Here is a 68,363-nt window from a genome sequence, read left to right on the forward strand (position 1 = left end):
AGATACAAACTTGAGACAACATGGTGTGTCGATCTTGTGGATTGCTCAAGAACCCTAACTATTGTTCTAAAAATTTCATGTTTGTATTACTTTCCATCTTTAAATAAATTTTGAATTTGTATCTGTGATATAAATGATAAACAAAAAAATAAACTTTATATGTAGACGGATCTCAACAGGTGGAAATGTAGTGAAAAGATCGGAAACACTAAATGCACGTGTGTAATGTTCATAACAAAAAATGTCCGAGAATATGTAGAAAATTATAATCGGTATCAACTCGAAACTTCGCTGTTAGAATGCGGTCGTTGAGGAAAAGTGTAATGTCGTCGAACCATAATAATTTCTGCCATATTTTATAGTTATTAATTGCTCTTTGTTTTTAACCCCATTTAGTAATGTCCTCGACAAAGAGTCATCGGTAATAATTTCTGATATTGCGGTGCCAATGCAAATTGGTCGTAAACATTACATGAAATGATCATAACTGTTGAAAATGGCACCGTAATGGGTTTGAAATGAGTAGATCTTCCCAGCAAAATATGTCATATGGGTCCCATATGGGCTTTATCTGGGCGTGCCCATACAAGTTAGAACAAAATTGTCCAAATGCATTCAACCTTGGAAATCCCAGATGGAACCCATGTGGTATTCGATTGCACTTTCGAAATGGGTCCTATGTGAACAGTCCATGTCACACATTGCGTGTTTCATATGGGAAACTCATTAATTTTTCCATCTCTCCAAAGAATTTCTTGATTACACTCCACGTCCCACACACATCTCTGTACACTATCTCACAATCAACACAGACACCTGGGCATATTGAAATTGTGTTGATGGAGTCCACATTCTTAACTCTCGTTGGGGAGCCTTTAGACTATTGTATTCTTCTTCTTCTTCTTCTTCTTTTATAATAATGGCTATGTTCAATACTGATACATTATGGCCATGCGTGGGGGGTTAAAAAGAAATAGATTGATAACCCTAACCCTAACCCTGTATTCCCTGTAAACAGACTGTATGCGAAGAACTCTTTTTTTCTTGTGCCAAATTTGATGTTGAAGTTTATAATATGAGTGTTTTGTCGTTATTTAAATTATCATAATGTTGTTTACTATATATAAAAATATAATGATGTTGATTTTTAAACCGATATTAATTTGCCTGTGTTATTACAATACATTTTTGAACTCGTTTAAGAGAATGGCTTCTTAAATTCTCCCCGGATACAGGTGATAATGGGACATTCAACCGACTATTAGACCATATAAAATGGCAGCGCTTTCGTCATTAGTGTTTGACAGATGCGTATAATCGAAAAAGGTTAACGTAAATATATAAAAACATGGCAACTAACCATGTAAGTTAACGCAAACACAATTTCTTAGTAATTAATATATCTTTACATTTATTTCGAAGTTAACGTTATTAAAGCTGCATGGCCCATATTTTAAGACACAATCTTCGGATAAACTTTGTTCGGATTTAGTTTTTTACTCTAAATGAGATCGATTGTGTTTTATTTAAAAGAAATCAGTGAAAACATTTAATGCAATCTTTTCAAACATACCATCTTATACCATCAGATAACTGTGATGACAAGTCACTAGAAATTAAACATGTTGAAGTTGAACAAGAGTTCATGCAAAATATAGTCCAAATAATTAGACCTAAGCTACCCCGCTTACGTCTAAACGGCTACCGTTGTTTTCCTATAGCAAATTGAGTTCAACTAAAACTTCAGTTTTTCTCGTTAAATCTTTGCTAATGCATAAAATTATCATTAATTAGACATATATGTGAGCGATTACCTCTTAAATGTGTAAAAATTGTGCTTTTAAACCACTTATGTACATTTTTAAAAATAAACATACACAACACACTTCGTGTGTTTGTCGTTTATAGAATTACATTGAATTATCTTGAACGAAATTATTTTTTGAATAGGTTACACATAACCAATTGTTGTTGTACAACAAACCACATCACTTTTTAGCTTTCTGTACTCTTTAATTAAATGGAACCTATATGTGTGTGTTAAAACTACCAGTTGTATCACGGAGTGTATATTGTTAGGAGATGAATCGAGTATTTGACCCTTACTGTAGTAAATTCAATCTTATGCAAAAACTATTCATCCGATTTTATTGGTTTATACGTTATCTTGTTGCTTATTAATTCCTCTTTCAAAAATATACGTTTTAGTATATTCACGTTGTTATTAATGGATTTATAGCGAGATAAACACAAGAAATAAACATTTTATGTTTTACCACCGCGCGTTTTACCGTATTGTGGCTATCGATTTTGTACAATTAGCGTACAGCGAAGCGCCGAGGTTATACATTTTGATGTACCCACTCACGTCTTTTGTTGAATTATAGTTTCATTTCTCGGCCGATTTTGACAAATTATATATCATTAGAAAGATTACGTTACGTAGTAAACAGATATATAAATATATATTAAGTTTTTCTTCTGATTTCGACAGCCTGGCGAGTTATAACTTTAACTTTTTCAAATATCATACCGTTTTGGAGTTTTAGAAACTAGATTTACGGTTGACATGTTCGTACTTAATACCAATTTGTAGCGTTTATGTTTGGAGTTCAGTTTTAAAAATTACATCTTGCTTAGGAGAATAGAATTCTGTATACGATAGAAAAAAAATTGTTTAAAAACGAAAGTAATTAAGGAATGAAGGCGGAAGAAAGTAGCGCGCGTTCCTAACGCACTGAACTGATGCTACGGTCTCGGCGATTATGCTTTTGTTTAGAAACCGGCCATTGAATTTCCTTTGCCATGATTATTATATTTTTTATGATATATTGTAGTATTTTGTTCACGAAACATATCAATAAAGCTTATTATAAATAAATCTTAATAAATTAACTATTTCAGCTCTTGTTTATAACACAGAAAGGGTGTTAAATTTATGATGAAACAGCGTATATAGCGGACCCTCTCGATTTTATTCGGCTTTGCATGCATACTTGAAATAAAATGGGTGTCAAAAACATTCATCGTTTGCTGTTAATTATCAACGAGGGAATTATGTATAATTATATGAAATGTTATTTACCTTAAATTATCAATTTATTAAAGATTCTTGAAAATATGGTCGGTGTTACGCGGGTCATTTCGTATTTTGACATTAGGGCATCATGTTCAACTATTCAAAATCAGATTTTTTTTCACTGGGACGATGACGGCTTTGATTTAGACAGGCAGACAGATAGTTTATTCAGACTTATACAACAGTACATCGTCTTCAACTCAAATATATAAATTATTTTTAGACGAATTGTTAGGTGATTACACATATAGCAGTGATGATTCTGAGAATGTTGCCATGTTTCTTATCCGTGTAATCTAGAGTCCGTGGTTTGAGCATTTTTATCGCGGTGTTCAATAAAAGATATCTCAATAATCTTGTTTATTGATAGATCTGTGGTTTTATTGCCCCTGTGTTCAGCACAAACCAATTGTCTCGTTATGATCAGATACTGTGCCGACCAATACTAAATAACACTATGGTGTCATACGCCACAGCAGGGACCTATACTTGTGATCATGGAGTCTAAGTGCAAGACTTAAAAAGGTATGTTGTTTCGCTTGCCGTTGTTAAAGCCAAAACGGGGCTCCCAGCTGGCACAGCTGCTGATATTCAGATCTGAATACCTAAACTTATTTAGACCTTATTCTTAACCGTTGCGCGTTTTACGATATCGGATTTTAGGCGGGAATAAAACTCAGTGAAACTATTCAATTTCTTACACAACATTAAGCATATTAACAGTTATTGAAATTAACAATATCAGCGACATCTTTTTAAAGACTAAACACCTTTTCAAGTATCGAATTTAACATGTCAATAAAATATATTAATACCAAAAAAGGTTTCATTTAATATTGTTCACATTAAACCTTTAAATGAAAGTGTCGCTTTAACTATTTTCCGTGTCTTATTAAGCCGCGAATCGTTTGCTAAAAACAGTTAACAAAAAGGGCTACACGTTCTAATTCTTAATGAAATACAAAAATAGTATAACATAATTAATAATGTCCATAAACACACACAGCAAGATCAAAGTTATAATGGAAAACTAATATGACATTCCACGTAAATTATTATTTTCGTCTAAATCGAATACTATATATAGAGAAACAATGTATTTATAACCGACCAATGAGGTAACATTATGCAACTTTCAATTTACACAGTGCTATATGGCAACAATATGGAATTTGAACAGTGGTAGTGTTTTAAGGTCTGGACTATCATTACTTGTAAGTTTGTATAAACATTTTTATAATGCAATTAGTAAAATAATGTTTATATTTTATGTTTAATAATTTATTGCATGATTATTCTGTGCTGTTATATGAATTTGATGCCGTTAAAGCTTCCGACATGAATTCATGTCGGAACGATGCTATTGCAAAATAACGTTAAACGATATGAGGTCGATGTAAATCGACCTCATATTTATAGGAGTAATGCAAAATAGTGCAGTGGTCTAATGGTAGGAATCTGGCGTAGGGATCGAGAGGTCCCGGGATCAAACCCTCCCCGACCACAGGAATTTCCTTGAGCAAGAAATTTATCCCACATCTGCTCCTCTCCACCCAGGTGTATAAATGGGTACCTGTGAGGGAAATAAGCCAATGTGCCGTGGCTGCATACTGCCCCAAGATGTTAACCGACAACTTATGACCCAGTGATCAAAGAAAAACTGTAAAGCACCTTTGAACACACATCTCGAGTATAAAAAGGGCGCTATATAAATGTGGTAATAAAAAAAAAAAAAAAAAAAGCTGATGATTCACCATTTCAAAATAAAGAACCATGCATTTATGTAAAATGGGAGATAAATAATGCTCAAGCAAAAAAAATGCAAATATTTATTATATTGACATTCACTTTATAATTCCTCATTGCACTATAGTCTTAAAGGGGCCTTTTCACAGATTTTGGCATTTTTTAACTTAGTCATTAAATGCTTTATATCGATAAATGTAAACATTGGATCGTAAAAGCTCCAGTAAAAAATCAAGAATAAAATTTAAAAAAGGAAAAGCAGATTGCCCGGACCAGGTTTCGAACCAGTGACCCCTGGAGTCCTGCCAGAGTCCTGAAGTAAAAACGCTTTAGCCTACTGAGCTATTCCGCCGAGTATACACAGTTGAAGTATTTTATACCTTATATAAGCAATCTTCGTAGTTTCACAAAATTTAACGACAAAAACAGAACTCTCCAAATTATTCAATCGTTTCGCGTTGCAACGCTTTATAATTTTTAGGTTTTAAAATCGTCAAAAGATGCATATAATGGCTATATTAGACCATGGTAAATGTTCAGTATTACTGTTTCCTCACAAATATCATAACTAAAACGAAAATTTGCGAATCTGAAACAATTTTTTTCAATTTTGTCAATTTACCAAAGCGTGAAAAGATCCCTTTAATTTGAGTGTCAAGTATTCACAATTATATAAAAAACAACAACAATAAATATAGTTCAAACATGTAGTAATGCGAGAGTATGTAAAAATCCCCCATAAAACGGAAACCTGGCAAAATTCCCCCTCATTAGGGATGTGGGTAGCTTCCCCTGATTGTTCGAGAGAGCCCTGACATAAAAATTTCATAAACACAAACATTCGACTTTTTCAAATAAATTACTGTATAAACTTGTGTACCTATTGAATAAACGTCCAATTGGAATGGGGTATTCTCACTGATCATGTGTACATCACCTGACGCGATGTGCGCACACTAGTCTTATCCTATTTTTTAACACTTTCTGATAATCTGGAGAAAGTGAAAGTTAAAAAAAAATCTTTTTAATGAGAGTGTTGTGTTTATACTAGCTCAGTCGTCTTCTTCACTTTACAATTGATGTGGATATTTAATGAAGAGGATCAATAAAATGTATGGAATATGGATACATTTGGAACATTTTAGTTAAAGTAAGATTTTGAAATGCAATTATACCTGTTTGTGAAGCGAAGTTATGTTAGTTAAGCATAATACTAAGAGCGCATACATGTGACATCATCACCAAAGCCTTGTTCTTCATGAAAACAACATTATCGATTCCATGACATGCTCAATATGAAAGACTGTATGAAAATTTAAGGTGTTATAGCTTTGTCTTTCAGAATAACAATCAGGATGACGATTTTGGGGACTTTGGAGGATTTGAGGTATTCAGTTCAGTATATTTTTTAATGTTTTGTCCATGAAATACCAACTGATTGAATGCTTGACTTGTTTTTTTATTTTAAACATTTGCTAGAGATATGATCAAACAGCAGTTTGTGTTTGTAAAAAAACTCGATTATATTGACATTTAGTATTTAATGATTATTTATCTTCTCATTACAAATTGTACAATGAAAAGGTTTATTAAATGATTGCAAGTTTTTTTTTTTTCTGGACAGTATGTTAAAATTGTGACTCCCAATAGAGAAATCTTCATTGTAGTGACCTTAAACATGTAATATTGTTTTTACAGGCTGCTGAGCCATTGGAAAATCCAGATGTAGGGAATAGAGGAGCGCAGGCAGCACCAAATCTGTGGGCCATGTTTGCTCCAGGTCTGTGTGCTTAGCAGTAGTCAAGTGTTTAAGTCAAATCAAATGTTCTTATGTGATTTATGTATTGGGTGCCATATTATAAGCATTCTCTATTTTGTATTAGATGAACTAACCAAATACAGAGCCTTTAAGTGTGTAATGTGTTCATTAATTGTATAGCCAGCTTGAGCTCAGCTTCCGAACTCCCAATTAAGATATATTAAGCTATTATTAATACTCTTTTTCGCCATCATTTCAATAAATAATTATACCCAACACATTAAACATACAAATATTCTTTGCAGCTGCTTCTATTGATCTGGAAGTTTTCATATGCATATCATAAGCATGCCAATTTCTATTTCACACTAAGCAATTTATTTCAGCTGTTTCTGGAATCCAGAGTGTGCAGCCTGACCTGTTGTGCAGCCAGAACCGGTTCCCTCAGCATCTGGACACACCAAACACTGTCGATGTTGCAAGTAGTGCACAGGCGAGCATACCACAGGACTTTGACCTCGCTCTGGATGACTATCAGCACCAAGGAGCTGCTGGACAGCAGGTCAGGGCAGCGTTTGAAATGGCACTAAGATTTATTTCATTCTGTTTATAGGCATTTTATTGTATATAAATGATCCACCTAGAAAAAAGAAAAAACTGTATAAAATCAACATCAGTGGACTCACTGTACTGTGATTGATTGAACATTACTTCAACAGGGCTACCTCTGGCTCAAAATTTTCTGTAGCCAAATTTACCTTTTTATGTCTTAATACTTATTATGCCCCCCTTCGAAGAAGAGGGGGTATATTGCTTTGCTCATGTCAGTCTGTCGGTCGGTCTGTCGGTCGGTCCGTCCACCAGGTGGTTGTCAGACGATAACTCAAGAACGCTTGGGCCTAGGATCATGAAACTTTATAGGTACATTGATCATGACTTGCAGATGACCCCTATTGATTTTGAGGTCACTAGGTCAAAGGTCAAGGTCACGGTGACCCGAAATAGTAAAATGGTTTTTTAATGATAACTCAAGAACGCATACGCCTAGGATCATGAAACTTCATGGGTAGATTGATCATGACTCGCAGATGACCCCTAGCGATTTTGAGGTCACTAGGTCAAAGGTCAAGGTCACGGTGACCCGAAATAGTAAAATGGTTTTCGAATGATAACTCAAGAACGCATACGCCTAGGGTCATGAAACTTCATGGGTAGATTGATCATGACTCGCAGATGACCCCTAGCGATTTTGAGGTCACTAGGTCAAAGGTCAAGGTCACGGTGACCCGAAATAGTAAAATGGTTTTCGAATGATAACTCAAGAACGCATACGCCTAGGGTCATGAAACTTCATGGGTAGATTGATCATGACTCGCAGATGACCCCTATTGATTTTGAGGTCACTAGGTCAAAGGTCAAGGTCAAGGTGACCTGAAATAGTAAAATGGTCTTCGGATGATAACTCAAGAATGCAAACGCCTAGGATCATGAAACTTCATGGGTAGATTGATCATGACTCGCAGATGACCCCTATTGATTTTGAGGTCACTAGGTCAAAGGTCAAGGTCATGGTGACCCGAAATAGTAAAATGGGTTCCGGATGATAACTCAAGAATGCATACGCCTAGAATCATGAAACTTCATGGGTAGATTGATCATGACTCGCAGATGACCCCTATTGATTTTGAGGTCACTAGGTCAAAGGTCAAGGTCACGGTGACCCGAAATAGTAAAATGGTTTTCGGATGATAACTGAAGAACGCATATGCATAGGATCATGAAACTGCACAGGTAGATTGATCATGACTCGCAGATGACCCCTATTGATTTTGAGGTCACAAGGTCAAAGGTCTAGGTCACGGTGACCCGAAATAGTAAAATGATTTTCGGATGATAACTCAAGAACGCTTTTGCCTAGGATCATGACACTTCATAGGTACATTGATCGTGACTCACAGATGACCCCTATTGATTTTCAGGTCACTAGTTATTTTGGACATTTCATTGGTGATAATGCAGAAAACCATGTAGCCAAATGGAATTTTTTGTAGCCAAATTTCCTTATTTTTAGCCATTGGTGAATGGCAGAGTAAGCCCATCAAACTTAAACACATGGTAGCTATGAGCATATGTGCAACAGTGCACTATTTGGAATTTTGATCAGACCCCTGGGTAAAAAGTTATGGGGGTTGGGATGGGGCCGGTCAGAGATTTTCACTCGTTTTTGTAGGTTATTTTACATTAACTTCTTCATTTCTACACCGATTCACTTCTACTTGATACTGAACCTCTCTTATGACAATGCAGTCAATCTCAACTAGGCATGGCCCCATTACCAACCCTGGGTCTGGGGGCATATTAAAATCGCACCGTCCGTTAGTCCGTCTGTTTGTTTGTCCGTCCGTCCGGATTAGTTTCCGCTAAATAAGTCAAGCAATTGTCATCAGATCTTCACCAAACTTCATGGAAAATGTGTAAGGCAATAACATCTAGGTCAAATTTGATAATCGGCCAAATTGACCCAGACACTCAAGTTACGGCCCTTGAATCATTGTAAAATTGGTTTTTTTCTCGTTTCCGCTCAATAACTCGAGCAATTGTCATCAGATCTTCACTAAACTCAATAAAAATGTGTAAGGCAATAACATCTAGGCCAAGTTTGATAATCGGCCAAATTGATACTCCTGAGTTACGGCCCTTGAATCATCGTAAATTTTTTTTTTTCTCGTTTCCGCTCAATAACTCGAGAAAATGTCATAGGATCTTCGCCACACTTCATGAAAATGTGTAAGGCAATAGCAGTTAGGTCAAGTTTGATAATCGGCCAAATTGACCCAGACACTCCTGAGTAACAGCCCTTGAATCATCGAAAAATTGCGGGGTTTTTTCCTTTCCGCTCAATAATTTGAGCTAATGTCATAGGATCTTTGCCACACTTCATGAACATGTGTAAGGTCATAAGATCTAGGTCAAGTTTGATAATCAGCCAAATTGACCAAAACACTCCTGAGTTACGGCCCTTGAATCATCGTAAAATTGGGTTTTTTCTCGCTTCCGCTCATTTACTTGAGCAATTGTCATCAGATCTTCACCAAGCTTCATGAAAATGTGAAAGGTAATAATATCTAGGTCAAGCTCAATAATCGGCCAAATTGACGCAGACACTCTTGAGTTACGGCCCTTGAATCATCGAAAAATAGCGTTTTTCTTGTTTCCGCTGAATAACTCCAGCAAATGTCATAGGATCTTCGCCACACCTCATGAACATGTGTAAAGTCATAAGATCTAAGATCTAGGTCAAATTTGTTAATAAGCCGGATTGACCAAGACTCTCCTGAGTTACAGCCCTTGAATCATCGAAAAATTGATTTTTTCTAGTTTCCGCTCAATAACTCCAGCAATTATCATCGGATCTTCACCAAACTTTATAAAAATGTGAAAGGCAATAAAATCTAGGCTATGTTCTATAATCAGCCAAATTTACCCAGGCACTTCTGAGTTACGGCCCTTGAATCATCAAAAAATTGCGTTTGTGCTAAAAAAAATCCTAACTATTATTTTGCTTCAGATGTACATGTAACCTTCATATTTGGTATGCATGTGTATATGGACAAGGCCTTTCCATACGCACACAAATTTTGACCCCCTTGACCTTGAACTTAGGGTGCGCGCTTAGGTTTTGAAATCTGGGTTTAGGTTTCGAAAAAGCGTTTTTGGGGGGCATATGTCTTCCGGTGGAGACAGCTCTTGTTTGTATTATAAACCTCACTATTATATCAGTTAACATTTAATTTTACGAACTTGTCAATAAATTTACATATATCATGCACCCACATTTATTGTGCAGACAAATAAATGTTTGTTATGGAAGTGACAGATTTATAATTAATTTATTTCCAAGGGTCAAAATGCATTACCCGAATGATCAAAGTGTTCCTTGTCATAAATGTCTTAATTGATTTGCAATTTTTACAGTTCAATACTTGCTTATTATCATTATGAAACTTAAATTCAGAATGTACTCTCTTTAGACACTACGAAGAAGGGGTGAAACACAAAGACCATTACAGTTTTGAGGGGTTAATTCATAACTGCCAATAAGCAATTATGCTTTAAATTTAGGCTTGTTTTTGGAATGCAGGTAATACCAGTTTAAGAGAGATTATTTGCATATGAATCTTGTGTCAAATAAAATAGGACAGGACAATTTGTCCTGTTTGCAAACAATTCCAGTTTAGGGAGGACCTGGTTTTAGTAGTTTCCACAGTATACTTATTTCGTGCTCACAAGTTGTAGTTTGTTTACTTGTATTCTTTCAGAATGACCAAGATGACTTCAACTTTGCTAATGACATTTTAGATGGCAGCTTTCTAGCGTCATCTGGACAACACTCAATGCCGTTAGTAACCCCTCAGATGCCTGACATAAGTGGCCTTGACCTTCCTGGGAGTTTGATGTCTAGGCTTGGTGCCTCTGGACACACAGAGGCTTCAAATTATCAGCATTCAGGAGCAAACCAGCTAAGGACTGGTCCCCCAGCTGTGGAGCCAGATCTGGAGGCTGCTGCCCCTGTGTCAGCCAATGACATTTCTGCCAATGAGCAGGAATCAGCTAATCAGATTCACTGGAATGTGGCAAACAACCAGAGTGTTCAGGGTGAGGCAGAATCCAATTCACTATTACAGAGGGCAGTGGAAGAAAAGGAATCAATTCAACAGGTTGACACTATCCGCTTTAATGTTTTGTTTGTATTAAGTAACAACAAAATTGTGTTCACCTTTTTGACTTTTTACCATAATTATTCTTAGTTTCAAACACAAACAATTATTGCAATATTTAGTGTCTGAAAAAGAAGGGACACAATTATTTCTGAATTTTGGGTGTCCGAAAATATTAGACTTGATAGGTATGCTGTATATATCAATAAATGCTTGTTGAATACCAACTAGGTCAACTTAGCATGAGGAAATCCAAATAGGGGACCTTTTTGTTTGTCTTTGTCGAATATTTGAAGAGCAATCGCAATAAAGACTTCACTTTTCATGCAATCTTTACCAAACCTGCACGGGCGAAATATCTTTTTTTTATGAATGACACAATAGAGACAATTCAATTCATTCTTTACCTAAAGTTCAGAATAAATGAGTGACATTTAAATGTCTTTTCCTTTCAATAAACAGGCTTATCATAACTTTGTCACCACAACTTTGATTTATTCCTTATTTCATTTAAAAAGAGCAGAACAGTCACATTGGACTTTATACAACATTGAAACTTAAATTTGCATTGACAATTTTCACTGCATATGGATGAGCAAAAGAGTTCAATATGTGTCTTGTTTTGTGAAAGCTGGTCATAATGCATGTGCGTAATGTGTCATCCCAGATTAGCCTGTGCAGTCCGCACAGGCTAATCAGGGACGACACTTTCCGCCTAAACTTGATTTTTGGTAAGGAGGGACTTACTTGAAACTAAAAATACCATTTAAGCGGAAAGTGTCGTCCCTGATAAGCCTGTGCGGACTGCACAGGCTAATCTGGGACGAAACTTTACGCACATGAAATAAGCCCAGTTTTCTCAGAACAAGACACATATAACCCAAAAACGGCCTTGATAGATGAACTCACACTATAGTTATTTTGCCTTGTTGCAAAAAGTGGACAATGTAAAAGATATGTACTATATGTATATAAGGAAGTGAAACTCCAGTTGCTGAAACAGTATTGCATTCTCATTGCCTTAAAAAAGGACGAACTAATTGTATATAATTTATATACAATTAGTTGGTCCTTTATTTAAGGCAAGTGGCCAATTGCCTAAACAGCACAAAACAGCACAATACAAAACAACATAAACACATATAAGAATAATATCTGGACCACAAAGTAATGTTTGGTTTATAGCACGAAGGTATTTTTGTCACTCCAGTCAATTACTAGCAACAAATGTAAAATATAATAAAAGTGCAGTAGAGTTTTACATGAAACCATTCAGCTTTCGAGGCCAATCATTCCTCAGTTTTAAACAAAGGTATGTGCTTTGACCCTTCATTTCAATTTTGTTTCATGCTTCTGCCTTGTTGTACATTACTGGCTGTGCTATTTGTTAAACATGTTTGTTATCTTAATGTGTACTTTAAACAGGATTTAGAGAGACAGCAGACGGAAAATGCACGCCTGGCTGAAGACTTGGCTAGAGCAGAAGCTTTGGCAGAATCTGCTAGACAGAATCTTGAAAAAGTCCAAGTATATATGACATAATTATCAGTATTATTTCAATTAATACATGTGGATCAAAACATGTTGCTCATAAAATTTAAAAAAAATGTGTTAGTTTTACAATTGTGGACACAAGTTTTAAACTAAGTACACAACAATATTCACTTTATACATGTTTTTCACACTTACAAAACATGAATAGATGTACTTACATTTTAAGGTTAGGAAGACACTAGATCTTAAATATAAACACATACAATCACAATTTTTTTACCCCCATTGGTAATGGGGGCTATATAGGAGTCACTATGTCGGTCTGTCCCGAAATCTTGTCCAGGCAATAACTATGTTGTTCATTGTGAGATTTTGATATCATTTGGCACATTTGTTCACCATCATTGGACGGTGTGTCGCGCCAAAGAATTACGTTGATATCTCCAAGGTCAAGGTCACACTTTGAGTTCAAAGGTAAAAAAAGACCATAAATGAGCTTGTCCGGACCATAACTAAGCCGTTCATTGTGAGATTTTAAAATCATTTGGCACATTTGTTCACCATCACTGGACAGTGTGTCGCGAAAGAATTACGTCGATATCTCCAAGGTCAAGGTCACACTTTGAGTTCAAAGGTCAAAGTGGCCATAATTGAGCTTGTCCGGGTCATAACTCTGTCGTTCATTGTGTGATTTTCAAATCATTTGGTATATTTGTTATTCATGATTGGACGGTGTGTCGCGCGAAAGAATTATGTCGATATCTCCAAGTCCAAGGTCACACTTAGCTGAAAGGTCAAAAATGGCCATAAATGAGCTTGTCCGGGCCATAACTATGTCGTTCATTGTGACATTTTAAAATCATTTGTTCACTAATTTTGGATGGTGTGTCACACAAAAGAATTATGTGGATATCTCCAAGGTCAAGGTCACACTTTGAGTTAAAAGGTCAAAAATGGCCATAAATGATAATGGCATAATAATTCTTAAAAATCGCCATAAATTAGATTCTCTTGTTATGTGAAGACAGCATGAAAATAGTCTGTGTCAATGCGGCATGTTGGTATATGTCACGTCTGTGACAAAGCTCTAGTAGTTTGTGATGCAATTTATAACAGAAATTAAAAACTATTCAAACAATTTAAAACTGAATTATATTATTTATGAATTGTGCTTTCTGCATATGAAAGGGATTTAGAAAAAACAACATAATTACCATTTTGCATGAAAAATTACTTTAAAAGCACAGTTGAGAGTTTGGGATTGTAATCATATTTTTTTTAATGGAATTTTTAACAAGAAAGTGTCAAATCAATAATTGTATTTTTAGTATGCATTTTAATGTTACTTTTATGATGGTATGTGTAACAGGTAAAACATGTTTTAAAGAAATAGCAATTTTGTCCAAACTTAAAAATTTGGCCAGAAATATGTATAATAAAAAACAGGATGGTCAGTTCTGCTATTTTAAATAAACTAAATGAGAAAATGTGAAAGGGAGACAACCTTGATTCTTGTCCTTGCCATGTTTAAGAGTTCCCACAGGGAGCAGCTGGAAGGTTTGCGTTGTGCGGGTCACGAGGCCCTGACGGTGGTGGTGGAGGAGTACCGGGCCTCCCTGGCAGCGGCTGTGCAGGCCCAGGCTGAGTCCTGTCAGCGGTCCCTGGCGCGCAGCGTGAGAGAAGAGACCGAGCATTTACGTGCACTCCTGGTGGAGCAGGTATTGGTATAGAGCAGGAAATGCCTCACTTAAGTTTGAACTTATTTTGTTTTTTCCTGATTGGAGCAAATGTCTTTTGTAAATTGAGACCCTCTTGTGTCCCTTTTTCTTGGGTTTAACCAGTAATTACTGGTATGTATGTTGAGGAGATCTTAAGAATGCTCAACATTTTATCAAGAACCTTTAAATAGCAAGGCAGGTTTCATATCTACAAAACTGCTTTATCTTAGTGCTAAGGGATTTGAGCAACATTTGCTTTAGTTTATTTGTGCATATCATGTTTTTAATTATTTGATTTTTATTTTGTTCATATCAATCATTATAAACAAAAACAAAATATGGCTGTTTGTATACAATTGCTCGAAAAGTTTGAAACTACTTATTTTTATCTTTGATAAAGATCAATTTGGTAGTCTTAATTAAATATTTTGCAGTAAATGTGTGTCATGTATACCTGGTTACCAATACATAATACTACCAGGTAAAGAACTGTAGGGCAAGTAGATGATTTGTAAAAGATATGTTTTTAGCTCACCTGAGCACAACGTACTCATGGTGAGCTTTTGTGATCGCCTTTTGTCCGTTGTCCGTCGTCTGTTGTGCGACGCCAACATTTGCCTTGTTCACTCTCTAGAGGCCATATTTATTGTCCAATCTTCATGAAATTTGGTCAGAAGATTGGTCTCAATGATATCTTGGATGAGTTCAAAAATGGTTATGTTTGCTTGAAAAACATGGCTGCCAAGTGGCGGGGCATTTTTTCTTATATGGCTATAGCAAAATCTTTTTAACACTCTAGAGGCCACATTTATTGTCCGATCCTCATAAAACTTGGTCAGCAGATTCATACCAATAATATCTAGAACGAGTTCGAAAATGATGTCGGTTGGTTGAAAAACATGGCAGCCAGGGAGCGGGGCATTTTTCCTAATATGGCTATAGTAAAACCTTGTTAACACTCTAGAGGCCACATTTATTTTTCGATCTTCATGAAACTTGCTGAGAAGATTTGCTCTAATGATATCTTGGATGAGTTAAAAAAATGGTAATCTTTGCTTGAAAAACATGGCTGCCAAGGGGCGGGGCATTTTTCCTTATATGGCTATTTATGGCTATAGTACATTCTTGTTAACACTCTAAAGGCCACATTTATTGTTTGATCTTCACGAAACTTGGTTAGAAGATTCATTCTAATAATATCTTGGACGAGTTCGAAAATGTTGCCGGTTGGTTGAAAAACATGGCCGCCAGGGGGCGGGGCATTTTTCCTTATATGGCTATAGTAGAACCTTGTTAACACTCTAGAGGCCACATTTATTTTCCGATCTTCATGAAACTTGCTCAGAAAATTTGCCCTACTGATATCTTGAATGAGTTCAAAAATGGTTAACTTTGCTTGAAAAACATGGCTGCCAAGGGGCGGGGCATTTTTCCTTATATGGCTATATATGGCTATTGTAAATCTTGTAAACACTCTAGAGGCCACATTTATTTCCAATCTTCATGAAACATGGTCAGAAGATTCATCCCAATAATATCTTGGACTAGTTCGGAAATGATGGTTGGTGGAAAAACATGGCCGCCAGGGGGCGGGGCATTTTTCCTTATATGGCTATATCAAAACCTTGTTAACACTCTAGAGGCCACATTTATTGTTCAATCTTGATGAAATATGGTCAGAAGATTTGTCTTAATGATATCTTGGATGAGTTCCAAAATGGTTACGTTTGCTTGAAAAACATGGCCGCCAAGGGGCAGGGTAATTTTCCTTATATGGCTATATAAGGCTTAGTAAAATCTTGTTAACACTCTAGAGGCCACATTTATTGTCTGATCTTCATGAAACTCGGTCAGAAGATTCATCCTAATGATATCTTGGACGAGTTCAAAAATGATGCCGGTTGGTTGAAAAACATGGCCACCACGGGGGCGGGGCTATTTTCCTTATATGGCTACAGTAAAACCTTGTTAACACTCTAGAGGTCACATTTATTTTCCGATCATCATGAAACTTGGTCAGAAGATTTGTCCCAATTTTATCTTGGATGAGTTCGAAAATGGTTTTCGTTGCTCTCAAAACATGGCCACCAGGGGCGGGGCATTTTTCCTTATACAGCTATATATGGCTATAGTAAAACCTTGTTAGCACTCTAGAGGCCACATTTATTTTCAATCTTCATGAAATTTGGTCAGAAGATTGGTCTCAATGATATCTTGGATGAGTTCGAAAATAATTATATTTCTTGAAAAAAATGGCTTCCAAGGGGCGGGGCATTTTTCCTTATATGGCTATAGTAAAATCTTGTTAACACTCTAGAGCCACATTTATTTTCCGATCTTCGTGAAACTTGGTCAGAAGATTTGTCCCAATAATATCTTGTTATCTCAGGTGAGTGACTTTGGGCCTTTCAGGCCCTCTTGTCATTAAATTGTGTTTATGTATTTTTATTTTAAATAAATAGTAAAAAGTTAACATATTTTTAACTTTTCAGAAAGAAACATTTGATAAACTCCAAGAATCTGAGAGACAACGCAATACTGAATTATTAAAAGAGGCCATTGCAGATATGAAAGAAAAAACAAATGTAAGTAAAAAAAAATATTTGTTTTAGTAGCTCTGCTGTTTTCTGAGAAAATTCGAGGCTTTGTCATAGCCAGCTCGTCATGTCGTGTTGTGTCGTCTGTCATCTGTGTAAAACCTTAACATTTTTAGCTTTCCTGAGCACAACGTGCTCATGGTGAGCTTTGTGTTCGCCTTTTGTCCATCATCCGTTGTGCGTTGTGCGGCGTCAACATTTGCCTTGTTAACTCTCTAGAGGCCACATTCATTGTTCAATCTTCATGAAATTTGGTCTGAAGATTGGACTCAATGATATCTTGGATGAGTTCGAAAATGGTAATGTTTGCTTGAAAAACATGGCTGCCAAGGGGCGTGGCATTTTTCCTTATATGGCTATATAAGGCTTAGTAAAATCTTGTTAACACTCTAGAGGCCACATTTATTTTCTGATCTTCATGAAACTTGGTCAGAAAATTCATCCCAATAATATCTTGGACAAGTTCGAAAAAAGATGATGGTGGTTGGTTGAAAAACATGGCTGCCATGGGGCGGGGCATTTTTCCTTATATGGCTATAGTAAAACCTTGTTAACGATCTAGAGGCTACATTTATTTTCGGATCGTCATGAAACTTAGTCAGAAGATTTGTCCCAATCATATCTTGGATGAGATAAAAAATGGAAACCTTTGCTTGAAAAACATGGCTGCCAAGGGGCGGGGCATTTTTCCTTATATGGCTATATATGGCTATAGTAAAATCTTGTTAACACTCTAGAGGCCACATTTATTGTTCAATCATCATGAAACTTGGTCAGAAGATTCATCCCAATAATATTTTGGACGCGTTTGAAAAGGATGCCAGTTGGTTGAAAAACATGGCCGCCAGGGGGCGAGGCATTTTTCCTTGTATGGCTATAGTAAAATCTTGTTAACACTCTAGAGGCCACATTTATTTTCCGATCTTCATGAAAGTTGCTCAGAAGATTTGCCCCAATTATATCTTGGATGAGGAAAAAAATATTAACCTTTTCTTGAAAAACTTGGCTGCCATGGGGCGGGCATTTTTCCTTATATGGCTATATATGGCCAGAGCTCCAGATAATTTTTTCAGCCGAGGGGTATTTCACTCATGAATTTTTTAATTGATGAGTAAAAATTAAAATCCGATAATTTTAAGGAGTATTTATGTTCAAAGGACCAGAATTAATAATAAATTGTACATGTAGTGTTAACTTGCTATTACAAGCAGTTTTGTACACAATAAAGCAATCACTTTTGTTTTATTTAATATAATGTCAATAATAGGGCGTACAATTATTTCTGGTGTTACTAATGACGATGTCAACTTAATAGGGATCGACCATTTATAACTGGCTCGCCATTAATTTTTGTTTTAATTACATGACAATAAAACACGAACACATGCAGACGCTGCGGAACATGTCTCAAAAAGAAAAGCGCTTTCGGGACAGGGACTGCCGGTCAGGGCGGCACAGATCGTGACGGTCATATGAAAAACAAGCAAGCAGCAAGTTTTCGCATAACATAATGATTCTAGTGGATTCATTGATTGCAAACCGGATTTTAATATATGTAACAGTTTAAACATGTGCTTAGTCATGTTATCTGAATGTAAAGCGGTTGGTATCCGTAAAATTGTTTATTATATATGTGTATTTCGGCTGCCATTTAAGCAGTGCTTGAAGGAAAAAGGTTTTTCCATAGTGCCACACAAGAGATGAACTGTCCGTTGTGTCAACATCAGCCTTTATCGTGGGCCAAAATGAAATGATACCGTTCTGACTGAAAAGTAAATTAGGTCGGGAACCAAATTCTGTACATAGATGGCGATGTCACTACGTTTTACTGGTGTGGACACAATGACGGGAACCAGTCATGATTACATGAACTTATATTCATGTATAAACGGCTAATACGCATTGAAATTGCACACGATGCGTAATCCGAATTTAGCCAGGAGTTTTTTTACTCAACAAAATTTTAAGCCATGCCTATTTTCTTTTTTTTCATGCGTATTTTACGCAAATACGCATCTTATCTGGACCTCTGTATATGGCTATAGTAAAATCTTGTTAACACTCTAGTGGCCACATTTATTGTCCAATCTTCATGAAACTTGGTCAGAAGATTCATCCCCATAATATCTTTGACGAATTCCAAAATGATGCCGGTTGGTTGAAAAACATGGCCGCCAGGGTCGGGGCATTTTTCCTTATATGGCTATAGTGAAAGCTTGTTTACACTCTAGAGGCCACATTTATTGTTCAATCTGGATGAAATATGGTCAGAATATTTGTTTAATGATATTATGCATGAGTTCGAAAATGGTTACGTTTGCTTGAAAAACATGGCTGCCAAGGTGCGGGACATTTTTCCTTATATGGCTATATTAGGCTATAGTAAAATCTTGTTAACACTCTAGAGGCCACATTTATAGTCCGATCTTTAAGAAACTTTTTCAGAAGATTTATCCCAATAATATCTTTGACGAGTTCAAATATGATGCCAGTTGGTTGAAAAACATGGCCACCACGGGGCGGGGCTATTTTCCTTATATGGCTATAGTAAAACCTTGTTAACACTCTAGAGGTCAAATTTATTTTCTGATCATCATGAAACTTGGTCAGAAGATTTGTGCCAATGATATCTTGGATGAGTTCGAAAATGGTTTTGGTTGCTTTAAAAACATGGCCACCAGGGAGCGGGGCATTTTTCCTTATATGGCTATATATGGTTATAGTAAAACCTTGTTTACACTCTAGAGGCCACATTTATTGTCCAATCTTCATGAAATTTGGTCAGAAGATTGCTCAATGATATCTTGGATGAGTTTGAAAATAATTATGTTTGCTTGAAAAAATGGCTTCCAAGGGGCGGGGTATTTTTCCTTATATGGGTATAGTAAAGCCTTGTTAACACTCCAGAGGCCACATTTATTTTCCAATGTTCATGAAACTTGGTCAGAAGATTTGTCCCAATAATATCTTGTTATCTCGGGGGAGCTACTTTGGGCCTTTCAGGCCCTCTTATTTTAACCTTTTGAACATTGGTTCTAAAATGAAAGTGCTTCCACCTACAACATTGAAACTTCATATGTAGCTGCACCTTGATGACTTCTACACACCACACTCATTTTGGGGTCACTAGGTCCAAGGTCAAGGTCACTGTGACCAAGATTTTTTTTTATTCTAACAAGCTTTCATTTATTTAAAACTGTACCCGCAGCCGAGCGTTGGCACCCTGGCTATGTTAGCGTTTCCGATCGCCAAAATCGCCAAAGGCGATTGAATATTTCAGCTGGCGATTAAAGTTTAAAATGTGAATGAAAATGGCGATTGCAAAAAAAATTGCCATTTCTCTATAAGTATATAAATATTCCCTACTTTTAAAGAGAACTCGGTACCGATTTCCACATGTAATCGCCATAAAAACTCCAGGTGGTAATAGATATTCCACTGATAAGAGATAACCGAACGCGCGTATCGTATATTCTAGCCACAATACACAGGTATGTATGCTGACACCGATGCATCATGGGAAATTCTCGGGTACCTTCCAGTCGCCGAACTGTGATGTTAGACGTCCAATCGGTTTCGAGAATGCTTAAGGAGGCGGGGTTACATAGTGACTATTATTTTTGATTGACGTCAGTCACTGAGTAAGAGTTTATCGCAGGTTGTTTAACAATTAATCGCATTTGTAGCATTAATACGTAATATAAAAACGGTAAATAAAGCAGTACATTCAAGGCGGTCTCGGGCATCATCATCACACCTAATTACTGTAAACAATTGTTAGTTTTGAGAAGTTAATTTCAATTGGTGAGCAATTAATTACTTATGGCGAGTAAGTTGTGAAAAACAATACCCGGTATCGCGGCAATATAAATTTAAACCCGAGTATTAAATTTTAGCAAATATACGTCACTGAGATCAATGACCTAAACATACAGGTTTTAAATGTTTATTCATAAACAAAATAACATATTTCGCCATATTCTCTCCTATTCACTCCAGCTTATATACGATATACACACAATCGTGAAAATGTGAATAAGTCGAGAAAGATCTAATGACGTCACGAATTTTGTGACGTCTTCGTTGTGCCATTGATCATGTGACTGCTATGAAGTTCTCCATTTCAGCGTTTAATGCCGATCTCTCAAAATGTCGGAAAAAAATGCAAATAAAAGAAACGCAGATTCTTGCACTCGTCAGCAGTCTCTGATCAATTTTTTTAGACCTAATAAGAAACAGAAGTGCGACGATGAGGTAAAGTATGCATTTAATTTGATGTCTTCTTGTAGTATTATTTCTCAATAAAAATGTTTTGTTCGTAAATCAAAGTGAACGGATGGTTGTACACCATTTTCTCCATAAAACCTGCATTATGTCCGGATGTTTAATAACACCCTGAAATAAATATTTACGACAGAACCAACCTTGTGAAAATTATAAAGCGAATTATCGTTGTTACCAGGTGTTACATTCATGCAATGTCTGTTTTGTCGTTTAGTGATTATGTTTATAAACTAGTTTCTGGACGATTTTTTCATAAGTTTTTAATCCCAACGTAATTCTGTTGTGTATATATTGTAAATCCGCAAGATGTCGTTTCGATCATTTGTTGCATTTATTGATAATAAAACGAATGCTTAAACCTTGTTTTAATGTTTTCAACAGTGCACCTCGGTATCTACAATTGTACATGAGCAACAAGCTGCAACTTCAACAGTTACGAAAGATACGCCACAGCCTTCAGGAAATAACGCACCGCCGATAGCGTCTACGGATCGAAAGTTCAAGCGGGAATGGAAGGAAAAATTTCCGTTCGTACGCTTTGATTGTGCAAAGCAACTCATGTTCTGCCAAATATGCTAGTCCGCGGGGAGAATTAACATATGGACTTCAGGGTGCAACAAAATGAAGGTAGACGCCATCAAGAAACACACAGTCACCAGCGACCACAAGTTTGCGTTAGCTGCGCAGAACGCGTCCGTTAGTATTGAACAGGCGGCAATCAAAGCAGCAGAAAAGGAGCGCGAAGGTGTAGAAGGACTTATGACAAATTTGTATTATTTAGCTAAGCGCAACGAACCATCGAGTGCTATTAGTGACTTGAACAAACTTCTTGTGCACCACAGCGTATCTAGATTTGGAAGCATGATGAGGGCTGACAAGTCTCTGCCATATGAGCATCATGAAAGCGTGCGTGACATGCAGGATGCGATTGCAGACGTGGTTAGGAGGCAACTGATTGACGACATTCGCCAAAGCGGGGTATTCTCTGTCATGTGTGACGAATCGACAGATGTCTCAACGGAAAAGACATTGATATTTTACGTGAGATATGAACTCCGCGGACAGACGCACACTAAGTTTTTGGAAGTCACGGAGCTTAACGGAGACGAATGCACGGCAACAAACTTGTGCGCGACAATAATTCGCGTTCTCGAAATGAGGAACTTAAGTGTGGACAATATCGCATGCATAACGACGGACGGTGCAAGTGTTATGACTGGTGTTCGCGGTGGAGTTACCACACTAATGAAGGAACGCAACGAACTTATGCTCAGCGTTCACTGCATAGCGCACCGATTGGCACTGGCTAGCGGACAGGCAGCCAATAGTAATAAATACCTGCAGCAGTATCAGGCAATGATAAACACGGTATATAAATACTACCACTACTCGCCAAAACATCAGGCTAAATTGAACAAAATCCAACAGGTGTACGAAATGGCAGAGAGAAAGTTTAAGCAGACTTTCCCAACGCGTTGGTTGTCGTTTGAAGGTGCCGTCGAGGCCATCATTGAGAACTATACGGCGTTAGTAGCTTGCATGGAAATGGACGTTGCCGAGTGCGGGGATCCTGTCGCTAGTGGAATTCTTCGATTCATATCGGATTACCGGTTCCTTTACACAACACATGCTATGATGGACGTCCTTACGGTGCTCGGTATCCTGAGCCGAAATTTTCAGCGTAGGGATTTGACGGTGTCAGAGCAAAGCAGTCAACTCAGTGCAGCGATCTGTGCACTGAAAGCAATGTGGACATCGCCAGGACCCTCACTGAAAGCTTTCATAGACGGCCTTCCGGATAACTACGCAAGTGGTTTTGATTACGGCGCTGAAGGTCGGACATGCCCAATCAAGTGCTGGGATGCATTAATCGAGACGTCAAAATCAAGCATGTCTGGGTACATTGATACCCTACTTGACAATCTTTCTGAGAGGTTTCAGGACAAGGACACGATTGCATGCTTTGCCATATTTGACCCTGAGAAGTTGCCAACTGACATTGATGTTTTGGGCACTTATGGGGACAGGGAGATACGTGCGCTCGCTGCATTTTACAGAAGAGGAGCATCGCCACTAACAGTTGATTCTAAAAGTTTGCTGGCAGAGTGGAGCTTATTTCGGTTCCACATGTTCGACAAATTCCAGTCATTGAAATTCAGTGCCATGGCAGAGAGTGCTTTAAATAGCACAGACTTGCTAGTAGCGTATCCCAATGTGTGTAAACTAATAAAAGTGTGTCTGATTCTACCCGTGTCAAGTGCGGACTGTGAACAGGGATTCTCTCGATATAACTTAATTAAAACTAAACAACGGAACCGCCTTTATGTTTCAACAGTAAACACTCTCATGATGATGACTGTTGACACGCCTGACATTTCGGACATGAACCAGTTCAACTTTGGACGTGCCTTTGACGTTTGGGCGGTTTCAAAGGCCAGAAGGTTTGGTAATAAAACAAAATAGTGTAAATGTGATTTTGTGTATGTGCTGGAACATAAAAAAAACTTAAATTGATTACATTGGGAAGTTTAACTATTACTAGATCATCAATCAGGTTTGTTTATTTTAAATCATGTACATGTGCAGTGTCCGACAAATTTCTTATTTTTCAGGTAGCCCACTGGGCTACCAATAAAAATATTTGGTAGCCCATAAAATTTTACTACAAAATGATAAGAGGCAGGTTTTCATCTTTATTTTATTTCTTCATTAACATATACATAATAAGTATACATACATATACATAAAACAGCAAGTAGTCAATATCGTAAATTAATGTTACAATACAGGCACCGTGTACTTAAATGTAAATGTACCAAAGAAAATCATATACTACATGTAGATATTAACATGTATGTGCACATGTATGTGTACTTAAATTCGGACAGCATGTTAAGTCGTAAACGTAAATAAAACGTTTAGATGATCAATACGATTGACTCGTGTGGTGTTAATCAATGCAATTGCTCTTTTTAACAACAAATACCGAGTTTCAAGAAATCAAGAGTATTAAATCATTTATTTACTTGTGTCCGACTTTAAGTACTGTCCGAATTTACGTATTGCATCCGTATGTTACGACACTTGTGTGCAGTCAGTATACAATACAATAATTGTTTCAATTGTGCAGGAACTGATACAGCGTAACGGTAACGATACAGCGTGTTTACATGATATTTTATTAAGAGAAAATGTCAATGCCAAATAATTCGCGAGATACCCCGGTACTTTAGTTGAAACAACGAAACTTTTAATGGAAATTAAATGATCTCAATGCTGTTCCCGCTTCAAAATTTTTATTTACAAATAAATACACCCACGCCAATTTTCGCGCGCTTCTTATCAGGACAAAGAAATTCATTTCTTAAATGTAGAATTTTGTAACCTAAAATAGCTTTACACAACGCGTGCAAACCGTGGCAGGTTATTTACGCATGTTGCAATACAACAGTCCTGATTGGGAGCTTATTTCATCATATCTTTAAATAGAACCATATGCCGAAATTCATTTGACATTTTAGAAAATTTCAAACGTTTGTGTTTATGACTCTTATCGTCTATATTACCCACCCATAATTTGGTTTTAAAAATATAAATCGGGCATATATGGGGTTATTGATTAACAGTCGATTAATCCAATTATTAATTGACAATGCAAACTAATTAGCAGGTGTTAACCGCGTTCACAAAGTTGTCATTAATATTTATTTTCGGTTTCGTTACCGTTTTGAAGAATCCGCTATTGATTTGATTTATTTAATGTTTGGCGTCCTTGGATATTTAACGACATCAAAAACGTTGTCGCTATTACTCATTGTTGCGGTTAACAAAGAATTCCAAACTGCGAAATGATGTTGCATCATGTGCGCCAACTATCCAACCGGCTCTCATTATATTATTAGCAGACGACAAATGTTGATTCTGATTGGATGATTAAAATACACTGTTACTGTTTAAGACATTACCGCAAGTGATCGGTGACTGATTAGATAATTGATTGCACTTTGTTATCGGATTATAAGCAATACATAGTGTACAAACACATGGTCAGCGTGTTTATTCTACGTATGTCTGTCAATAAACCGGGCTACAGCTCTTATAGATTTATAGTAGCCCGGCGGGCGTCAGCTGGAAAATTTCAGTAGCCCGATGAAAACATTCGGTAGCCCCCGGGCTCCGGGCAATGGATTTGTCGGACACTGATGTGAAAACTGCCTCACTGATTTATATGTGAACTACATATATATTATTATGATTGATCCACACTATGAAGTTATGTGCTGTTTAATAAAACATTGTTTTGCTATATGTTACTTCAATGCTTGTTGATACTAATAAATTGATTATAATACTTATGTTGTTGTTGATGTTTGGTAAGTCTCACACACATAAAAAGTAGTTCACCAGCGAAGAAAAAAACTTCAAGCAAAAAAAGACCTAATTTTAGGAAAAAAAAACAGTCTTCATTTTGCTCATGAAATAGCCCCAAAACGCACCACAGACGATCTAGGATCAAAAAAATTTCCGGGGGGCATGCTCCCGGACCCCCCTAGATTTGGCTACTAACTTTTTTTCCTTAGCGCCAACCTAGCCTGGTGCTGTTGTTTATGCTTTTTTTCTACCAAAAATAGCATGTGAATTGCTTATGTGACTGGCATTATATGGAACGGAAAGACCGACAATATTATTCATCACCGGAAATGTTGCACGTGTTGAATATTCAGCTCATTTGTTTAACGGAGAATTTTTTAAATGCAACATTTTAATACAATGTATCTGTTTTGTACAATTGAAAGTGTGCAATGTTGCATGTTCCAATTCAACAAAATGTTTAAATGTTTAAACATTAAAATTCTTAAACTACAAATCTGCAAATGAAGATAATGCATATATAAATTCTACATCTTCATATACCTTATAGTGTAGTCATAATAATAAATAAAAGATAATAGATCCATCTGAAAGTAAGTTGATGACAAACTACATTAGCATGTAGAATATTTTCAATTAAGTTGAACAATCGGATTTAGTTATCTGCTTCAAGTCAGCATCTTACAAGTGTACACTATACAATTGTACAGAATACAAGTTGACAAATCACAATTTAACATTTTACAACGCATTTTCAAGTGAACTGGTGTTAGGGTACAAATTGTCATTAGTAGTAGCCACAGGTGTTGGGCGCCTGGTCAATTCACTTAAACACTATCAATATGTCATTAAACAACATTTTTCATCATTTTAAATAAAAAATCTGATATATATATATATAACAGAATCTCTATAAGCCTTGTATTATTTAATCAAAAATGCTGTATTCATTTCATGCCAAAGCTTTCAACCCAATGGTCTTCATCAGCAGCCTTTTTTTTTTATTTCTAGATGTTTTATTTTGTACGGATATGACGTTGTGCATTTCCGGCGTTAACGTTGTTTTCGCGCCGTTTCATGAATGCTTATTCCTGTTCGTTGATGCCATATGGTTGGTAGGTTCGAAGTTTTGCCTTCCACAATTGCTCTATGGTCTTGCGGTACTTGTGTCAGACTCGCTGAGTTTTTAGCTCACCTGAGCATAACGTGCTCATGGTGAGCTATTGTGATCGACTTTTGTCCGTCGTGCGTCGTGCGTTTTGTGTCCGTCGTCAACATTTGCCTTGTGAACACTCTAGAGGCCACATTTATTGTCCGATCTTCATGAAACTTGGTGAGAACATTTGTCCCATAGATACCTCGATCGAGTTCGAAACTGGTTCATGCTGGGTCAAAAACTAGGTCACTAGGTCAAAAAAAAGAAAAACCTTTTGAACACTGTAGAAGTGTTTGATGCCCAATCTTCATGTAACTTTGTCAAAATGTTTGTCTTAATGATATGTTGGTTGAGTTCAAAAATGGTTCCAGTCCATTGAAAAACATGGCTGCAAGGGGGTGGGGCAGTATTCCTTATATGGCTATTGAGAAACCTTGTGAACACTCTAGAAGTCACAATTTTTGTCTAATCATCATGAAACTTGTTCAAAACATTAGTTTTATTGATATATCGGAAGAGTTCCAAAATGGTCCAGATTGGTGAAAAAACATGGCCGCCAGGGGCGGGGCAGTTTTCTCGATATGTATATAGTGAAGAAAACATGTGAACACTCTTGAAGTCACATTTTTGGTCCAATCTTTATGAAATTTGGTCAGAACATTTATTTCCTGGATACGACGGTTGAGTTTGAAAATGGTTAGTCAGTAAAAAAACATGGCCGCCAAGGGGCAGGGCAGTTTTGCATATATGGCTAGTTAAACCTTGTTAACACTCTAGGAGTCACATTTATAGTCCAATCCCCATGAAACTTGGTCTGAACATTTGTTTTTATGATAGCTAGGCTGAGTTTGAAAATGGTTTCGGTCTGTTGAAAAATATGGCTGCCAGGGGGCGGGGCAGCTTTGCTTATATGGCTATAGTGAAACCTTGTTAACACTCTAGAAGTAACATTTATAGCCCAATCTTAGTGGAACTTGGTCCAAAGTTTTGTTGTATTGATAGCTTGGCTGAGTTCAAAAATGGTTACGGTTTGTTGAAAAACATGGTGCCAGGGTAGCGGCAGTTTTCATAATATGACTATATTAAAACCATGTTAACACTCTAGTTGTAATGCGGATGTTGGTGCACAATGATGATGATGATGATGATGATGATGATGATGATGATGATGATGATGATGATGATGATGATGATGATGATGATGATGATGATGCTGGTAATGGATTCAGAAACATTAATGTCAAACCCAAATACCTAATTATAATTATTGCATTACTCAAATTAATTATTGCCATTACTTTTGAGTGTTATCTATATCTTTGCAGAAATTTAACATAGTGGTAAAACCAATAAAACAACAAGAAGTGTTACATATGAATCTTATTTGACTTTTCATTCACTTATCCTAGGCTACTCTCTATAAAACTCATTTATACCTGTGCTTGCATTGTTGCCGGGTGGTAATTGTGTAACACTCCTGGAAATTGACCCCAATTAACTGCTCACTTTCATCAAAGACCTTTGTGTTGATGTCAGATGGAAACCATTCATAAGATACATAAGACATTACAACTTGAAATGTTTTACCCCTACAATTTTCAGTTAGTCAGTAGTTTGTGTGTGATTATGAAAGATTTGTGATTTTCGCAGGTTTTATTGTTGTTTCAATTGGAAATATCAATGCAAGGTGAGTCCTAAAATTGTTCCAGTTGTTTAAAAACACTTTGTAAAAAATGTGAACAATTTGGTAGTAAAAACACAACAACTTATCACATCTTTTAAGAAGCACAAACAACTGTTTGAAGAAAAGTTGATTTGCATTTGTTTTTGCAAAAATAATATATTTATGCTACAGATTTTAAATTACAAATAGTTTGAAAGTTGTTTTAATATGATACGTTTTCAAATGTCTTGTGTGTGTTTACTTCTATATTTGCACACATTTATAACTATAAGAAAGATCAAGTGATGTTTTGTACTATAAAAGAAGATCAATATTGAATTTCTAGTAGCTGTACATATTCTCATACTCATTTACTTTTTTATAACAGACTTTGATATATGAAAACAATTCAACATATTTTATTTAATTATGCAAAAACTATTTTATAAAAGCACAATCTCTTGAACAAATACGGTTGTTTTCAGTATCTAAAAGTGTTCTTGCTAAACAGATTGTAAACAGTCATCCCCTATAAGATGCTGAGATGCTTATGTCATGATCAAAAATTTGGACAACAAATTGTTGAAAAATGTACTTCCATTTTCTTTTGCTGATGCTCATTATTAAATTACTGTCCTCATATTACTTTTATCCAAAATAATTTAAGCTTTGTCACAACGGGTAACAAATGCCTATTTAAAAAAAAATAAACACACAAAACTACTGATAACGCATATATGTATATATCTTCTGAAACAGCAAACCTTTTCTTTTCACAAAACAACGTTGACAACCCTTGTTTCCTGGATACGACGGTTGAGTTCAAAAATGGTTTTGATCCATCTAGTAACATGACCGCCAGGGGGGGGGGTCATTTTCCTTATATTTATATACTGAAAAAGCCTGTGAACATTCTTTAAAGTCACATTTTTTGGCCAATCATCATGAAACTTGGTCAAAACATTGTTTTAATTGATATGTCGGATGAGTTTGAAAATGGTTGTGATCAGGGGATGGGGCAGTTTTCTCTATATGTTTGTAAGAAGCATTTTCCTTATTTATATATTTAAAAAAAATCTGGGTATTAAAAACATGGCTGCCAGGGTGGGTGGGGTAATTTTCTATATAGGCCTATTGTGAATACTTTGGAACACCTTATTTTTAAAGTCAGTCTTGTCATACTAATAATTTGAAATATTTGCTGAAGAGTTTTAATCTTTGTTTCTTTCCATCTAAGTCTCTCAGGTGAGCGACCCAGGGCCCTTTGGGGCCTCATGTTTGAGTCCCATTATTTGGTAATCTCCCATGGAGTGTCTGTCTGTATAGAAAATGTTCACCTACCGGGTCAGTGTGCTGTGTGCGAATACGCGACAGATTCAACAAATGTCGCTGGTACAGAGTTCTGCCTGTCTCTCCCACATACAAGTACCTGCAACAGCGAAGACAGTTGGCCGCGTACGCAACATTGGATGATTTACAATGATCTAGGCATTTACTGGGTTAAAAATGTTGATGTAGGTGATTTTCCTGTGTCAAGAGATACCTACCATATATATATATATGTATAAACATACAGTAAAATCAGAAAAAAATGTTTGGTAAAATGATGAAAAATGTTTTTTTTTAGATATTGATAGTGAAAAAATGACTTAATCATGCGACCAACACCTTTGTATCAGAAGAATCATTGTTTACAATGGTTCCTGGCCCATAAGCGAGGCATTGGTTCCTGGCTAAGTCGAAAAATAATTATTTTGACCCGTCCACCAATTATATGAAGGGAAAGACCGCCAATATTATGCACCGCATATAGATTGTTGTTAAGCCGACTTTACAACTGTCAACTGTGCAGATGTAAACTTGTAATATCGCATTGTGTAAAGATACGCTTTGACCAATCTAGACATGTTTACATTCTTACAAAGGATATTGGCAGTTCGTTAAAGTTACTGTTGCACATTTGTAAGTTTTATGCGTTGTGTATGCGATTTAAAAATAAAAGTATATGTATATTTTACATTTTGAACATTTAAGTTTTTATTTATTGAACAGTTTTAATTGGACAATGAACAAGATGAACATTTGAGATGTACATGTATTCACCTTAAAAATTAACATTGTTGAAAATTGAAACATAAAATATCGAACATTGCTTATTTGAACGGATATTATTTTATATGTATATGTATAATCTATAATTGGAACATGGAGCATATAAGCTGAATACTCAACACGTGCAACATTTCTGGTGATGAATAATATTGGCGGTCTTTCCCTTCCATAGCATTGGTCCCTTTTCTGATCATTAATAACTTGTGTGACATCTCTGCTTTGACCACATCATCACATTGCCAATTTTAATAAAAGTTCGAAGGACATTTTCGTGGAAAATCCTTTTACATGTAGCAAAAATATTTCTAGTATGTCACATATGTAGCTTAATTGCACTTAAGAAAGGTGTTTGAACATTGACAATTGTAAACAACATTTCTTAGACCACTGGGTCAAATAAGATCAAACTTGGCAAAGATGATCCCTTGGTGGTCACCTATCTATAAATGGGTATGCTCTGTTGTATCATTTCGTCATTATTTTGTTTTGCAGGAGGAGATGCATAAATTACTAGCTGAAGAGAAAGTGAAGTTTGAACACAGCATTCAAGAAGTAGTAAAGGTAACAATTGAAAATAGGTTTGGTGCTATTGATGAATCTTGTGGAGTACGCAGTCAGTCCAGTTATAAGCCTACATTTCTTTTTATGCCCCCAAAGGAGGGCATATAGTGATCGGACCGTCCGTCTGTCTGTCTTTCAGTCACTCTTTGCATTTAGGTTTTGCATTTAGGTTTTGGAAAATGCTCATAACTTCTATGTCGCTTCAGATAGCAACTGGATGTTTGGCATGCATGTGTATCTCGTAGAGCTGCACATTTTGAGTGATGAAAGGTCAAGGTCATCATTCAAGGTCAAAGGTCAAATATATGGCTTCAAAGCAGCGCATAAGGTGGCATTGTGTTTCTGACAAACACATCTTTTGTTTCTAATTAATAACGACATATGCCTGCATAAAGACTTGTAATCATCAATTATATGCCCTTTAATTTATGCTCACATGTATGAGGTAAACAACAAAAATATCCCTTTAGATACAAATTATTCACAATGCAGATGATATAACATTATTAAAGATTTCATACGACAGTCAAAATGTCTTGAGCCTTCTCAGTAAGCATATTAATGCCCCTTCTGGTCAGCTGCATTCAAACCCAAAACACGGTCCAGAAATAGCGGTGATAAAAATGCACGTAGGCATGTGAAGACCCCCCACATAGACATTTAAAATGCTAAGTCAATTCACCCTGTAGGCCAATTCAAATACAGGCTGCATTATAGATGTGTGTTTTCTTCTTTATAATGTTCATTATAAGTTCCTGTAGTAAACGTTCAACAGGCTGACCCCTGAGTCTAGAAATCAGAGAAAATACCTTCAGGGGAAAATCAGAGATTTTTTAAGTATGGCAAAAAATAAGGCAAAAATTACTATACCTAATAAAAGAGTATTATGATAAGACATCATATCTTGAATTTTATGCATAATTTAACAATAAAGCAATGCAGTCATCTTATTTGTTTAGAGTATGAGGTCAACTATAATAATATTTGCTTACCATTGAAGATAGTAGTCAAATGGTTATACACATGTGTATGCATTCACCTATTGCTCTAATTTTATTGTTAATTTGACACTGAATGACAAAAATTTTCAGATTCTATTTAGTGACATATCTTAGCATTTGATATTCCGATTTCCTGTAATGTGCAACATTTGGAGATAACCTACAACATGCTGTTTCTATCAAGGTTGAGCAATTGAAAGCAGAACAGAAACTGACGGAGGTTGTGAAAGCAGAGCGGGAGAGATCTGACAAGTGTCTTGAACAGGAACAAGTAGGTGGAATCAATAAAGATTAATTTAATAACCAATATTACTGGTGCTAATTCAATATGCAATGCTATAATTTAAGACTATACATTTTTCATTAATTTTTAAAATTTTCATAGTTCTTTTTGTTATTGTGAACTTGTACAATAAATAGTTGACACAAAGAGCATCAAACAAAACATATGCAAAAAATAACAAAAAATATGCATACTTATACCAATGGATTGCAAATTTTACAATTTACAGATTTACAATTCAAATTAACAATATAAATGACATAAGAGAATAATAGATATGTTATATATCAGTGTATACAGCCAATATGTCGGTGTAGGACAACTGCGTTTTGTTTTTATGGCCCAGGTAAAGTGGAATATATAGCAGTTGGATTGTCCATCAGTCTGTCTAATGGCTGTCTGTCTTTCTTTCTTGCATTTGATTATTAGCTCACTTGAGCACAAGGTGCTCATGGTGAGCTTTTGTGATTGCCTTTTGTCCGTTGTGCGTCGTTGATCGTGCGTCGTCAACATTTTGCCTTGTGAACACTCTAGAGGCCACATTTATTGTCTGATCTTCATGAAATTTAGTCAGAACATTTGTCCCATTGATACTTCGACTTAGTTCGAAACTGGGCCGTGCTGGGTCAAAAACTAGGTCACTAGGTAAAAAAAAAGAAAAACCTTTTGAACACTGTAGAAGTCACATTTGATGCCCAATCTTCATGTTACTTTGTCAAAATGTTTGTCTAAATTATATATGTTGGTTGAGTTCAAAAATGGTTCCGGTCCGTTGAAAAACATGGCCGCCAGGGGGCTGGGCAGTATTCCTTATATGGCTATAGTAAAACCTTGTGAACACTCTAGAGGTCACAATTTTTGCCCAAGCATCATGAAACTTGGTCAAAACATTGGTTTCATTGATATCTTGGACGAGTTCAAAAATGGTCAAGATCAGTTAAAAAACATGGCCGCCAGGGGGCGGGGCAGTTTTCCTTATGGCTATAGTAAAACCTTGTTAACACTCTAGAGCCCACAATTATTGTCCAATCTTCATGATATTTAGTCAGAAGATTGGTCTGTATGATATCTTGGATGAGTTCCAAAATGGTTACCTTTGCTTGAAAAACATGGCTGCCAAGGGGCGGGGCATTTTTCCTTATATGGCTATATATGGCTATAGTAAAACCTTGTGAACACTCTAGAGGCCACATTTATCGTCCAATCTTCATGAAATTTGGTTAAAAGATTGGTCTCAATGATATCTTGGATGAGTTTGAAAATGCATTTGCTTAAAAAACATGGCTGCCAAGGGGCGGGGCATTTTTCCTTATATGGCTATCTGTGGCTGTAGTAAAATCTTGTTAACACTCTAGAGGCCACATTTATTGTCTGATCTTTATGAAACTTGGTCAGAAGATTCATCTCAATAATATCTTGGACAAGTTCAAAAATGATGCCGGTTGGTCGAAAAACATGGCCGCCATGGGGCGGGGCATTTTTCCTTATATGGCTATATATGGCTTTAGTAAAACCTAGAGGCCACATTTATTGTCCAATCTTCATGAAATTTGGTCAGAAGATTGGTCTCAATGATATTTTCGATGAGTTCAAAAATAATTATGTTTGCTTGAAAAACATGGCTTCCAAGGGGCGGGGCATTTTTCCTTATATGGCTACAGTAAAATCTTGTTAACACTGTTGAGGCCACATTTACTGTCCGATCTTCATGAAACTTGGTCAGGAGATTCATCCTGATAATATCTTGGAAGAGTTAAAAAATGATGCCGGTTGGTTGAAAAACATGGCTGCCAGGGGCGTGGCATTTTACTTTATATGATAATGGCTATAGTAAAACCTTGTTTACACTCTAGAGGCCACATTTATTTTCCAATCTTCATGAAACTTGGTCAGAAGGTTTGTCCCAATAATATCTTGTTATCTCAGGTGAGCAACTTTGGGTCTTTTAGGGGTTCTTGTTTGGACATTTTTGCCAAAATGCTTTTAGGTATTGACCTGATATTTGGTGAGTGAGTCTAAGTACATGACTTAGAGATGAAGTCTAAGTTTTGTTCTGGTCCGTTGATTTTGGGCAAAGTTATGGGCCTTTGACTTCAAATTGTTCTCTGTAATAATCGTTTTCTGTAGGTTTATTCTACGCAACACTTTGAGATATTTATCAGTTTTTTTGTATGTGAGGTTACCAACATAACTTACAGATAAAGTGTGAGTTTCATTCTAGTACATTTATGTTTGGTGAAGTAATGGGCCTTGTACGCAATGCTTTTAGATATTGAGCTGATTTCTGATATGAGAGTCTAACAACATGACTTGCAAATAAAGTGTAAGTTTAAAAGCACTGTAGGGAGCATTGTGTTTCACAAACACAGGTCTTGTTTTGATAGTTGTTATGTTTATTGATTTTTTGCTTGTACAATATAAAAAAATTCACGAAGTTTTTCAAATTTTATAGTTTCTTTTATATTGGGTTGGATAATATCTTTGAATTTAAATACATTTGGAGATTGATGTGAACTTTAATTTACCAACACCTTTCAATCTTAACAAAATACTTACATTCTTAGTAGACAATGAAATTCATCGTAAATAAGGAACTTATTTACTTATAAGAGCTTAAAAGAACTTATATCAAATTATATGTCCTATCTTCATCCTTGTCAATAACAATAAGTTGGTGTTTAAACGCATCCTTGATTACTTTTTATAGTATTACTGCCTAAACATGCTCAGAGCTGCAAATACAAATGTGTACAGCACATTTTCAGCTCACCAAAGCACATAATGCTCTTGGGGAGCTTTTAAGATTTCGGTTTTGTTCATGAGTTGAATGAGTGGAAGGTTTGAACTTCATGTCAAACGACAACTTTTCCTAAACCCCTTGACAGATTTTAATGACTCTTCACTGGAATGATCTTTGGGTCTGTTGTGTGTTGCAATGTAGGTCACCAAAGCTGAAAATAGATTTTACAAATAAAAACCCTCTTTTCTAAAATCCCAAGAGTTATGAGATTAATATTTTTAAACCTCCTCGCCAACGATTAATCCCAGAGGGATTATGCATTAAGCTTCTTTCCGTCTTCAAAGTTTATTCAAATAATTTGGTCAAAATTTTGATGCATTCATGTTGTCGTATTTGCCATTCTTCAGTTTGGTTCCAAGGTCTCAGGTGACCTTGGGCTTTAAGACCCTCATGTTGTTGTTTTTATGCCCCCAAAGGGTGGTATATAGTTATTAAACTTTCAGTCTGTCCATCAGTCTGTCTTTTCTTTTTAAAAGAAATCTGAAAACGCACTTCTTTACAGACTATTTCTCATTGTTTTAGCAAGTCAATGAACTTTAAAAATAGTGACATTTGTGACAGTTTACTAGAAGATTAATATTTATCTGTATTTTTATTATAATTTAATATCTTAATTGGTTTTAAGATGTGATGTGAAAATTTTAGTTTTATATAATTCTTATATTTTAATTTGTTGAATTTAATTATGTTTTTTTTTTCATTTATATATTTTTATTTATACAGATCATGTACAACGCCATTGAATATGTTAAAATGTAGAAATAGGCGTTTTAGCAAATAAACCAGTTTCAGTTTTTCAGTTTCATTTGAAAACTTTAACATGGCCCATAACTTTTGCATTATTGAAGATAGCAATTAAATATTTGGCATGCATGTGTATCTCATGGAGCTGCACATTTTAGTGGTGAAAGGTCAAGGTAATCCTTCAAGGTCAAAGGTAAAATATATGGCTTCAAAGTGGCGCAGTAGGGGGCATTCTGTTTCTTACAAACACATCTCTTGTTTATGTTAATTATTGCATTATATTATTATATTATTTTGTAAGTGTAAGAAATGTAATTAGATGCACAAAGCATAAAATAAAAACTTACTTAGAATATGCATTAGCTTCACCAATAATTAATGACTTTTAATGCCTTTGTATCATATTCAAAATATTTGATCGACTATGTATTAAATCATTCCGATATCTTGAATATTATTCAGTTACTCACTGGTATATGACTGTTGTGTCACATTCTAAGGATGTTGAGTGTTTAACGGTTGTCTGTTCAGGTGAAGTTTTCAGCCAAGATGGCGGAGCTTGCTCAGGAACATAAGAAGGCATTAGAGCTAGCACTACAAGAACAACAAAACAAGTACAAGGTAGCAAAACTACACTATCATGTTTGAAATAGGGTTCGGTTAAAAGCCTTATTCTTCAAAACCTATTCTAAACAGAATTGCAGAAAAAATGAACATATTTATTGTGTACATTTTACCGACTAACCTATAAAAACAGATTGAAATTGGTTGAATAGAATATAGAAATACTTAAGCTCACAGAAGCTACAGGTATTCTGGCTTATTAAGCTCACAGAAGCTTCAGGCATTCTCACTTATTAAGCTCACAGAATCTACAGGCATTCTCACTTACTGAGGTCACAAAAGCTACAGGCATTCTCACTTATGAGGGTCACAGAAGCTACAGGAATTCTCACTCATTAATCTCACAGAAGCTTCAGGCATTCTCACTTATTAAGTTCACAGAAGCTACATGCATTCTCACGTATTAAGGTCACAGTAGCTACAGGCATTCTTACTTATTAAGCTCAAGAAGCTACAGACATGCTCACTTAATTAGCTCACAGAAGCTACAGGCATTCTTACTTATTAAGCTCACAGAAGCTACTGGAATTCTCACTTATTCAGTGCTTGTTAAAAGTTCAGTTGAATTAGAGGGAATTATATCCCTTTGATTGAAGTATATAAATTATGTCTTGGAAAGTTACTTTGTTTATTTAAAAACTGGCACAAAAACTGGTACTCACAATCTTCGTATTGTCTATTACAACATGTGGGTTATATTGATCCTTTTATAGTATTTTTCTGATTAAATACGACAATGCACATGCTTCTGACTTAAATCTTTGCATGAAATGGCATTTTGTAATAATAAGTAACAAGACACCCTCAATATCTGTGTATTGGTTGGTGTGGCAGGAGGAGCATGGCGTATCACTGATTGAGGAGAGGTCAAGAGGTCGGGAGGCCGTGCAAGAGGTCACCAGGGCAGCAAGAGACGATCTGATAAGGTCCCTTCAACAACATAGACAGGTTAGGAAAGCAGTTATCTGGGTAGCATGTGTTTGATTTGAAAACCCTGGAGTGTTTTTGTGGTCCTTTATCTTTACCACAGTCATGATAAATTGAAAATGTCATACACATTTTTCAGTGTTGAATATCATCATCTGCCTTGAAATTAAGCATTCAAAATAATAGCACTTTTATATGATGCATCTCTGCTGCATAGTTTTTAATCTTGACTTAAGGAATTATCCAGTATATAAAACAGAAATCTTAATGTATAATTCCAAATATAACAATTGCCTGATCATGTTGCATTGAATTTATTTTTTTGACAGCTTCTTTTAATTTGCCATGATAAGTTGATTATCAAATGCACCATTGCATCTGCTTTAAAGTCATAGACCCTAATTCCTGTCATGTTCTTGTTCCAGGATGACCGGGCCATGCAGAGGCGACAACTGGCCAGCCTCGATGTGTTCCTGGAGAGTGCGCGACACCAGCTGGCGTTGCTAATAGATACGTCACATGATGTGGACAACAGTGAAGCTGATAAACATGGTTGTGCAAATAATGAACCATCGTCCTGAGATTAAACTGTGTACATAGTTTTATGAAATAATCACTTTTTGTATTTTGTGTGAGCAATTGTGTTATACTATTGATCCTGCTGGATTTTAAAGCTTAAACATAAGCAAAACCAAGAACTAATGCATGTATACATGTACTCATATCGACTTGTGTACGGTGTACTTGGTGCTCAATGGGTATACTGAACTCAATCAGTTCCTAAGTGCATATAAGATAATACGCTGTTAATGTTTAATTGCATTGCTGCGTTACATGTAGACTTTATTACAGTTAGTGCTTGTTTTGTATAAGAATCCATCAAAACTCGAAATGTCAACCAATGCGATATTTATCAGTGTGTATCAGATTATACTGTTCCAATGTCATCTGATTTGATGACAATATTATACAGCTTAAAAGAAACATCTCACATGCTGTGTCTTGTTCGTTTTTTGTCTGTGCATATTTAAATATAAATGTTTTTTATTTCAAAAAAAGACAAGACAATATATTTTGTAATTATAAAAGGTCACTGGCCAAAAATACAATATACAGACATGTCACATTATACATACATGAGTTGTGAATAGTGTTATGTTTGTGCTTTGTGCATTAAGAAATATATGAAAAATGCTAGTTTCTTCAATTTTAGATCAGTTTTATGCTCCCCCAAAATTTCTGGGGGGAGCATATAGTGGCCGCTTTGTCTGTCTGTGTGTCCGTCCGTCCGTGCACAATATTTTTGTCCGGGCTATTTCTCAGCAATTAATGACCGGAATTTTAATGAAACTTTATGGGAAGCTTCACTACCAACAGGAGATGTGCATATTATCAGCCGGTTATGGTCGGATCATTTTTCACAAAGTTATGGCCCTTTGAAATTTTCTATAAACTGTACATGAACATATAGTGCAATTCTTGTCCCCCAAACTACTGACTGGAATTCAATGAAGTTTTATTGGAAGCTTAACTACCTTGAGGAGATGCGCATGTTATTTGTGGGTTCTGGTTAGATGATTTATTTAGAGAGTTATGGCCCTTTGAAATTTTTAAGTTGCTAAACCATCCATCGTATTATTTTGTCCAAAGTTATGCCCCTCAAGACGTTTCCTTTTATCTGAATATATATAGCAATATTGTGACCAAAATAAACTTTGGGGGCATCACCCGTCTCCGATGGTTTTTTGTTTAGTTTTTTATCAGTTTAATAAAATGGATTTTTTTTCTGTTTCCACTATACCAAGAAAAAAGGTGCATGTTACGTTTTTCGTAAAATTTAGAACAATGAAACAAAAACGTGAAATTTGTTTTCAATGACATAAGTGTTTTCTACATGTAGACAATGTGTACAATATCTAAAATCATGTGCTAAACCAACATGTCTTCCAGTTTCAATAAGAAACTTGTGGTTGGAACATCTAAACTTTGCACGTACTTTTCTAAAGTAGAATGCTATTTTAAGCGAAATATGATTTTCTGGTTCAAGCAATGATTTATACATTCTATATGTTTTACATCTAGACGAGTTGAAAAAACTTTCTAACCATTTTTGCTTGTTACAACAAAAAGGGCGATCTTATAAAAGTTGTAAAAATACATCAACATTACGAACATCCTAAAACCCAGTTGTAACCAAAACTGTAATTAAATAACATATAATTAACAGAAGTAGCCCAATTGGTCCTTCCGATTTCATTCTGGTGTTTCAACATATTATAACAGTTTTTGGGGTATCTATGCAATATCATGTGAATAAGTTTGCACCAGTATTTATTGAAATGATAGTCAACACATAATTCTAATCTTCCAACTACGCCTAGAGCCATACAATTGTTTGTTGACCTATTTAGACCAAGAAAATTGAGTCTGAATTTGATCTTTGTTTTCAGAAAAGGTATGTCCCCAAATTACTGCCCCGTATGTAAGGATTGGCTTTACCATTGAGTCAAAAAGTTTGAAATACTCTAGAAGGTCGAATTTTCCAAAATAGCCCTGGTAGCTTTTTATCGCAATAATTAATTTTTTTGCTTGCATTGCCAACTTAGCTTTAGCCTTGGACCAACTTAATTTAGGAATAAACAATAAGTCCATAAATTTGTACACTGATGTAATATTTTCACGATTTCCATTATAGAACCAATTTTCATTTGATCACAAAGGGCCACCATTTCTGAATACAATTATTTCGGTTTTCTTTTCATTTACAGTCATGCCACTTATTTGGCAAAAATCAAAAATACTATTCAATTTACACTGTTGTTCAATAGTGGTTTCAGAGCAACTCGTTACAACATCCACTAGTACTATTACTGTTTTTATACCCCTATTACCATTACTTTGTCAGTCTGTTCTGAAAATTTCATCGGATCTTCACTAAACTTGGTCAGAAGTTGTATCTAGATGATGTCTAGATCAAGTTTGAATATGGGTCATGCCGGGTCAAAAATTAGGTCACTGGGTCACTTAGTGCGTTTTAAACCGAAAGTTTGTGTTGACCATAACTATGTTATTTATCGTTAGATTTTAAAATGACTTGGTACATTTGTTCACCATCACAGGATGTTGTGTCGTGCAAAAGAAGTACGTCAATATCTCCAAGGTCAAGGTCACACTTGGAATTCAAAGGTCAACTGCTTGTCCGGGCCATAACTTTGTCATATATTGCGAGACTTTAAAATCATTTGGCACATTTGTTCACCATCATTGGACGGTGTGTCATGCAAAATAATTATGTCAATATCTCCAAGGTCAAGATCACACTTTGAGTTCAAAGGTAAAAAAAGGCCATAAATGAGCTTGTCGGGCCATAACTATGTTGTTCATTGTGAGATTTTAAAATCATTTGGCACAGTTGTTCACCATCAATTGATGGTGTGTCGCGCGAAAGAATTACGTCGATATATCTCCAAGGTCAAGGTCACACTGAGTTCAAAGGTCAAAAATGGCCATAAATGAGCTTGTCCGAGCCATAAATATGTCGTTCATTGTGAGATTTTAAAATCATTTGGCACCTTTGTTTACCCTCATTGGAAAGTGTGTTTCGCGAAGAATTACATCGATATCTCCAAGGTCAAGGTCGCACTTTGACTTCAAAAGTAAAAAATGTCCATAAATGAGCTTGTCAGGGCCATAACTTTGTCGTTCATTGTGAGATTTGAAAAATCATTTGGCACATTTGTTCACCATCATTGGACGGTGTGTCGTGTGAAAGAATTACGTCGATATCTCCAAGGTCAAGGTCACACTAAGTCTTTGAGTTCAAAGTTCACAAATGGCCATAAATGAGCTTGTCCAGGCCATAACTTTGTCGTTCATTGTGAGATTTTAAAATCATTTGGCACATTTGTTCACCAAAATTTGACGGTGTGTAATGCGAAAGAATAACGTCGATACCTGCAAAGTCAAGGTCACACTTTGTGTTCAAAGGTAAAAAATGGCCATAAATGATCTTGTCTGGGCCATAACTATGTCATTCATTGTGAGATTTTAAAATTACTCTGTACATGAGTTCAAAATCATTGGACGGTGTGTCATGCGAAAGAATTACGTCAATAACTCTAAGGTCAAGGTCAAACTTGCAGTTTAAAAGTCAAAAATGGCCATAAATGAGCTTGTCCAGGCCATAAATATGTCATTCATTGTGAGATTTTAAAATTACTCAGTACATTTGTTCACAATCATTGGACGGTGTGTCATGCACAAGAATTACATCGATATCTCTTAGGTCAAGGTCACACTTTGAGTTCAAAGGTCAAAATGGCCATAAATGATAATGGCATATTAATTCTTAAAAATCGCCATAAATTAGCTTCTCTTGTTTTGTGAAGACAGCATGCAAAATATTCTGTGTCAATGCAGCATGTGGGGTATACGTCATGTCTGTGATAAAGCTCTAGTTTTGGAATATCTTCAGTAATGAAAGTTGTGGAATATCTTCAGTAATGAAAATTCCCTGATGGCCTCGGTCACGTAGTTAAAGGGATAATTCATGTATAAATTAATTTAAAATGATTGTGATAGTAACGTGCTGGGCAAACTTCTTTCCGTTCGGTACATTCGTCACGAATGTACCGAACGTAAAGACATTTGCACAACGCATAATAATAACACTACTACACATAATGACATTAGTAACAACATTATGTGCTGTGCAAACTTCTTTCCGTTCGGTACATTCGTCAGGAATGTACCGAACGTAAAGACAATTGCACAGTGCATAATGATAAAAATACCACACATAATGAGTCATGACGAATGTACCGAACGGAAAGAAGTTTGCACAGCAGGTAATGTTGTTACTACTGCACACAATGATGTAACTGCTGCACGTAATGACGAATGTACCGAATGTAAAGATGTTTGCACAGCGCATAATGATAAAACTACTACACATAATGACGAATGTACCGAACGGAAAGAAGTTTGCACAGCACGTAATGTTGTTACTACTGCTTTTAATGATGTAACTGCTGCACATAATGATTGCACAGCACGTAATGTTGTTACTACTGCACACAATGATGTTACTGCTGCACGTAATGACGAATGTACCGAACGTAAAGACGTTTGCACAGCGCATATATGGTGATAAAACTACTACACATAATGTTGAATGTACAGAATGTCAAGAAGTTTGGACAGAACATAATGTTGTTCCTACTTCGCATAATGATTTAACTACTGCATACAATGACGAATATACTGAACGTAAAGAAAATTGCACAAAGCATAATGTATATAATATTCCACTGAAAATAATGATAAATGTACTGTAAACAACGACAACAGTCATATGAAGTCAGTAATGGTGTTCCATAGTTTTCCCTTTAAGCGTATTTATGCATTATATCAAATAGTTAATGGTGAAACATCCCATCATAGGCCTTTTTAAAATCAACCTATAAGACATAAAACCTCCCTCCTGGTTTAGTTATATATTTTTGAACTATGCTTTGTAAGACGTATATGTTATCCATTGTAGAATAACCTTTACGAAAACCTGATTATGACTCGTCTATTTTACCAAATTTTTCGGACCAAGTACACAGTTGTGAATTTACAATAATTAAAAATATTTTATACTTAACATTTATCAATGAAATACCTCTGTATTTTTTCAGTTCCATTTTAGAACTGTTTTTGTGTAAGGGAACAATAATGCTTTCGTCCAACATGTCAGGAAATACTCCTGTACTTAGAATGTCATTGAAAAGCGAGTAAATACTGGACATACAACATAAGCAGTGTTTTTACAAAACTCTGCACCTATACCATTAAACCCCTGTGCCCTTCGGAATTTTAATTTTTATGCCCCCGGTAGGGTGGCATATAATATTTGAACTGTCTGTCTGTCTGTCCTTCTGTCTATCCGAAATTTAACATTGGCCATAACTTTTGCAATATTGATGATAGCAACTTGATATTTGGCATGCATTTGTATCTCAAAGAGCTGCACATTTTCAGTGGTGAACGGTCAAGGTCATCTTTCAAGGTCGGTCTACTACAACTACTACTACTACTACTACTTCTACTAGATCTACTACTACTCGACGCATGTATTATTCAAGAATACAACAGTAACATAGGTGCCTGTTGATTTGAATAAAATAGTTTGAAGAATGTATAGAGTAAGCAAAAATATAAGTTGTTATTATAGAACAATATTTTAACAGTATTTTGGCAAGGTTCTTCGCGAAAAGAATCAATACAATTGTTTGCCGCGTTTTTTTTCAAATCATGTTTTTGATATATTATGGAAAATCATCCGTTGGTACAACTCATAACTGTGTTACCCACTTTGTGTTTAAGTAAGAGTTAAATCACTTGTCCGAATATTTCTGTCTAATGCGTCCGGACACGTAGTTAACCGGTTTATTGATGATAATGCGGCCCAATATCAATCGTGCATGCGACTCAGACAAAATTGCTGCCCCAGTAGTTTTGAATCTTAAAGTAATTACGGTTTCCGGCAAAAATGCATTCCAAAATATTGTAGATAAAAGTATGTGATATATAAAATGACATATGTAACATGTGTACTGTGATATGTGTATTGGAAATAGCAAATATACATTCACGTGTGTCTAGAATATTTTTGGGGTTAGTTTGACCAAAGACCTATAGTTATCTATAGGTCTTGGGTTTGACACGGAATGATCCGGTATTTAGAAAGGTAACTATATGGCGAACGTCCAAGGTCAGAATACACTAAATAGTTTCCCTATATAATTCAATGTGAAAGCGACAACTTTAGGCCAAAATAAATGCAACATTTTGCACATAGAGACCCCGATAACCATACCTTTTCTTAAAGGCCATTCTAAGCGGAATCGATTTATGCAATAAAAAAGATATGTCATGTACAATGCAAGAAAGAACTTGACACAAATCAAAATCGACTGTTTTTGCAACTTTTTTTTTCGGCCGTTTCTTCGTGGAGTTTAACCTTTTTCAGTGCGATGGTTTACTATAGTCTTCAAGTTCTTCTACTTGTTACTCCCGAACAATCAATTCTGACTATGATTGGGAGGCGCTGTCAAGAAAACTGTTATTAGTGCAGATTAACAGTTAAAAGTTCAAAGATAAAAGTGTGCAAGATTAAAAACATAGTAGGGTGGCTAAACTGTAACTGTCACCAGCCTATCTTTGAAGATATCTAGGATGGGACTGGACTTGACCTGGTATGGGAGACTATTCCAAAGTCTTAGGGTTCTCGGGAAAAAGGAGTTTAGGTGGTACTGTGTACGGGAATGGGGGATCAGGAAGTTCAAGTTTCGGGTAGGGGTGAGGTGGTCATGGTCAACGTAAACAAGGTGGTACTGAATTTTATAGAGAAGGATGAGGGAGGTTTGGAGTCTGCGGCTTTCTAGGGTGGGCCAACCAAGCTCATTTAGCATATGAGTAACGCTACTCTGGAAGCTATAGTTGCTACAAACATATCTAGCCGCAGCTCTTTGGACACTTCCGATGTTGTAAGTTAGACTTTTCTGCCAAGGATGCCAAATTACAGAGCAGTATTCTAGTTGGGGTCTAACATATGTGAAGTAGGCTGTGGTTTTGATTTTCTTATTTTGAGTTTTGATGTTTCTCTGAATTAATCTTAGGGAATTTTTTGCCTTGGAGGTTTTGTTGTTTATGTGATGTGTCCAGTTTAGGTCTTTTGAGATGGTTACTCCAAGGTACTTCGCAGTATCGGCGGATTTTAGGATTTTATCATGTAGGGTGTGATTGAAGATAGTGGGGTTGTTTTTTCGTGTGATCGTAAGTACCTCACACTTATCTGGGTTGAACTCCATAGCCCAATCCCGCTCCCAGCCTTCAAGTCTCAGTAAGTCCTCTTGTAGTCGGTTTGCGTCTGTCTGTCCATTAATTGTTAGGTAAACTATTGTGTCATCCGCAAATAACCTTGTTTTACTTTTACGGTTTCTGGCAGGTCATTAATGTATACCAGAAACAGACAGGGTCCGACAACAGAACCCTGGGGGACACCGGATAACACGGGCAAATTGTCGGAGATTTGACCTTCAACCGCAACCCTTTGGCTACGGTTGCTCAGGAATGACCTAATCCATGAGGAAACATTGCAGTCAACCCCCATGTTATTTAACTTGTGTATTAACTTGTGATGGTCGACTTTGTCGAAGGCCTTTGAAAAATCCATCACAATGACGTCAGTCTGTTGTCCACTGTCGAGGCTGTCAAGGACTTCTTGGAAAAAAACTCAGCAGCTGAGTTTCGCAACTACGTTTAGACCGGAAACCATGTTGGAAGGGTCTGAGGATATCATGATTATCAAAGAAAGTCATCATATTTGAGACAATGATATGCTCCATAAGTTTGGAAGAGATGCAAGTGAGGGATATTGGTCTGTAGTTGCTGGCGTCAGATTTATGACCCTTTTTGTATACTGGAGCTATGGTTGCGTTCTTCCAATCATCGGGCACAATACCTGTTTCTAACGATAACCTGAATATGTGAGTGAGGATGGGGGCTATTTCACTGTGGAGTTCTTTGAGGGCCCTTGGTGAAATTTGATCTGGACCTTGAGCTTTATTGGGGTTTAGTCCTGCCAGGAGTTTGTCAACGCCGTCAACCGTTATTTTAATAGGGGGCATACTGTGAGAGGGTGGGTTTAGTACACTTTTGCACATTTGCTTTAGGCTGCATTGGTTGTGGTCGTGAGAAGACAGACTTAAACTGTTTGTTGAGAATGTTTGCCATGTTCTTCGAATTAGTAAAAGTTTGACCTTCAGACTTAAGGGGTGCTACTCCACAGTTTTCAGATTTGTTATGCTTTACAAAGCTGTAAAAAAAATTGTTTTGACCTGGTTGGGAATCTCCTGAGAAGATAACAGACTCTAAGTACGACCAGTATGAGTTACGTATTTTTCGTTGGATGATCGCCTTTAGGGTCTTATAGTGGGGATTTGACTGAGGGGGCTCATTTTTCTTTTTGAGTCTAGCATACATTTTGTCCCGTTTACGTATTTGTCTAAGTATGTCCATGGTAACCCAAGGGAGATTTTGTCTATGTTTGGTCATTTTCGTTGGTATGTACAAGTCACAGAGTCTATGAAATTCAGTCTTAAAGTCAGTCCAGGCTGAGTTTGGGTCTGTGTGTTTACATTCTCTGAACTTAGAATGAAATTCATTTTACTCCGATTTGATTTTTGACCAGTTGGCTTTTTTGTATCATGAAATTTTTATCATATTTCAGGGATTCAGTAGTGAACACCTTTTCATGCCCTACCATTATCTCCGAAAGATAACACCCGAATACTAGATAAAAGTGTAAAACATGCCTTCCTGTAAACTATGGTATTTTTTCGGCGTAAGCTGTATTAAGCCAGCTTTTCACCCTGACTTGACCTTTGTAAGTGTCCAATAATATTCAAATAAAATTTCCCGCGGCTAGGTACGAATGAATACACTTCATTTATTCCATTGGCTGATTTGAGTATAACACCAGCACATTGGAAACATATCCGCGTCTTTGTAACACTGTTTTACTGCATGAAACAATTTTATCTCTAATGAAAAGGCTCAATAGATAGAACAGTTTTACAATCAAGTATCGACATAAATACAGTTTGTGTGTTCACCTTTTATTTTCAGAGAATTACCAGCGCAAAAGCGTTTATACTAAAGGCTATATTCTCATATTTAGTACTTACTTGCATTGCATTTCAACCCGCGAGGTTTCGGGTCAATTCGCGGCCAGTGTGTGAAAGTCAGAGTTTATAAACAGTTCATCGCCGGAGTTCGCAGAAGGGGTTGTGATATTTCATTGAAGGAAAAAATTGGAATCTATGCTATTTTTGTCTGATGGAGTAAATAGTTTGTTTAGTCGGTTTGTCGATATATCAATATTTTAGGCACAGCTGTTGCCTTGGTCGTGTACAGTTGGCGTAAACAAGCCGTCGTTTCAGCAGCAGAATTGTTACCTAACTTTAATGCATTGCATTCCAATCCGCAAGGTATCAAGGTCAGTTTGCGGTCAGTTGCAGAAATCTTTATATAAACGCCGTCTCGTGAACTTTGTGCACTTGAAGTCTGTTTTGATCAGAAAGATACTAAATAAAGATATTCGGCGATATTATTGTGGTATGTCAATTATCGATTTTTAATATGTTTTTAATATTTGCATGATAAGGACCAATTTTGATAAAATTAATTAGAAATATTTATCCATTTAGACCAGTTTATTAAGCATGAGCACAATAATTCACTATACTATAATTGTGCAATTAAATAAGATTCGAGTATTGCCGGCTGACCTATATGCACTCGTTTATTTTCATGTTTCTTGTGTTTTTCTATAGACGAGTTAATTGTTATTGTTTACATTCGGGATTTTCCGCGCATGCGCACTGACTGGTTGGCAAAAACACTGGTTACAGTAACGTAAAACATGTATAAAGGGCTTTTGTTTAGTCAATAAATTGATAATAAAAACGAAATAAACATTAAAACTCTTTAAAAAAAAGTGCAAATATAGCATATTTAGTACCAAATAAATGTATATTCACAAATAAAATTTCCTCTTCATAAAAATACGAAGTAGTTATTAGCATAGAGTAAACGTGATCGGAAGACTTAATACTGACAATTCCACAAAACAAAACAATAAATTAGCCGTATTCTTTCTGATAATAAGACTTGAATAAATTATATTTAAACACTAATAAAACATATTTTAATTGTATTATAATTTTAAGTGGTGTGGATAGTGTTTTATTTCATCAGCGATCAATAGAGTCAGAGGTGCATTTAATCAATTATAAAAAAAGCCCTAAAAAGCGGAATACAGTACTATTTTTAAATATTGGGGTAATTTTCTTTTACATTGAATGAATTTACGTTTCGTTTACATTGAATGAATATAAATTCAATTTACCATACAAACGGGAAAACCCTGCATATTAATTACGCAAATGTAACTGTCTTTGCATGTATATTGAAATCTCTATTAGTAATAAGGAGTGATAAAAATATAGCATTTTATGATAAATGCATATATTTAATTTATCTAACGGCCCCTTTTGTGACTGCTTATGTTCATGATCGTGTTTCGGACCCTGCAGTAATGTACAATCTTTACACATAATAGCGGAGTTAACTTTTGCCGGTACCCGTTAAATACCTTAATTGCATAGCAGTAAAATTGCACAATAGTTAAATGTATAGTTATTAAACAATGTATTATTAAGTTTAACTGGCTAATAAATATATACACTCGGTCCAGTTAATACATTTCCGACAAATGTCTTCATTTTTGTTAAAATGTTAAAATATTTCATTAAAAAATTAACTTATCAGTATTTTTAGCTTTAAAATGTGGCTTACAACAGTTTGGTGTGTGCTGCGTGGATGCAGTAGCTAGTATCCCCGTACATATCTTCGATGTTGTTATATATTTTCAGCCTTCAGAGGCTGGTGGCGGTATTGTGTTTTATATTATTTCTTAAGAATTGTTTTTAATGAAAATTCAATACTGCTGCAGCAGCTGGAGTTTCACTTCTTTATATTAAATGATTGCTCAATATGCCAAGAGATGACATAGACGTATCGTGACTTATGTTTACTGACCAGACACTCGACTGCAACATGTGGTTTATGCAGGGGTCCAAGTGTAGGTCCCTGGGTTTATGACACCATGTTTTCTTTGTAATTGTCTGGACAGTATCCGATCATAACAAGATAATCGGTTTGTGATAACAAAGGTGCAATCATACACCGGGATATAAATGCTGCAACAAAGAGTGCCAAAATTAGTGTGAACAATTAAATAAAACAATTACATTAAATAAAAGAATTTATTGAATGTGTAAGAAGGTAAGTTTTTCCAGACACATAAAGGTTTAAACCAGTTACCCTATGTCGCGTACATACAATTGACCTATTCGTTGTTTGTTTTTATCCTTATTTGTTTTCGTTCATTAAATTTAATTCATTCTGAAAGAATTTCAATTTCTGAGAAGTTTTTAACTATAAAAGGTTGCGATGAAGTGCCAAGTAGAGAGATTTTTGTTTAACCACATACCGAGCTCTTAGATTGTGTTCCACTCCCGAGTTCGTTGTCAGTAAAAACAAATAATAATAACAACAATAAAATCGTTCCAAAGATGCATTTCCTTGCATGCTAATGTTTTATTTAGACATAATTAGTAAAATTATATTTGATATTGTGCATGATTATCATTAAAAACGAAGATTTCGTCAACCTTCTCTATATGCGCTTATATAAATTGCACCTCTTTTGCCAACCAGTGGGCGGAGTCTAAACTTTGCAGGTGCGTGTGACGTCACGCGTTAACTCGTCTATTCTGTAAATATAGATATCTGAGTAATAATATCACATAAAGCAAAATTAGCCAAGAAATCTGGCGCAACACCCCGTAATTGATTAGCTTGTGATGTACCTAAGAACTGCGCAGAAAAAAGGCATCCGCTACTTTTTATCTCATAGATATAACTTTTGATCGTTCATAAACATCGACCACAATCAACGCCGTATATCTTTTTTAAAGATATTTCTTGTTAGAGAGTAAAGCCCTTCCCTTCATGAAACGGTTATTTAGTGTACTGTAACCTCAATCAATGAAGTCTCATAGCGCATGCGCGAGTGTCCTTTCCGACACGTGCAGTTAAGAGGTGCACTGAACAGGACGAGAGCGTGAAAACTGGACGTCTGCGACGGCGAGTTTCGGTGCTGAAACAAGTATTGTAAGTTTATTTGTGCAGTTAATACAAACGTTACATGTTTGCTTTATATCGTGTTTAACTTATTATATAATACTTTAATTTTTTTAGCGTTAGCCCGTGATGTTGTTGGAAATACTACTCATGATATGCGATGATGTATCGTCACGTCACCTATTTTCGCCGTTCTCCTATTTTCGCCGATAACATTTGGTGCAATATAACCTATATATCGTCACGCGAGATTTCTCAGTTGACCTAGTCCTAGAATAAACAACATTGTCACGGATGAATACACCGTGATTTCTTTTTAAAATGGACATCCGAAAGGTAAGAAATAAACAGATGAAAACTAACCTGCAACAAAAGGCAAATTTTCTTAATGCCCTTTTTCGTTCCTGGTACTTCCTATATTATTTATTTTAAACGAGTGACTTTGTTCATTATCTTACTTGTAAAATGTGCAGCAGACACAGTATGACGTCACATTGGCGCGATATGTCAAATATTTGACAGCATATGAAAAGCCCGTGAAAAATGCGTGCTATATCTCCTTATCACACTTCATGATTTACCAAGTCTTATTTTCAGACCCCTCCTTCGGAAAGAGGCAGCTACAAGGCCAGTTATTCACATGATGACCTTACACATGCGTTCAATATGTGTATTGAACAAGGGCTTCCTGTTGAGAGGGTTGCTAAAAAGTTCGGTATTCCGATAAACACTTTAAAAGACAGAGTTCGTGGAAAAATTGACATAGACACAGTGAAATCTGGCCCTTCCCCTTCCTTTGATATCATGCAGGAAACATTGCTCTGTGAGCATATTAAAACTATGGCAGAAATTGGCATGGGTTATTCTCGTCAAGAAACAATTAACCTAGCCTCTAATTTTGCCATTCATTTGGGAATCAAAAAACAGGGTGAAAGATTAAGTTTGAAATGGTTGTATGGGTTTTTGGGAAGATGGCCGGAGTTAAAGGTAAAAAAACCTCAATCACTTGAAATAGCAAGGGCCAGAAGTGCCACTAAGACCACAATTGAAAACTATTTTAAAGAATTAAACAATATATTAACCAAATATCATTTGACAGACAAGCCATCAAGAATCTACAATATTGACGAAAAAGGTCTTAGTACAAATCACAAACCACCTAAAATTGTTACAGGCAAGGCCTACAAAGCACAGGCGGTGACAGCTGGTAAGTCCCAGACGGTGACCCTTATTGGTGGAGGTAACGCTTCAGGGCAACAAATTCCGCCATATTTCATATTTCCTGGTGCCCGAATGCATGCATCCCTACTAGAAGGATCAACACCAGGAACGTATGGGACAGTGTCTGACTCCGGCTGGTCCAATACCGACATATTTTCTCATTACATAAAATACCATCTTGAACCCTTGCTTCCAACACGTGATGCTAACAACCCCATCCTGATATTGTATTTAATAGAATGGGCAAAATCAAATCATATAATTCTATTTGTTCTTCCGCCCCATTGTAGCCACATACTTCAACCCATGGACGTCTCGTGTTTCGGTCCGTTTGAAAATGCATGGAATGCGGCATGCCATCACCATATTAGAGTTACTGGGGGTTATGTTGTCACCAAAAATGATGTATGTTGTATTGCATGTAAGGTGTACACAGCCACGCTTACACCCGTGAACATTCAGTCTGCTTTCCGTCGATGTGGAATACACCCATTCAATGCCAATGTCATAAGTGATATTGCTATTGCACCATCTCTTGCTTTTGCAAAGACCACCCAAACACAATTAGTGCAAGAGTCTCATGGAACATCTGTTGATTTTTTCGAAAAACGATGCGCGCCAATTATTGATAATGTACGCCCTGCAAAAATAAGAAAAACTCTTAGTAAAGTTGTTGCAGGTAAAGCAATTACTGAAGATGTTGTGTACAATAAGGTTAAAGAACATTTAAATAGAAATAAACAAACAAAGTCTGTAAAATCATCATCGGTGGAAGTAAAAAATATATCACCAACAACATCTGCAAACCCAATTAATAAACCTGGTACCTCATCCATGAACCCTTCAAATGTCTTGGATGAAATTCATCATGAAGCTGCCACCTCTGAGGACGATGTCGACGACTCTGAAAAGTGCAGCGTGTGTAAACTGTTCACACCTGCAGAACTAAAATATTGCATAAGTCTGACTTTGGTCAAATGGGCACAGTGTGATGTTTGTGACAGCTGGGTTCATTTAAAATTTTGCACACCTGTACAAGTATTGAGGAGGGGTGATCAGTTTCTGTGCCCAAAATGTGCAAGCAAAGAGGAATAAACAGTTTTAAAATTGTAAATTAAATACAAACATATTATATTAACCGTTAATTTCGAAAACAGTTTATTAATTGTACATAAAATACAAACATATTATGTTGACAGTTAGTATCTAATACTAACCTTTGCTTACTCTTACATAACTTGTTGAACGACCCTTATAAACCAGTTTATGTGCAACCGGCGAAAATAGGTGACGTCACTAACACTGTCATTTATATATAGTGACCTGTAAATGGACGTGTTTACTTTTTTGAAGCCATGAAATAACTCGACAAAAACAATTAATCTGAGTTGGTAAGTGGTCAATTTCCCTCACAGTTATTTAAGTTTTCAAATTGTGTGTATTCGTTATTGTAAAAAGACAGTTTGTTTCTTACATCGGCGAAAACTGGTGACACCAGGATATTCCTATTTCGCTGAGGCTAATTTACACCGTTATATTTTAATTATAAGAAAATATACTATTTTATGCTTGTGTCATGCAAGATTTTAAGCCAAATGAAGAGCACGTGTCTTGACGAATGTTCTGGAACTTTAATATGCACTTGGTCATTGCTTATTACAATTTACAGTCAGGTACAGTTCAGGTACAGTTCGTTGCCCTGTTCCGACGGGATTTTGACATCGACAGGTCAAATTGTATCAAAACATTCAATGATAAAAAATGTTTATGCTGGGATATGTCGACCAATTACTTTCCTAAATTATCACAAAAGATTTACATGAAGTTCAAAGTATTTTTTCTCAGATTTATTGATGTTGACATCGCACTATGTTGCCCTGTTCCGGTGCCTCTTTTCAGTTCCGACGGCTCACCGTTATTTTTACTAACCCGTAAAAATCACTAAAAGAGGTACATTAGGGGAATGCAAAACGTCTTAATATACTGCAAAAATAATATTTGCACAACTATTGGGGAACTGGCACCAATTTAAAATAAGGCCTCCAATCCATACCTAGTTAAATGTGGACTTAGAATATACAAATCTGCAAAATGAAAACTAGGGCTGTCACGATACGCCGTGAGCGTACCGCGGTATATCGTTGTACGGCAACACTGTATCGCGGTACGTACCGCGATATTTTACAGAATATGTATCTGTGAAGAAAACAGCAGAATAACAAGTTTTACAAACTTTATTAAACTCAATAATCAGAAAACACTGGTATCATAGTATGACTAGAAACTGTAAAAGAAACTGTAATAAACTTGATAGAAGTAGTCATTGTTATTGTTCGCGTCTTTTTCTAAAATGTCCGCCATGTTGTTAACAATAGCTGTGACTACGATCTGTGTAAATCGAACGCTTCAAGGGCATGTTCAAAATGCGGAGTCAGCGGGCCCAGTATTGAAAATCCGTATCGTTCTGACTCTTCCTCGACTTATTCAGAATCTTAAGATAACATGATTCGGAAGTGCCATGCTTTGAACGATCGTATACTAAAGAAAGAAAATAAGAAATAGAATAAACATCTTTTTGATAATTATGAACTTATTTGCAAATGAAATCTGTCCCTAATTCCAAAAAAGGTACGGACCCATACATCGCCGTATTTTAAACGTGAAAGTTACAAGTGGAAGCGCTTGCTTGACCTGGATATTAACGGATTATTTATTTAGCCCTTTTGAATCGCTTCTACATTTTTCAAAACGATATCTATATCAAAATAATTATGTAATGTATTTATATCTGTGCTAATATAATAATATTAAAAAAACCGGTACGGCAACGCCGTACCGCGGTGCGATTTTTTTCACGACATGCACCGCGATATACCGGTATACCGGTGAATCGTGACAGCCCTAATGAAAACGCAGCATTAGTGTGGATTCCACCTATTGAGGACTTTCCTCCAGAAATGAGACATAATGTAACAGACCAAAGTCGTTTCTTAAGATTGTGTGACATTGCAGGATTGCCCATAGGCCATGTGCCATGAGGACTAGCTGGTGCATTCAGAAAAATCATTGAATTGGAGGGTAAAATCACTGCTTTAGCCACTGGAGAGCCCTGCCCTAGCTTTGCACCCTGGCCAGCCCCAGAAGCAACAGGTGGGGGTGTGGTCATTCCATGTGACTACATCATCACCTGTGCAGAGAATGACTTTAATATCATCTCTGATGCCATAGATAGTATGCTCGAGAAGGAGGCAATGGAGATACAAAAGATGTAAAATAAAATGACGCAAAACAAAAAGTACATTTTTACATATAATTATGTGCATAGTCTTTTAATAATACAACATATGAACCATTACTATGACTTTATGTTGTTTTTTTATCGTTATTACAATAATTACATGTAGCTACATAATACAAAGTAGGCCCATTTATGACACAAGCATTCCAGCTGAAAATTTAACACAACTATGGATACACATTTACAATATCTTAAGAATACAAGAGTTAGTGTATATTGTACAATGTCGCAGTAAACTATTCCAGAAAAGTTACAACAGTGCATAATTTATTTTATTTAATAGACACACAAATGGCAAAAAAATTCTTCCCCTTAAGAGGTTAAAGCAACCTTATCATAGTCATGGTCTTCGGGAATACAAGAAACATGGATCCAACTGTCGCATATATCACATTGAACCCAACCATCTGGATCATCTGAAATGTTCTTACAAACAGCGCAATGATCTGATTTTGTGTTACATGAAGCATCAAATATTAATACTTTTTTAGCTTTACCCCTACATGAAACAGGCGCTTTACCTTTAGAACAAGCAGTATGCGGTTTCCCTTAGGTGGCAAAGGCCTTACTTCAAGACTTTTTTAGATTTACACTTTTTTCTTTGTTCTGAGCCTTTACTTTTTCTTGAAGAAACTTTTTCTTAGCTGCCTGCTCTTTTCTTGCAAATAGTCTTACGGACTCTCAAAGCTGACGTTCTAATGCTTTCTGATGAAGTTAAGCAGTCTGGCAAAGTATCAGAACTTGTTTTCCTTTTCTTACTTTAACTACAAGAAGAGAACACAAGGGCCTCCCTAACAGATGGTGGCACAATGTCATCAACACCTGAACTACTGGTGCAATCAGTATTAACATCACAAACAAAAGAGTAAGTTCTGAAACAAACTTGTATTAATTGGCAAACCATCTATCAAAGTTCTTCACTGGTTACCTTAGCACGTGAATTTTCTAAAGATGACTCTTTCCGTATCTCAACTACATGAGAATTTCTGGCCATAAAGTTGTAGTGCCATGTGTTACTAGGTCTATCATTTTTGAACTTGTTTTTACGCTTGTCTTTTTTTAAGATACCTTGGACAAAGTCCAAAAATTCACCAACACCAAGGCCCATTCCTCTTTTGGACTACTCTGATAACCACATTGCCAGCTCTTCTTCCTCTTTTTTACTGAATATTGGCTGAGGCCCATTCCTACTGTCTAAAGATACTTCACCACTCAGTCTACGCCTCAAGAAACTTTCTGACAAATCATGGTTCCTAGCAGCTCTTGTAATAGGAATACCTCTTCCTACATCTGCTAAGGCCTCTTTCACTCGAATCAATTTACCAGGTGATTTTCTGTATCCCCTCTTATATTTCAAAGATATTTTTGTAGCATTTTTCTGTGCTGGGCTCAAATGTTGAGCTTGCTTCCTGGAACTGCATTTACATTTACATGGAGTCCTGCAGTCTGACCCACTGCTAGAAAGCCTAAATTTTCCCATGTTCCTGTTGAAAAAAAAAGAATAAATTTAATAAAAGAGAAACAGAAAATGATTAAAAAAGCATGGTGATATCGGATGTTAATGCCTGCTTACAGTCAATATTTATTGTTTGCGCCATACTAAGAGTCTATATCAACATATATACCGCCATGTGTTGGAAATATTTCAATGATCTCTTTCATATCAAAATATGGACAGACAGACAGACAGACGAACATAGATAGGTTACTGAAATATTACTGGAGTCTGAGCAACTGAGAATACAACAAAACAAGAGTTGTAAATTGATCATAAATTGTAAAATTGCAGGAATTTGCTAATTGCCCCTAAGGACACCCATCACTCAATTAAACGTCAAATCCATCGGAACTGGTCAAAAGTTATCCATTTATTTTTGTTATAATTTCATTCAGAGAACATATATTGATTTACATCATATTTTTAACATATGTTGTCTGTACCTGTGCAATAACTTCTGCACTATAAAATTTTACCTGCCATGCCTAAGAAAAATTTGACATGAAACTCATTATTCAAAACGCCATTTTCCCGATTCTCCACTAAGTAAATACAAGTAAACCTGCCATAAAGTATGTTGGGATTTTGTTACCTAGGATAAAGATTTCATCGATCTTGTACTGCTTGTTCAACAATGGCACGTGTGCGAATAAAACTAAACCACTTTCGATTTGTGGCCGCCGCTATTTACCGGAAAAACATTCGGACTCCATCGGAACCGGTGAAACGTCGGAACAGGGCAACGAACTGTAGTATCGATAAGTGATGACTTCGCTTGGGACTGTTAATCACACAATGTGATTTCAATTAGTCTTAGTTTCAAAAGCAACCTATACTCGAAAATAAAAAAAAATTAAATTGCCTCATGGCAGTGGTGGCATTTAACCTGAAAGAGGAAAAAATCCTGTTTGCAACTGAAATGTATGTTGCTGGTTAAAACGAGATATATTCAGGTTTTTCATGTTAAGCGCACCATGGTTAAAAATGAAATAATCAAAGTTAATTTTAAGACACCAATTGTTTAAACTTTAATTTCTTTTTTATTTAAGCTTATAGTTTTTATCCACCTGAAAGGGTTTACATGCAAAATGAGGACAAAATGGTGCATAGTGTTGGCTATGATGGCACAAAATATCACCTACCGAACTGATTGTAAATACGTTTACTAAAATTATCTCTTGGTCTCGGTATCTGCCCTGGTTGGTACGAAAAACCCTCAATATGTGTTAATGTTTTTTGTGCCACCAATGGGTGGCATATAGTTTTTGAACTGTCTGTCAGTCGGTCTGTCTTTCCAAAAAACTTAAACATTGGTCAAAACTTTTGCAATATTGAAGATAGCAACTTGATTTTTGGCATGCGTGTGTATCTCATGGAGCTGCACATTTTGAGTGGTGAAAGGTCAAGGTCACCCTTCAAGGTCAAATATATGGCCTCAAAGCAGTGCAGAAGGGGGCATTGCGTTTCTGACAAACACATCTCTCATTAGCTCGGCTGTTTTCAGAGAAAACCTGAGGTATTGTCATACTCAGCTCGTCGTGTTGTGTTGTCCCCCGTCCGCGATGTGCTAAAACGTTAAAATTGTGTTAACCTTTTAAACATTGGCTCTTAAATCGAAGTGCTTGCACCTACAACTTTGAAACTTCATATGTTGATGCACATTGATGAGCTCTACACGCCACACCCATTTTTGGGTCTTTAGGTCACAGGTCACTCTGAAAAAAATAATCTGAAAATGTTAATTTTTTCAAAACTGCACCTGCAGCCGAGCGTTGGCACCCGTTATGCGGTGCTCTTGTTTTTGTAAATATTTTTAATCTATGTTTATTAATGACTATAACATCCCAATATTTTTTGGAAACCTTCAATTTGTAATTTTGTTGATAGCAATTGGGAATTTATTTATTTTTCCTAATTGGGAAAGTGATGTTTTCTGGTACTTCTTAATGAAGGAAACTGCCCATTTGTGAAAAGATAATGGATTAATTTTGAGCAATGATGAGACATTGTCTCGTTCGTATGATGTACATAGACTTGTACAAAAAGATTACACCAGACATCTGAGCTCATTGATTTAATTTCCTAACATGAACAAATGAACAGAAATCATGCGAAAGGCATGACTGGGCTGGTGAATAGATATTTGGCTTCTATAGAAATTCCATTATTTATGTAAGTAGCGCAAGTAAAAATCGTATGATTTGTGCTATCAGATTGAAACTGTTGACGAGACTAGATTTAGTACAAGGTGAATCTTTCATAAGTTTTGCAACTCTTGTTGCTTAACACTATGTTGCTTGATGTGCATTTTGTTTAACATTGTATTTTAAAGATCTGGCCAAATTTCACAGACGCTAAAAAAAAACTAGGTACAGGTTTTTTTTTGGCCCGATTGTTCCCAATCCCAAAAAGTATACTTTTTTCCCAAAATGTGGCAAAAAATTCCCAATTTCCAAAAAAAAAAGTGTCTTATGGTCTTATGCGTATTTTATCTCAATTTTAATTCAATTACATCTAACAAAGTATTTTATGATCAGTGATTTTTTGTGCTCAAATTTACAGCCGAATTTCGGCTGCTTCCCAATTGCAAAAATACATGTTTTTTCCCAAAGTTCTGACCAAAATTTCCCAAAAAAAACCCAACTTCTAAAAACAAAAACAAAAATTTTTTTTTTTTTTTTTTTAGAAAGAAGTCTCATATAACTTAATTATGATTTCTTAAATCTAGGTCTCGACTTTATTTTTTAAACATCTTACAAAATATATAACTTGAATTTGAATTTAGTCATTTTTGTCCATAAATCATTCCCAAACTTGCCACTTTTATTGATAAAAAAAAAAAATTGACCAGACTCCTTTTCTAGAAAACTCCTTGAACATGCACTTGAAAACAATATCACTTCTGTTACTTATTATCCTATTTATAATGCTTCATTTTTCCCAATTTTATGGTTTATCGCGCTATTTTTCCCAATTTCACGGTTTATCGCGCTAATTTTCCAATTCAAAAGGCATAGGCTGTAACAAATTAAAGCAAAAAAAATCACTGATGATTTTGTTCTTTTAATTTTAATGATTATAAAGTGTTATATCAAATTTAGTATTTCCCTAATTAGTGGACTTTTCGTGTGGAAAAAAAGGCTAATGAATTAATTTTCCCAATTTCATGAAAATGCCGATAAAATTCCCAATTCCAAAGCCATGGGCTATCTTCCCAAAAAGTGGAAAAAAAAACCTGAGGTAAGACAGTTTATTGTCATATTTCTATATCATAACTTTCAACTGTTGTAGTGTTACTTTGAACACATGCACTTCAAAAAATGTATTACTTTTGGTCAATTTATGATGACAATACAATGGGAATCTCTCGGAAACACTTATGTGGAGAAAACAAAACTGAATTTGACCATTCATATTTGAATGTTAATTGTAATGGTTGCGATTTTATAGCCGAAATTCGGCTATGTTCCCAATCCCAAAAAGTATACTTTTTTCCCAAAATGTGGCAAAAAATTCCAAATTTAAAAAACAAACAAAAAAAAAACAATTTTTTTTTTTTTTTTTTTAGAAAGAAGTCTTATGCGTATTTTATCTCAATTTTAATTCAATTACATCTAACTAAGTATTATGTGATTTTTTTCTTTAAATTTGAATGATTATAAAGAGTTAAATCAAATTTAGTATTTCCCTAATCAGTGGACTTTTCGTGTGGAAAAAAAGGCTAATGAATTTATTTTCCCAATTTCATGAAAATACCAATAAAAATCCCAATTCCAAAGCCATGGGCTATCTTCCCAAAAAGTGGAAAAAAAACCTGGCCTAGGATCATGAAACTTCATGGGTAGATTGATCATGACTCGCAGATGACCCCTATTGATTTTGAGGTCAAGGGTCAAGGTCACGGTGACCCGAAATAGTAAAATGATTTTCGGATGATAATTCAAGAACGCATATGCCTAGGATCATGAAACTTCATAGGTAGATTGATCATGACTCGCAGATGAGCCCTATTGATTTTGAGGTCACAAGGTCAAAGGTCAAGGTCACTGTGACCCGAAATAGTGAAATGATTTTCGGATGATAACTCAAGAACGCTTTTGCCTAGGATCATGACACTTCATAGGTACATTGATTGTGACTTGCAGATGACCCCTATTGATTTTCAGGTCACTAGGTCAAAGGTCAAGGTCACAGTGACAAAAGTCTTATTCACAAAATGGCTGCCAGTACAACGGACAGCCCATATGGGGGGCATGCATGTTTTACAAACAGCCCTTTTTTACAATTTGCTTTGGGAAATGTTCATTAAACAGACCAGAAGGTACACCAGGAAAAGGCCTATTATTGCTTTGAGTTCTGTATTTTAAAATAATGCCTTTTATTAATTTCAAAATTGTGTACTTTCAGATCATTGTATTTGATTTCAGTAAATAAATATAACACTAATTTCTTTGTTTTGAGCTACTAAAGTGTTCTATCTTTTTCTAACACTTCGCTTACTGTCTTGTATGGTTGTAAAGTTAACTTCTTAGTCATACTCGACATGATGAAGTTGTCTTGGCTGATGATAATGATGTCACTTACCACCAAGATCTGAAGTAGTTTTGTAGCAATGCTATTAAGTCTGTGTGCCTTTGTTATGATGTACTATAACCTTCTTAAACATTTACTAACTTTTAAATGTGTGAATGAGGATCAGTCTTACCAAACCTTTTCAAGTAACAAATAATTAGCAAGCAGATAATCAAACAGACCAATACTATCATAACAATCACAAATGTAACTGATGTAATGTATATAGTGTGTGAAGCTTTGTAATGCAGCCTGGTAGAGCCTAAAAAAATAAGGCAACTCTACTACCTTTTGAAACCCTCTGAACACTCTTTGTTAGTTTTCAAAGATTTTTCATTGATAGCCTGCAAAGTCCAATAAAAGAAACATTTTAATCTGGATAGTTAAAATTGGGGATCCTTTCTAATGCTTTTATACATTTTGTTAAAATTGCCACATTTTAACAGTTTTGTTTCACCCTGGGTGCAGCCATTTTTGAAGTAAATTATACAGCATCCGACATCATTGGCTGATTCACTGTATGTGTATTCGATGTCTAGTAAGACGCAATTTAATTGGCTGTGACCTATTCACATCAGAAGCCAAGGGTATTGATGACTACCACTGTGCAGTGTATTAATAAAAATAATTGCTTTTTCTAAAAGCTATCCGCCTGGACTGACTACCAGCTTTTGAAATTCAATCGCCGGGCGTAAACATGGGTCGAGCGGGAAACCGTTTATTTCCATCCCAACCCTACAGGTAGACTTAAAGAGTTAAGACTGTTGCCTTAAACACATGTATTGTTAAGGTCTAATGTTTGAAATGAGTCCATTATCAGTGCGTATGATGAAAATACTAATCGCCCAAACAAAGTTCTATGAAAAGTTTTGATTAGTATGAATTAGTCTTTCTGATGCACTGAGTCCACATAATTATGTTCTTTTAATTTGAAGTCTGCAATTTTTTATCTAATGCCTTAACAAATTTACTATTCAAACTTCTACCAGGTTGCAATTATTTTCTCACATTGGCATTGCTTTATTTCTTCTTTGGCAAAGTTATAAATGTTTATAGTTATGTTTTTCCAACTTAGTCTATGGAAACACAGTTAACTTGTTTGCTTGAAATTCAAGTTAGTGTTAAGTGTTTCACCTTTATTGGGAGTGATTATGGCAGAATAAAAATGGGTACACTGTAACTCCAATATAACGCGCTCCGTTATAACGCTGAATCCAATATAACGCGGGGGGTGCTTGGATCCCATTTTTTCTCCAACCTTCCATTTGATGTCTGATTCAAATCTGTATTATGCAACTTCATGTATTTTCAGACAATTCAAAGATGGCAGCAATCACATGTTGATTGCGTTATTCAACCTTCCGTTGAACCAATTTTAATCGCCTCGAGGTTAAACAACACCGACAGCTAATTTGTGTAAATCTAATGTATAATGTCAACAAAGGTGTGTAAAACTAACGTGTCCGTGTTTATTACATGTATTCCTCATCAGAGCGGTCCAGTGCGATAATTTCCATAAGTTAAGTGCAAGCGGGATAGTTATACAATTTAAGAAATTCAAAACGATTGAAACATTCTTACTTTGATATGGTTGTAGTTTGACTATATAAAATGAGCGGCTGTGAAATATACTGCGCACAGTATAAAACAACTTTTTCCGTCATTCCATTATCATTCTAGTATTATGTCATTTAATCTTTCAGTTCGTGTTTAAGAAATTAAATAATGCAGACGATTTATTTACATGCGATCGCAGTGTACCGGTAATTGTTAACAGAGTTTCACTTTCATTATCACGCGGTATCAGAAAGTCCCCGGGAAACACGTTTTTTGCATGCGTATAACGCAATAAAACAATTTTTTGTACATGAGTCGTATTGCATTCAATCTAAATTTAAAGTCGCTCGTCCAATGAAAGCTCTGCCCCATAATGCACTGTACTCTTAACACTTCTGAAAATGGCATATATGCGTACGGTTGTGTTTACGAATTTCTTAAACATATATCGGCATTAATGTACAAGATTATTATTTTTTAAGTGATGTTGCAATTTTATTGGATTATTGGATAAATGTGCACATAAGAAAAGCGGTATGTATACTGTTATCGATACGATTCGGTTTATATGCATGTATTTGCGTCAACACAGCATGGCAATATACATGACCTATATTATAGGCTATTCTATACCTGTTTTTTATAGCGCCCTGCAGTAAATGAGCTCAAAACTTATAACGCGGATCTGTTATAACGCTGTTTCGCGGCTTGGACCCCACTGACCGCGCTATATTGGAGTTACAGTGTAATTTCTTCAGACACCTGACTAGAAACTGAACATATGCGCAGAAAATGGTGATGCAATTGTTGGCTGACATTTGTGATGTCACTTACCACCAAGATCTCTGAGCTGCATTGTATTCACTTCTGTCCCATGCGAAGAATGCCTTTTGTGTTCCCTACCGGTCTGTCTGTCAGTCACACTTTTCTGGATCCTGCAATAACTTTAAAAGTTCTTAATATTTTTTCATGAAACTTGAAACATTGATAGATGGCAATATGGACATTTTGCACGTCATTTCATTTTGTTCCTACATCAAAAATTCTGGTTGCTATGACAACAAATAGACTAGAAATACTGCTGAAAATGGTGGTTTTCTGGATCCTGCTATAACTTTACAAGTTCTTAATATTTTTTCATGAAACTTGAAACATGGATAGATGGCAATATGCACGTCATTTCATTTTGTTCCTACGTCAAAAATTCTGGTTGCTATGGCAACAAATAAAAGATAATCTGACAATGGTGGAATTTCTGACAATGGTGGAGCCGGTAGGGAACTATATTGTCTTGTTTAGAGTGGTTGTTGTGCTCTGTTTAATGATAAAGATACGGGTCACGAAACGCAATATCAAGACAAGTACCGGGTAGTTGGTGACACTTCATCATAAAGATTAGTAGTAGAGGATGCTGCTCCATGCAAGTCTGTCAGGTACTTTGTTTCTGTGCATGTTCAATGGTCTGATTTTGATCAAAATAAAATACAAATAATAATAATATGAACTTAAATTAATGCCATTTTGTTAAGGGGTTTTCACAAGTACCTTACTTTTGTATTGTATTGTTGCAATACTTTCAAAGTCTCTTTAATGGTCGGTAGTACTAAAGTAAAAATCATATGATCTATTCAATCTGTCAACAAAGCAGTCTTTTCCTACCCTGGTCTGGTATGTCTATGATGATTACCTTGCTGTTCACATTCTGAAAGACAATGTGGATATCTTCATTTACATCTGAGACATAACTGTGGCTACAAAAAAATTATCGCGTGTTTGGTTCTCGTGTGCATAATGGCTTAATTGGCAATTAACTCTGCTTATTTTGTATTTGTCAATTATTGTTTATTTCATGTTTACAATGCACAACACAGTTCCAACATTAAAACATCAGAAACAAACCACAATTTATAATGTAAGTAGTAAATACTAGGGTTGCAAGAGGTTAAAAAAAATATTAACCGGTTAATATTTTTCCGTAACCGGTTAACCAAATCGCCTTAAGTAGTTAAAATGATTTAGAGTATGTAAAAAATGTTATACTGCTCGAACTGCTCTGTACAAACAAAAGTTATATCAAATTTGAAATCGCTTGCATCGATAACATGTCAGTTTCGTAATAAAATGTACTACACAAATTATTTAGAAAATTTTGTAAATGTATGCTATATATTGTATTTTCCTGCGTAAATGCATAGGAGTAACAAATTGAAGAACTACACAATGTTTATTTTTAAGTGTTATTAACTTATTTTTGGTTGGGCCGCTTATCGCGTCTTATCACTCACAAAAATGGCGTGTTCCTTTGTTCATTCTGTTATAATTTTTGAAACTCAAATTGGCTTAATATAGAAATGTTTTTACCTTTCAATGCCGCGTAAAGTGGGTTATGTGTGTTCAACGCATCCGCATCTCTTCTTATTCGATAATTGCATATTATGTTGTTTGCATTTTAGCATTTGTAGCCGAAGTTGTATTGTTTGATTTTCATTATACAATTAAAAAAATTATGTGCGTAAAATAAAGGACATACATGCAAATTAAAACAAGAAATGTGTTTGTCAGAAACACCATGTCCCCTTCTGCGCCGCTGTTTTCAAGCTTTTTCCACTAGCCCTCAAGGCTGTCGAGATGGAATCTAGGATGTAATTACCTAAATTTCTTTAATTATGGTTATTTCTTTTGGTGAAACATACCAAATTGGTTATGTTCTAAATTAACAGAAATAGATGCAGATCATTTTAATTTTGATTTCTCAAGATTGCACAAGCTTAAACAATTTACCAAAATTGACTGGCAGGAGGAGACTTGTGTGTCACGCATCTACGGTCTCTATCTGAAGGGTCAAGGTGACAGTACACTTAGAAGTTAAGTGTCAAATTAACCCTTTACCACTTAGATTAATATTTTAACGCATTTGTAGTCCCTTAGAAAGTTACATTTTATTAAATACCTCAAGTTTTAAGAGCTTCATTTCCATCCCTAAGATACTGATGAGCAGCAAACGGCATACAACCTGAACAGACTGGGAGTTACTCGTAGGCTGTTCAGGTTTTAAATATCTGTCATTTCTTCCTACTTTTTGTCTTCTTTCCAGTTTGACCAGTCCCTGTAGTTTAATGGTAGAACGCCTTTCACCCTGAAAGGAGGTCCAAGTTCAAATCTTGGCAGGACTTCTAATACTGGGAGTGGTTTAGTTCTTGCTCTGTATAACATAAATAATGTAAACACAACATAATCTTATAAGCTCCTCAGTGCAAGTGTGGGACACATTTCCCTTATGGGCCCTTCATTGTAAGTCTCGGATTGCATGCAGTTGTTTTAGCTGCAATAATTATTCTACATGTATATAGATTCACAATTCAGTTGCCAGATGAGGACAAAATGGTGCATAGTGTTTGCTATGATGACACAAAATATCACCTACCGAACTGATGGCATTATAATGTCAGCGATTTTTTTAGCTCATCTATTTTTTGAAAAAAAATTATGAGCTATTGTCATCACCTTGGCGTCGGCGTCGGCGTCGGCGTCCGGTTAAGTTTTGCGTTTAGGTCCACTTTTCTCAGAAAGTATCAATGCTATTGCATTCAAACTTGGTACACTTACTAACTATCATGAGGGGACTGGGCAGGCAAAGTTAGATAACTCTGGCGTGCATTTTGACTGAATTATGTGCCCTTTTTATACTTAGAAAATTGAAAATTTTGGTTAAGTTTTGCGTTTAGGTCCACTTTTTTCAGAAAGTATCAATGCTATTGCATTCAAACTTGGTACACTTACTTACTATCATGAGGGGACTGGGCACGCAAAGTTAGATAACTCTGGCGTGCATTTTGAAAGAATTATGTGCCCTTTTTATACTTAGAAAATTGAAAATTTTGGTTAAGTTTTGTGTTAAGGTCCATTTTATTCCTTAAGTATCAAAGCTATTGCTTTCATACTTGCAACACTTACTAACTACCGTAAGGGGACTGTGCAGGCAAAGTTATGTAACTCTGACTGGCATTTGGACGGAATTATGGGCCCTTTATACTTAGAAAATTGAAAGTTTGGTTAAGTTTTGTGTTTTGGTCCACTTTACCCCTAAAGTATCATAGATATTGCTATCATACTTGGAACACTCGCAAACTATCATAAGGGTACAGTAAAAGGACAAGTTGCATAACTCTGGATGTCATTTTTACGGAATTATGGCCCTTTTTAGACTTAGTAACTTTGAATATATGGTTAAATTTTGTGTTTCGATCCACTTTACTTCTTAAGTATCAAGGCTATTGCTTTCAAACTTCAAATACTTTCATGCTATCATGAGGTTACTGTACCTGGCAAGTTGAATTTTACCTTGACCTTTGAATGACCTTGACTCTCAAGGTCAAATTATTAAATTTCTCTAAAATTGCCATAACTTCTTTATTTATGATTAGATTTGATTGATACTTTGACAAAACTACTCTTACCTGACATACCACAATAGACTCCACCCAAACCATCGCCCGTGCCCCCCCCCCCCCCCCCAACCCCCCCCCCCCCCCCCCCCCCCCCCCCCAATTTTTTTTTTTTTTTTTTTTTTTTTTTTTTTTTTTTTTAAGATCATCTCACAAATGACCACCACACCCTCACACTATACCCCCCCCCACCCCACCCCCTCCCCAATTTTTTTTAAACGGTTAAAAAACAAATTATTTATTTTGATTATTTTATGTTTGAAATACCGTCCAACCATCGCACCCAAGAATCCCCCCCCACCCCCCCCCTCCCCCCACCCGAATCCCCCCCCCCCCCCCTATTTTTTTTTTTTTTTTTTTTTTTTTTTTTTTAAGATCATCTCACAAATTACCACCACACCCTCACACTATACCCCCCCACCCTCACCCCCCCCCCCCATTTTTTTTTATGAAACGGTTAAAAAACACAAATATTTATTTTTATTATTTTATGTTTGAAATACCGTCCAACCATCGCACCCAAGAATCCCCCCCCCCACCCCCCCCACCCCCCCCCCCCCCCCCCGATTTTTTTTTTCCCTTTTTTTCGCATTTTTGGAAGAAAATGTAATAAATGTCCACACCCCCACACAATGCACCGCTCTTCACTCCACCCCTCCCTCCTTTGTGATTGAAAATGAGAGTCCCTTCACCTTTAAAAAGAAAATAGATGAGCGGTCTGCACCCGCAAGGCGGTGCTCTTGTTCCTTTTTATGCCCCCCTTCGAAGAAGAGGGGGTATATTGCTTTGCACATGTCGGTCGGTCCGTCCACCAGGTGGTTTCCGGATGATAACTCAAGCACGCTTGAGGCTAAGATCATGAAACTTCATAGGTACATTGATCATGACTTGCAGATGACCCCTATTGATTTTTAGGTCACTAGGTCAAGGTCACAGTGACCCGAAATAGTAAAATGGTTTCCGGATGATAACTCAAGAACGCATATGCCTAGGATCATGAAACTTCATGGGTAGATTGATCATGACTTGCAGATGACAACTTTTGATTTTGAGGTCACTAAGTCAAAGGTCTAGGTCACAGTGACCCGAAATAGTAAAATGGTTTCCGGATGATAACTCAAGAACGCATACACCTAGGATCATGAAACTTCATGGGTAGATTGATCATGACTCGCAGATGACCCCTATTGATTTTGAGGTCACTGGGTCATAGGTCAAGGTCACGGTGACCCGAAATAGTAAAATGGTTTTCGGATGATAACTCAAGAACGCATACGCCTAGGATCATGAAACTTCATAGGTAGATTGATCATGACTCGTAGATGACCCCTATTGATTTTGAGGTCACAAGGTCAAGGTCACGGTGACCCGGAATAGTA

General features: G+C 36.1%; 1 protein-coding gene across 2 annotated transcripts; it reads left to right on the plus strand.

Moving 5' to 3' along the window:
* Positions 1–1,243: 1,243 nt before the first annotated feature.
* On the plus strand, positions 1,244–38,831 carry LOC127841375 (coiled-coil domain-containing protein 91-like). 2 transcript variants are annotated; one of them, XM_052370185.1, is made up of 13 exons: positions 1,244–1,363; positions 6,168–6,212; positions 6,524–6,605; positions 6,971–7,146; positions 10,904–11,302; positions 12,728–12,829; positions 14,329–14,514; positions 17,007–17,099; positions 31,190–31,258; positions 32,444–32,530; positions 36,618–36,707; positions 37,545–37,658; positions 38,063–38,831. In XM_052370185.1, exons 1-13 carry the CDS (start codon positions 1,349–1,351, stop codon positions 38,216–38,218), a joined length of 1,614 nt encoding a protein of 537 aa, XP_052226145.1. In that variant the 5' UTR covers positions 1,244–1,348; the 3' UTR covers positions 38,219–38,831. The 2 variants fall into 2 exon arrangements, with proteins under 2 accessions (XP_052226145.1, XP_052226152.1); XM_052370192.1 differs by having other exon boundaries at positions 1,297–1,363; positions 6,155–6,212.
* The last annotated feature ends 29,532 nt before the right edge of the window (positions 38,832–68,363 follow it).

This window comes from Dreissena polymorpha, chromosome 1 (assembly GCF_020536995.1).
Source record: "Dreissena polymorpha isolate Duluth1 chromosome 1, UMN_Dpol_1.0, whole genome shotgun sequence".
Taxonomy (NCBI): domain Eukaryota; kingdom Metazoa; phylum Mollusca; class Bivalvia; order Myida; family Dreissenidae; genus Dreissena; species Dreissena polymorpha.

Coding starts and splice junctions, on each gene's coding strand:
- LOC127841375 (XM_052370185.1), top strand. Junction 17,100..31,189: donor ATATGAAAGAAAAAACAAAT/GTAAGTAAAAAA, acceptor TTTGTTTTGCAG/GAGGAGATGCATAAATTACT. Junction 32,531..36,617: donor AGTGTCTTGAACAGGAACAA/GTAGGTGGAATC, acceptor TTGTCTGTTCAG/GTGAAGTTTTCAGCCAAGAT.